Source organism: Bombyx mandarina, chromosome 09, assembly GCF_030267445.1.
Source record: "Bombyx mandarina strain Sakado chromosome 09, ASM3026744v2".
NCBI lineage: Eukaryota > Metazoa > Arthropoda > Insecta > Lepidoptera > Bombycidae > Bombyx > Bombyx mandarina.
Window position 1 is genome coordinate 1,217,237 of NC_143216.1, and position 70,197 is coordinate 1,287,433.

At 41.7% G+C, this 70,197-nt stretch overlaps 1 protein-coding gene and 1 long non-coding RNA gene across 2 annotated transcripts; both read left to right on the forward strand.

Moving 5' to 3' along the window:
- The first annotated feature begins 31,362 nt into the window (after positions 1-31,362).
- LOC149502285 (uncharacterized) lies at positions 31,363-47,164 on the forward strand. The gene is made up of 2 exons (XR_016323515.1): positions 31,363-31,446; positions 47,005-47,164. It is a non-coding gene; the product is annotated as an uncharacterized LOC149502285 (long non-coding RNA).
- LOC149502286 (uncharacterized) lies at positions 37,623-41,139 on the forward strand. Its single transcript, XM_089729634.1, is given in 4 exon segments — positions 37,623-39,557; positions 39,559-40,522; positions 40,525-40,896; positions 40,899-41,139. Coding segments are annotated over 4 exon segments (2,568 nt in total). The 5' UTR covers positions 37,623-38,429; the 3' UTR covers positions 41,003-41,139.
- Positions 47,165-70,197: the final 23,033 nt, after the last annotated feature.

Here is a 70,197-nt window from a genome sequence, read left to right on the forward strand (position 1 = left end):
GTTGCATACCTGCGTGACGTTGTGTAAAAATTTTACCCTCATGCGCCTAAAGAAGTTCACTTCAAAAACATGATTTTATTTGCTAATTTTAAACGCTAACTCTCATCTAAAATTCTCTTCGACGGTACCACGATTACACGTGAAGCGTTTAAGACAAGGGTTCTAGAACTGTTTCTCAGAGAGTTACAGAGTCATCTAATTGATAATATTTGTTTATATATTTTTTATATGTATATATTAATGTATATGTATTTATTAAGTGCGAGTATTTGTATCTATAAATATTATGTATGTTATATACAATACCGTATTACCATAAGGGCACACGGGGCCCGTGCCCAGGGCCCCTTTCTCAGGGGGCCCCGAAGGACCGACAATTGGTTACAATTTGGTTTGTAGTCGAGAGCGGTCATTTTCGCAGCTTAAGAGAATAAAAAATGAATTGTGAACAACAATGTTACAAGAACGGCTGAGTAATTTGTCAATTATGAGCATAGAAGTGATATCCTTCAAAAAATTTACTTTAAAGATAATGGAATATTTTGCTCAACAGAAATCCCGAAAGAAACCATTATCGTAATCGTAACCAAAAATCCAGCAGCATTCTAATATAAATAATATTATTATATCTTACTGTATTTGATTACCATAATAAGTGGTCATACTCAGTAAAAAAATGTTATTATAATTCGCTTTTTTACTTTCCAAAAGGGCCTCAAATTCTTGTGTGCCCAAGGGCCCAGCCTAGTTTTAAGACGTCCCTAGTTACACACACATGTTTAAGTAATATCACTTCACCTACCAAGGTACATCTCTGCACTCCCTAAGGTAGACTGTCAGAGAATGCCTATGGCATTAAGTCTGCCTATATACTGTCTAGTATATAAAGTCATAAATAATAAGCTCATGTATGAAGTAGGTTGTTATTTTAATATCCATGTCACACATTCGGTAACATTCGAGCAACAAAAACATGTTTGTATACAATGATGCACGTTCGTTCGTGTTGATAGGTTTGGAAATATTACATATCATAAAGATTTTCGGGTCGACGCATGTGTGAAACCGTCTCGTACATACCCTAATTTCGGCTGAGGTTAAGGCGATGTTCATCGTAGCAAACTAAATCGGTCGGGTCGACCATGGTGAAATTATAATTAAGTCCAAAAAATACTGTACATAACATTACTAAATAAGTAAAACTGCGGGCGGAATAGAATTGTAATGACAAAGTTTAATAAAAAAAAAAGTAGTACATAATATATTTTTTTATTGCCCTTGTAGGCAGACGAGCATACGGCCCACCTGATGGTGAGTGGTTACCGTCGCCAATGGACTTCAGCAATGCCGGAGCAGAGCTAAGCCGCTGCCTACCGCCGCTGCCTACCTAAATGATCAAATACCGCTAGTAATATAATTGCGTGTATCCACATTGCACCAGGCCCATGAGTTCGCAAGCCCTTCTAAATGAAAAGTTCTAGAAAAGGTCTAGTGGTCTTGACTTAAAGCATATTAAATAATCCCAGTACCTAAGTTATATACAACTCGCTTCAATTCCTGTTAGACAGTGTATATGTGAGGCATAGTTCTTGCTTTATTTTTAATCCACATACGGATAAAATGCTCCTGTGACTACCGGATACTATGATAATAAAACGGAAATGCAACCCACCGTAATACTTGAGGTTTACGTTTTTTTTTTTTTTTTTTTTTTTTTATTGCCTTTGTAGGCAGACGGGCATACGGCCCACCTGATGGTGAGTGGTTACCGTCGCCCATGGACTTCAGCAATGCCAGGGGCAGAGCCAAGCCGCTGCCTACCGCTTAATACTCTCCACAAGCCTCGTTTGAAGAAGGACATGTCATAGCGCTCGGGAAACACCGTGGAGGGGAGCTCATTCCATAGCCGGATGGTACGTGGCAAAAAAGATCTCTGGAAACGCACTGTGGATGATCGCAGTGGCTCCAGGTAGTATGGATGAACTCTACTCCGTGGCGGGCGGTGCGATGGTAAAAACGAGATGCTGGTATCATCTCGAACAATTCCTCAGAGCACTCCCCATGGAACATACGGTACAAAATACAGAGGGAACCGAAGTCCCTCCGCAGACCCAGAGGCTCCAAACGATCCGAGAGAATGGATTATCGACAATCCGAACGGCCCTCCTCTGTATGGAGTCAAATGGAAGAAGCTGGTATTTGGGAGCCCCAGCCCAGAGATGGGAGCAGTACTCCATGCGAGGCCGGACTTGTGCTTTATAAAGCAAAAGTCTTTGTCCAGGCGTGAAGTACCGCTTCGCTCTGTTGAGGACTCCCAGCATTTTGGACGCCAACTTGGCTTTGCCTTCCAAATGACTCCGAAACTGGACATCGCTCGAAATGTCGACCCCAAGTATCCCGATACTCTCGGAAGGTTGCAGGGATACTCCTTGGAATTGCGGCGCCATGACAAAGGGGTCCTTCTCGCAGTGAACGCGCAACTTGTGTCTTTATCGGGTTGAATTGAACCAAGTTCAATTCACCCCATTCGGAGACTCGCCCCAGAGAGTTCTCCACTTCAGACACAAGTTTTGATCGTCTCTCTTGCACCACGCTCCGAGAGAAACTCTGATGGCCGATATATCGCGCATCCCCCGTGCTGTCATCCGCATAGCAATGCATGCCATCAATAGACAGCATGTCATTGATATACAGGATGAAAAGCGTGGGGGAGAGCACCGAACCTTGTGGAACGCCAGCGTTAATGGTCATGGTATCAGAACAGTCACCGTCTACAACGACCGTGATGCTCCGCCCATCCAAAAGCTAGCGATCCACTTGCAGAGACCCTCGGGGATTCCGTAAGATGGTAACTTCGATAGAAGTGCCCTATGCCAGACCCTGTCGAAGGCCTTCGCGATATCAAGGCTCACAGCAAGAGCCTCGCCCTTGCTCTCCGAGGCTTCAGCCCACCTGTGAGTAAGGTATACAAGAAGATCGCCAGCTGAGCGACTGTGACGGAAACCGTACTGTCGTCACTGATCAACTGGCGATCCTCCAGATACTTCAGGAGTGTATATTAATTATTCGCTCCATCACCTTGGAAAGCAAGGAAGTTATCGCGATAGGCCTATAGCTCGATGGTCCGACCGGTCACCCTTCTTGGGGATAGGGTGGACGTGGGCAGTCTCCATGAAGACGGAACCCTGTTAGTGCAATAAGAGAGGCGATACAAACGCGTTAGCGCAGGCGTCAGCTCAGGGGCGCACGTTTTCAGAACCACTGCAGGGATGCCGTCTGGCCCGCTCGACTTATGGACGTCCAGGAGTCGGAGTTCCCGCCTGACTGCACACTGTGTAAAGCAGATCTCCGGCAGGGAACTATCACACCGGAGGATGTTCGGTGGTGTGGCACCCCCGTCGTCCACAGTCGAGTTCGAGGCGAAGAGTTGACCAGAAGGTCAGCCTTCCTTTCGCACTATGGGCCAGACTGTCATCGGACTTGCGTAGTGGTGGGAGACTAGACCTGCAAAAGTTACCTTCTGCAGCTTTGGCGAGCGACCAAAAAGCACGGCTCCCAGAGGGATAGCTCTTCAGTCGTTCGCCAATTTAGCAACGTGCTCCGATTTCGCCCTGGCAATAACCTTCTTGTAGGACCTGGAAGCGGCGTTATATTTCCGCCTTTCCCCTGAGATGTTAGGATCCCGACGTCTCCTGGCATTATCCCATGCCACGTATGCGGACCGCTTGAGGTGTGCAGCATCCCTGCTGGCATTATTATACCAGGGTCTGCTGCGACCCCCAACGGGCACTTCAGAGGAGGGAATAAACAATTCCATCCCCTGGAGCACCACGTCTTTAAGACGGTCCGCACAGACGTCAGGATCAGCAGAGAAAAGCAGAACCGCCCCCATGGGTAGGATGCGTAAAATTCACGCAATCCATCCCAATCTGCTGACATATACCGCCAAACTCTTCGATACCGGTCGTCGTTCGACGATCAGGACGAGAGAGTGGTACGGCAGCACGAATAAGGCAGTGATCAGACGATCCAAGCGGAGCGTCGACCACCACACTGTATCCGGCCGGGTCTGTGGTCAGCAAAAGGTCCAACAAAGAAGGCTCGTGCCCCCTCGATATCTGGGGACACGGGTGGGCTGTGTCACCAGCTGGGAGAAGCCGTAGGCCAAGGCGAAATCGTAGGCAGTCCGACCCGGGAGGTCAGTGGTTCTGGACCCCAACCACTCTTGGTGGTGAGCGTTAAAGTCTCCAAGAACCACCACCTCCGCAGATGGGTACTGCTCAAGCACGCGGTTAGTCCCCTCTTGCACATGCTCAACAGAGCTGAACCTGCATCACTGCTATGGACCTGTACAGGCACGCGTAGATTCGGCTACGGCCCCGTGATCTACGCGCAGCCACAAGAGGACAGGTCCCGTGTTCGAGGCCCCGAAGACGGCGACAACAGACATCAGCCCGGACGAATACGCACACCCCGGCTTTACGCAGGAAGTTGTGCTCCAATACGTAGCCGGGGTATTCAAGGTATGAGGTATCATCCGGAGCAGATATCTGCGTCTCCGTTAAAAAAAGCAGGGCAGGCTGCGCCGTCTCAAGGTGGTGGTGTACGGCGTCAAGGTTGCTATGTAGGCCCCTGACATTGCTGAAATCCACATTAAATGTGGAATGGGGAGCCGCCTGTAAAACCCTTTTCTTTTTTTTCGACTTCATAAATTAAGTTGTTATATTCCGGAGAGTAGGATAAGGAGAGGTAGGATGTTAGAGGTGAGATCGAGGCAACACCTGAATGAAGCGCGGAACATAGTACGCGCTCGACCACGGATTGCGTGAGAGACTGACGCAGGGCATGGAAGGGCCCCAGTCCACTCTGCGTGCGATCGCCGGGATCCACTCCGGTCTCCGACTCCGGCACGACGACCGCACGACAGAATTTTACACCGGTTGGCGGGACAGCTTCCCGGGGCGGAGTTTAGGAGAGACACCCGGGTTCAGGTCCCCTACTGACCGGCGGGCGGCAGCGGGTACCGTTCACTGGGTCTCCCTATACCCCCGTCAACAATCACGCCCCGTGAGTTCGCACGCACGTCTGCTCCGCAAGTTCCAGGCGTCACCAAGACTCACCCACAACAAGGAAGGGGAAAGGAAGGGATAGAACTGGCTCTCCAACCCACACGCCGGAACACAGCTAAGCTATTTGGCGACGGACTCTAGTGGAGGGTGGTCGCCAGCCAGTCGGACTAAGTCCTACCACCGGTTATGTTTTCGGCTCCCGTTTAGCACCACCCAGGGGTCACTTGTAGGGAATCGCGGGTTAAACCTACGGAAGCGGGAAGCACCAACCCCCAATGTGCCATTATGTGTCATTGTCCACAAAAAAATGCCGGTTTTTATTACACGTTATTATTCGTTCATCGTCGAATTCAATGATGCGTATGCATTAACTGGTGGCAGGACCTCTTGTGAGTCCGCACGGGTAGGTACCACCTCCCTGCCTATTTCTGCCGTGAAGCAGTAATGCGCTTCGGTTTGAAGGGTGGGGCAACCGTTGTAACTATACTGAGACTTTAGAACTTATATCTCAAGGTGAATGGCGTATTTACGTTGTAGACGTCTATGGGCTACAATAACCCCTTAACACCAAGTGGGCTGTGAATTCGTCCACCCATCGAAGCAATAAATAAAACTACGTATTTCGTTAAAAAATATTAAGTACCCGATTGCGGGATTTGAACGACTATATACACAATTGCGTCTCTCGATACGCGAATTCAGTACGCGACGACTTCATTAAATATACACTACTATAAAATAAATTATAACCCCGAGTTCGCTTCCACTAATCATTTATTTATTACTAGACGGGCTCCGCGGTTCCGTTCGCGTTAAATTGTTATTTACGCAAAATTAAATATGTAAGATGTTCGCAGGATAGAGTTGCTTGTGTCTCTCTCGTGTCCATAAACAAACAGATCGTTTATTAGATCCTCTAATATATAAAATCGCAAATTAGCAAACAAACTGTCGTATTATAAGCTGATATACCAGACGTTGTCATGTCATACACCAGACCATGTCAATTGCAGTGTTAAAGATATGATGTCCAATTTATGAAGGTTCTGGTGCATATTTTCATCTTAACCTCTGCTTGATTGAGGAACAAATATACAAAAATATGTACACTTATAGTATCGGGAGTCTTTGCACTAAGATCGAAGTTTGATCATAATTGCAATCGTTTCAAACTTATCAACAAGCTTCAATAAATTCACTCTAGTTTGGTAATTTCCTTTTGGAAAAACCATTTCCAGAATGTATAAATGATAAAACTAAAGTTCTTTAATAGCTTATATTATTGAATTATCTGAAGAACTAGACAACAACAATTAATTACCCTATATTTAAACTCCTGGGATCCTTTGTGTCATTTCCCCGATCCCTGCTCCTCATCTCCAAACATCTCCGGCGTGAATCCTGTAATGACGTTGAGAGATAAGAGACGAAAGACATCCGGTTGACCGTTTCCTAAGACGTTCATTCTTGTCGTTACTATTCTATTATACTCACAAAATATAATATGTGATGTAGCTTCCACCTCTTTTATACAGGATTGACTGTTTTGATCGTTAACCAAAATGATTTATCGTGAAAACCCTATAAGGGCACAAAGCAAATGTCTTTGCTAACTTCTACAAAGATTGACCAATATCTACTCAATAAAAAAAGGGTAATCCGAACAAACATCGAAGGAAATGGCACCGTATTCATTTATCTTTATATATAACAAATGTATAACATAAGCATAATGATTATTTTACAAATTAAATCGACATGCTAATTATAAGTGCACAAACATTTGGGAAAGAATATAATATATCGCTCAGCAAAACCCTCCAGGACTCATTGTTTATTTTAGAGTTTATTTTGACTTTCAACAAGCATTTCAGATCGAATGGTCGACCAATTTAGTAAACTTCAAAGACCTAAATGAATATCTCGTATTGTTATGTGCAGGTTAGGTTAGGTTAGGTTAGATTAGTGGGCAGTCACATTGACTTTGAAATAAAAAATTCAACAACAGAATTTATATACACTATTACAGAGTATTACACTATATCATTATTATTATAGGCAGCGGCTTGACTCTGCCCCTGGCATTGCTGACATCTATGAGCCACGGTAACCACTCACCATCAGATGGGCCGTATAATCGTCTGCCTACACGGGCTATAAAAAAAACCTTAATTCGATTACTAAATCTTAAACGTTAGGAACCAAGCGCAGTTTTTCTTAGATCTTCAATCTTATGTGTGACTTCACAGAAATTTCCAGTGAGATCACAAAAACGTATCCAGACGTGGGAACAACACACTAAACAGAATTATTACACGAGGCTTGTTACAGTAATAATTCCCGCCTTCATTATATTGCGCTGTGGCAGTAGCGATCTCAAAATTTACTTCAACGACGTACACAAATCCAATAACGGGGACTCGAGCGCTTGTCAGCAAATCAGGTTTCCCGCTGAATATTTTAACACGATAAATTCTTCGTAAATATTTTCCAATATTTTTCTTGGCATCCACAGCTTAGAACAGTACAGTCGGTACGTTTTCAATTACGATGACTTTATTTAATTTAGTTTTCGCTTCTACATAATTTATAGCTATAGTTAAAAATTTCCATTTAATCAAATAAGAGTAACAAATTACATATTTTTTTATTGCTTAGATCGGTGAACGAGCTCACAGCCCACCTGGTGTTAAGTGGTTACTGGAGCCCATAGACATCTACAACGTAAATGCGCCACCCACCTTGAGATATAAGTTCTAAGGTCTCAGTATAGTTACAACCGGCCACCCCACTCTTCAAATCGAAACGTATTACTGCTTCACGACAGAATTTTGGATTGGAGCTTCTCATTGAGTCACGGTAGAAATCAGTCCTCCTCCTTGCGTCAATAATCCTCAACGCTGAGGGTCGTGGCCTGGTATAACAACTTTCTCCTGGATTATCCTGCGCCATTCCTGCCTATCCTGGGCTGTGTGGATAGCAACGTGGACTGAAGTGTTGAGAGTAGAGCGTATCTGGTCCGAGCAGCACATTAGACTTCTGCTCCTGGGCCTTCTTCAGCATAGAAATCGATTTTTTTTTATTGCTTAAATGAGTGGACGAGCTCACAGCTCACCTAGTGTTAAATGGTTAATTACTCGCTCGGTGACGCTGGCATAGCCCTCTAAAGCTATCAGCTTAGGTAGGAAAAAAATGGCTTCACGCTGTTGTAAAAATGACCAAAGAAAAATATAATTACCATACTAACGATAAGTAGCAATGATCAATCAAATATTTTTTTTTTCCTACCTATGCCTTGAGAGGCTATATCAGCTTCGCCCTAACGTGTAGGTAAGCTCACGGAGCTTAAACCGGAGTGTTGCTAACACTGGCCTAGCAAGAGCAGTGCTTCGCAGAATCTACCAGCGGATCGGAAACGCGACCCACTGAGAACATCCGGCGAGAAACTCAGTGGGCTGCGTCTATGGGGGGAATAACGAAAAACAGTATCCGCTCGTGAGCACGGAAACTCTAAAGTATTCGGAACATCATAGACAATATCATGACAGTAAAAGAGGAGAGGTTAAATCGTAAAACTAGTTGCAATTACATGTTATTAAGGTTTAACTTGAGCTTAGATATGCTTAAGATAAACTGTCTCGAGGAAATTCAGTGTCCGCAGCACAAATCGTTGATCTACTCCTGGCCGCTACTCTGGAGAGGGTATCTAAAAGATTAGTGCTCGATAAACCAGCGGTTGCTCTTATCGTTTCTCGTTTGTAAGGGTACATTCCGACGAGCCTTGGGGTCGTACAACGACTTCATTGACACTTAAGAATGTACAACGGAAATAATGATTTCTTATTTTCGATCTGAGAGACTACTAGAGCTGAGTTTTCTACCTTTTACTTTTGTTAGCAGTCATATGAACTGACACGAACACGTTCTCGTAGACATAAATAGGATGTTAATACGTACCATTTTTTTTCTCCATAAAAATACGTTTGGGATATTCGAGTTTTCATTGAAGTCGTCACGGTCTGATGGACATAACTCCGGGTGATAATATGTGCTTATGTGTTTTTTGGGGTAATAAGGCAATGATAATATCGTGTCTACCGCGAAGCTTAACAAGTGAGGCAGCCATTGTCCAATATCTGTGTAAAATTTGTGACTATCACCTTGAGTCTCAAGATGGGTGAAAACATTAAAGCTGCAGTGTCTTTATGGTCAGTTTACATTCAACATCTAGTAGAGTTTCAGCTTGCGTGACTATTTGGAAGATGACAAACAACTACTGGTGGTAGGGCCTCTTGTAAATCCGCACCGGTAGGTACCAGCACCCTGCCTATTTCTGCCGTGAAGTAGTAATGCGTTTCGATTTGAAGGGTGGGGCAGCCGTTGTAATTATGTTGAGATCTTAGAACATATCTCAAGGTGGGGGCGGCATTTACGTGGTAGATGTTTATGGGTTCCGGTAACCTCTTAACAACAGGAGGGCTGTGAGCTCGTTCACCCATCTATCCATAAAAAAACTGAAAAAAAAGCTATTCTTTAAGCAGCTATCGATTCTAATACATACAAAATAAGAAAATATTTGTTTATTTCCATGTATGCAGGCTTTACAATGAAAGTTAGTGTTACATAACCGACGACTTGGTACTCCATCTTCGGGGCGTCGGAAGGATGCCTTCCATCTCTTTTATGAATCCGGAGCGACCTGCAAAAATTCCTATACATAAATTCGTGTTCAATACTGATTACCTTAAGGCCTTGTATGGCGCGAAAATGTGTTTTAAGGCTTAACTTAAAGACTGCAGTATTTATCCTGTAAATTAGGTAATGTGGAAGATTTTAGTAGTAGTAGATGAATATGTTAGAGGAAGTCTGAAAGTGGCACCTGTGTCAGAGAAGTTGAGAAGTGCGCGTTTGGAATGTTATGGACACGTGATGAGACGAAATAGCAATGAGGTCGGTAAGAGAGCTTTAACTATACATTGGAAAGGCTTTATAGGTAGACCTAAGAAGAAATGGATGGATTGCGTGAAAAACGATATGTGTAAGAGGGGAGTGAGCGAAGAAATGGTATATGTTAGAGGAATACGGAAGGAGAAAACATGTTGCCCCAACCCCAGGTGACTGGGAGAAAGGCAGGAGAACGATATGATATTGTCACGTGCTGGGTTTGGGATAAATAAAATTCCACCAAAGTACAACTAAAAACTGTATTCAACACTTAAAACACTGCACTACCTCTTTAATACTCTCAATTCGCTTCTTCCGCTTCGCTTCAGGTGATCCGTTCGCTGTTTCGCTTCGAGTAGTTCCAATTACTAACTGCCTGCATGCCATCTCTGCAACGCTTTTATAGTCGATACCACATCCCTAGAATTATCGAGAATATTCCACACATCTCTAGTATTGTTTCCGCTACCTGGCAATAGATGGCGTTGTACTTCTCCAGCGTTCTAGATGCTACTAGATCCTTTGATATTCGTTACACTATTCGGCAATAGATGGCGTTACACTTACCGGCGTAACAGTATTATATTATTATGTGCTTCGGTAACCATTTAAGACTAGATGAACCTTGAGCTCGTCATCGGGGATGTGATTTTTATAGGCTACGATACGCACTCAGAGAGAGAGACAGAGAGAGAGAGAAAGAGAGAGAGGGCGAATAAACTTTATTTCACACTAAAATACAATATTAAAAAAACAGTCAATAAGTAGATACATTTGTACAATAGGCTAAAAGGGGTCTCACCCAGATAATCGTTTAACTGGCACTATAGCTTCATCATCATCATCAACAGCCCACAGTCGTCCACTGCTGGACATAGGCCTCTCCCAATCTACACCACTGAGCCCGGTCTGCGGCTCTCCTCATCCACTTCTTGCCGGTCACCGTGCGGAGGTCATCGCACCATCTAGCCAGGGGCGTCCCACGTTATGTCTTCCGCTGCGCGGTCTCCACTCGAGAACCCGTCTGCTCCAGCGATCGTCAGTCCTACGGCATATATGGCCAGCCCACTATAGCTTGATGTCCACAAAAAGTTTTCAACCATTAAGAAGCATTATACAGAAGACGATCAATAAAAGATCATCAAGAAAGATCATTAGATCTAATAAGTAGGATTCTCTTAAAATTATTGTTAGAGCGATACAAGTTTTAAACAACATTCTCTGCTGCACATATTATAGTCAGTAACTATTTCATAATATCTTATCGCTGGTCTAGTCCTTTGAATTCGGCCCGCATATCACACACCGTAACTTCTCGTCTCGTATCGCCTATGTAGAATAATCCAGTGGCGTTGGCCCTTTGTGACATGAGATCAAAGGTTTCGTGTAACGCTAGTATAATATCGCCCCAATAACTCTATTACGAATTGTGAGCCAAATCTTTTCGAGGACAGTTCATAGATCTTAACACTGATATTTGCTGAACATCTTGAGTTAGGAGCGAGCCAGCTAAATGAGTAAGTAACAACTGAAAATTGGAATTACATTTAGAAGAACCAAAAAAAAAACTTATTCGCAGTTAAAGAAAAATACATAACATTTATTTCCTGTTATAGAGGGAAGAACTTACATTGATCAGTAGATGATGATAGATAGATAAAAAACACGTGTGTCACTCAGGGACTGCCGCGGTAAAGCTATTGCATAGCATTTTTTATCAACTTATGCAATTATAATTATACAATAATCATTTAATATTAAACAATAATAAAATAAGACCACGCTATATTTAAACATTAACAAAAGCAAAACATTAAAACTGTCCCCTTCACACTCATAAGTTAGACCGCGCGAGAGAGAGATGGACAGACTTTTCATGATGCGCATGCAGTGCGACGTCACGCCACGCGCTTATTCATAAAAACTACACAAGCGCAACGTGTGAATGTGTTAAACGCGAGCTACATAGTAGGCGGAGTGGGGGTATTAGGTATTATTTTCGTTACGGAATTTCTTGATTCGGTCGCTGCGCTCAAAGCTCGCGAAAAACCTATGCAATAGCTTAATAGGTAGGATTAGGATGATAGGTAGATAATTATATATGAATATGACATTCCATGAAATGATCGTTAGTACAATTTAAATTTTGGACATAAATAATAAATACTACGAGTAATTATTAAAACAAACGCACCGAAAGCAAACCTGCACAACACTTCCACAAAGTTAGATTGTTTCCCGCTAACAATATCAGACTGGCATTGCAATCTAATTCTAATTCGAATTGATTAACTCAATTTGTTTGTTAGGGATCGCTCGGTCGGCTTGTCCATTATTCTATTAGCGAACGGTCAGCCGGTAATGGACCCGTACTATACACTAAAACTCTGTAACTAGTCTAGATTTTCTACCAAAGTTCGGTTTACGTTGACTGCACAAACAGGAAACTTAATGATAGTGACGCAATTGTTCTATACTTTGAAATATGATAATTTGTTTTACGTCGTGAGTTAATAGGAACTAGTGGTCCCTAGTAGTCAAAATTCGACTTTAATTAATTGAAATTATAAGTTTGAACATTATTAAGGTTCTATTGTCAAAGAATAATAATACTTGTATAATCACAGATTTCGCCAAAAATACACTTCTTCTTCTTCGTCGCTTTCTTCATTGCTGAAGTCGTGTCCCTGAAACTTGACCGTTGCCTGTCTCGTGAGCTGTTTCCATCTCGTCCGGTCCGTAAAATACACTATAGACAAATAATATTAAAGTTATACAACATTTAACCTACTCTTAATTTGACCACAGACTATAAGCAATAAGAAAAGTTTGACAATAAACAAATAGTATGCATGCGTGTGTGTGTCAAATTCATGGTAGTGTGTGTAATGTTTTCTTTAATTGATTTAATGTATTTTATTGTATAAATTTAAAAAAATATTAACATTTTGCACTCCTTCTCTATATTATTTAGAAGTCTGGGAAATTTCATAGCGGTCCGCGCAATTTTCGTAAAAAGCGATACAAAGTTTTTGCTTCACGTATTAATATATAGATTCTGTTGACTGTTTTGTCGAAAAATATCAATTAGAAGATGGATTTATAATTCTCAACCCGTTATACACTCCCACTTGTCTATTCGTGCACGTGTAGTTTTGTTCAAAAACTACACGTGCCAGACTCCGCTCTGACTAATTTCCCTAACACAACTTGTTTACCGTGATAAAGCGCGTCGGCTAATAGAAATCCGATACGAAGGCAGGTGCTTTATATTATCGTAGGGAGTTAACATAAAGCTTATTACCGCTGTTTACTGTGAGGCTCTCGAAGTTTTGCGTGTTAGTTACGGATAAATATACTAACACCTTGAAAATTTCCTTTGCGCTATGGTCATATGATCTTTCTCGAGGCGGTGAAGGGACGTCGTGATGAGTAAGGGCCTCAGTAATTGCTGTCGGTCTAAAGTTGTCGTGGCTTAGAGGATAAGACGCCCGAGTAACTCTTATCAAACGATGCGACTGTGCCATTTGAAGATCTAATATTACATGTCGTGAAGATATTTTTTTCTTTATTGCTTAGATGGGTGGACGAGCTCACAGCCTACCTGGTGTTAAGTGGTTATTGGAGCCCATAGACATTTACGACGTAAATGCGCCATCCACCTTGAGATATTAGTTCTAAAGTCTCAAATATAGTTACAACGGCTGACCCACCGTTCAAACCGAAACGCATTACTGCTTCACGGTAGACATAGGCAGGGTAGTGGTACCTACCCGTGCGGACTCACAAGAGATCCTACCACCAGTAATTACGTGAATTAAATTTTTTCGGGTTTTGATTTTTTATTACACGATGTTATTCCTTCATCGTGGAAGTCAATCCTACATTGCTCACATACCACGGTGCTCCGATGTCTATCCTGCAGAAACGGGGTTGGATGACCTGGAGAGAGTTAATTTGCGAACGGGCTGCGTGAGCGAACACTACACTTACAGCGTACATTATGCTTGTCGTCAAGGTCTTTGGGCTCTACTAATCTCGTAACACCAGGTAGAGCGAGAACTCTACTAATAAAAAGAGAATTAAAGGAATTGTTTGAAGCCGTTTTAATATTTCCGTTTGAAAAGTAGCCTTAAAAATGTTCTCATTTTTCATAACTTTACCCGGTTAATCAAACATACTCAAAGACAGACTCTCCCAAAGTTCAAACGTACTTAAATCCAGAAGACACATTATAAACATATATTCGTAACTTTTCTTTGTAATGAATTCAGAAAAGCGGTACATTATGTAACAAAATACTGGTTTTACTTGACGTAAATGTTGTTCTAAATACAACGCCAGAAATAGGCTCTGCTATCATTTCTAGCTGCACAAGCTCACAAGATGTCATACCACCAGTAAATTGAGAGAAACTTAGAAGATGAGAACTAACGTGTCCATTTTAATAGAGCAAAACATCCAAGAAAGGCTCTCTGCCATCTGCCAAGAACGCGTTATGAGCTTCTTCGGACACATCATGCGGTCTCCCAAATATAAATTAGAGAAGCTCATAATTTCGGGTCGCATAGAGGGCAAGCGCGCCGTGGACAGAACACCAGCCAGATGGTCAGATCTGGTTAAGAAAACGGTTGGTGGTAGTCATGCGGTCCATGTCACCCATGATCGAACACTGTGGAGGAAAGTCACATGCGGTCGCGATCCTCAGCAGCGAGGGAATGATAAAGAAGAAGAAGAAGGCATGTGTAAAAAAAAGCTTTTATCGCTGGCTTTGAGCGTGGCGATAGAATCTATAAATACCGTAACGAAAATAAAACCTAACACCCCCACTCCGCCTACCATGTAGCTCGCGTTCAACACATTCACACGTTGCGCTTGTGTAGTGTATGTGAATAAGCGCGTGGCGTGACGTCGCACTGCTTGCGCATCATGAAATGTCTGCCCATCTCTCTCTTGCGCGGTCTAGCTTATGAATGTGAAGGGGACAGTTAATGTTTTCCTTTATTTTTATTGATTTCTTTTTTTTTGTTTTAGATATTTGATTTTTTTTAATTTTGTGCCGTGATTGGATTCTTTACATAAGCCGACTTCTTGAACTAATTTATACTTTTTTATTTGCATAGATGGGTGAACGAGCTCACGGCCCACCTGATGTTAAATGGTTACTGGAGCCCAGATACGCTTACAACTTTTTTTAGAAAGAAAATATTCACTAAATTTAAAATTTAAAGGAATCAGGCGGGCTTACAGTAATACTAGAGCGCTATACGTTTATCATTATACTACTACTGTTTATAGTACTAAAACATATTATGCGTATATGCTATACGGCTCATCTTAGCGAAGTGTGCTGAGTCCAATCACATTAAGCCAGCGCTCGCTTGCACCTGCCATTAGGCTGCTCTATTAGCCCGGAATTAGATAACGCATACACCGTACAGCAACTAAACGATGTTAAATTTGAACTCTATATCAAATCCAATAAAGCTGAATTTACTAGAGCTCTTCAAATATCGATGTTCTTTTGTAGAACTTGTATGTGATGTGGATATTTGTTTTTAGTTAAACTAGATGTCCAGCAGTTGTCGAAATTTAAGTTTGTACACTATTATGATTGTATTTTATATTTCTATAATCACAAATTTCGCCAAGACTACACTATAAAAAATATTAAAGAAGGCAAACAATATTTAATCTATTCTCAATTTGACGACAGACGCCAAGAACAAAAGTTTGACAATAAATAGTATGCATGCGTGTGTGCGTCAAATACATGGTATGTAGTGTGTGTAATGTTTTTTTTTATTGATTTAATGTATCTCTAATGCATTATTTAAAAAAAAAATAGCATTGTGCACTTCTTCTCTATATTCTCTATAAGTGTGGAAAATTTCATCCTCCTCCGTCCGCGCAATTTTCGTAAAAAGGGATGCAAAGTTTTTGCTTCACGTAATAATATATAGATATACACTTATGCTCGATATATATTTCTGTCCGAGATCCAGGACGCTGACGTGTTTGCCGATAGTTGGGGAATACTTTTGTCTAAAATAATGTTATTTTTAGCATAATAATAATACTTAATAATTTTTGTAATGTTTTTTGGGTTAACGAGTCAGGCGTTTTGGTGCAAACTGTAAGCCTGGCTTTGTATAAAATTTAATATATAAATAAATCCGAGTATAATAATAACGCATATATGTTTGATATTCGTAATTTGATCGGATTAATTATTGCGTTCCTAATTGAAGGAAGACCCAGCGGTTATTCCGGTGAACTAATTAATACCTTATCAAATCGTTATTTTTTTTATATTCTGTTTGAATGTACGAACTAACCGCACACGTGTTAATTAATTACAGGAGCGTGATGATTGACGAACGTGGACGCCGCCACGATATATGATCTCATATCTATTGTATTTTGAGAGATTTCATGACAAAGGGAAGATCTTCCACCGAGCCGGTGATATAGATCGGGTGACCGACGGTCCGAATGCTGTTGTTCGGAACCTATATATGCATGCTTATCTTGAAAATGTCGTAAGCGAGATTCAGGCATCTTTTCTTTTTTATTGCTAAGATGGGTGGACGAACTCACAGCTTACCTGGTGTTAAGTGGTTACTGGAGCCCATGGACATCTACAACGTAAATGCGCCACCCACCTTGAGATATAAGTTCCAAGATCTCAGTATAGTTGCAACGGCTGGTCCACTCTTCAAACCGAAACGCATTGCTGCTTCACGGCAGAAATAGGCGGGGCGGTGGTACCTACCCGCGCGGACTCACAAGAGGTCCTACCACCAGTAAATATCTTGTGCCTATGATGACTACCGCCACAGTATAGTGAAGCGAACGCCTCTCAACCTCTGAATGAATGAATTGGAACTGATTTGCAGTAGAAATGATTTTTTTATTTATTGCTTAGATGGGTGGACGAGCTCACAGCCCACCTGGTGTTAAGTGGTTACTGGAGCCCATGGACATCTACAACGTAAATGCGCCACCCACCTTGAGATATAAGTTCTAAAGTCTCAAGTATAGTTATAGTACCGACAATAGGGTTGATTAAATTGTCTAATTTGCCATTAATTCTATTCTAATTATCCAATACGAGGACAATGGATTCTCTTAAAAAATATAATTAAATAGGCAACTGGTTTTAATACTGTAATCCAAATGATGTGATTAATCACGAGATTATAAGTAATTGTAGTGTTTATGTACAAATTTGAGCGTCAAATCAACAGATACACCAAAATATGTGGCAATCAAAAGCTTATATATACTTTGCGGCCTTAAGTTAGCAAGTGCGCTTATTATACAATAAAAAGAAAAAAGCTCTCTTCGGATCAAAGGTTACTAGTGTTGTACTATATTTAGCCGAATATTAAAATAAACTAAGAAAGATAGATAAGAAGCGTCGAATTTACTAAAGTAATGAATTTCTGGTGCATTCATTTTTGAAACAATTGTAGACGATTCGCAGCCATAAGATTGCGTACGTGACAATCAACAAACTACCAAGACAATCATGTTTCAAAATTAAACTTTAAGCATTAATAAATGTTTCACAACCAAATTGCTTTTCAATAAGTGATAGCACCTCTTGTGATTCCACACGGGTAGGTATCACCACCCTGCCTATTTCTGCCGTGAAGCAGTAATGCGTTTCGGTCTGAAGGGTAGGGCAGCCGTTGTAACTATACTGAGACCTTAGAACTTATATCTCAAGGTAGGTAGTGGGATTTAAGTTGTAGATGTCTATGGGCTCCGGTAACCGCTTAACAACTTAACTCTTAACGTGAGCCGTGAGTTCGCCACCTAACTAAGCAATAAAAAAAAATCGACGTAATTTTAATAAAAAAAACGAAACATCTTAAATCAGTAAATGTTCAGAGAGGACACAAGATCGGGAAGAATGGAGGGATCTCGTTTCAGAGGCCAAGAGCCACTCGGGATCGCCGACCCAAATAAGTAAATAACAAGGTAAGTACAATGAATATCTTATGAATAATACACCACTAAACATTCAAATAATTATGTTAATTTATTACGTCAAAGGTGAAAATGAAATTGATTGGTAATCAGAGAATTAAAAAAAATTCACATTAAAGCAAACTGTGTTATTTTTCCATTTATTTTAATATTAGTTGTATTATAATACTTACAGTGATTAATAGCAACACTATTATAAAAAACCGATGCCTAAAAATTTTATAACAAAAATCATTCTTCTTCTTCTTCTCATTCGTACACTCCTGGTGGAGTGGTCGTGGTTACGTATGTCTTAATGCTTGGTTGCGGCTGTTGAGAGACAAAATTCATAAACAAAAATCATAAAATTACTAAAAAGTCGACTTTTTTTCCATCTCAGCTAAAATATATTTTTTTCTAATTGAGGCCTCATTAGACCTAGGCCCAACTACGTTAACGATGATAACGATAGTCGATTATAAAACGGATGTTTCGCGGCATGACTGACTTGAGAAGCGCTTGATTTTTGAATATTTATTTTCTAAGTGGTCTATAGCTATGTGCCATGTATCCACAGATTGACGGCTTTCTATTAAGCTTCCGTGAACCGGACTTGCATTGAAACATTAAAAAAAATCCGAATCGAAAATAACATGTCAGCTCGGCCGATAGGTGTCCATCCCTCACCTAAGCCAGGATAAAGGGTTGGCGTATAAATAGGATTACCCGTGTTAGAGCTCCAAGCGTTTTTATAAACCCACGCCGGGGGTCAGGCCGACATATGCTTCGCGCGGCTTCGTTTAGCCTTCGCACGAGATAAATCACGCAGTAACGTGTTTATCAGCTAGCTTGATGGAAGATTGCACTTATATCAGAGTACGGAGTAAGGAACAAAATAATAAATGATAAAACTGATTGTGGATAGTAGTGTAAACCTGCAAGCGTGAGTTCTTGATTCCTCACTATTTAAGCCAGTACAGATGTTATGCAACAACAACTGCTCTACGGCAAACCAGAGGGCCGCAGAAGTGGTGGGAGACCCAAACTCCGATGGTTGGATGGCGTGGAGCGCGACCTCAAAGTTATCGGTGTCAGGACTGGAAGGAAAAAGCCTTGAACAAAGCAGTCTGGAGAGACATACTGGACTAGGCTAAGGCCCGCCCTGGGTTGTAAGGCCTAAGATGATGATGATGAGATGTCATGCAATGCACTTAAGACGCCATGTCTCAAGGTAGATGACGGATTCCCGTTATGATGTCTATGGGCTTAAGTAAATAAGTAAGTCTCTCTTTTTTCCTACCTATTGCCCGATAGCTAAGGGCCTATTCCAACTACGCCCAGATAGGTAGGTGAGCTCACGGGCTCAACCTGAGAGAATTTGCTAACACTAGCCCTAGCAAGAACAGTGCTTCGTTGAATCTACCACCGGATCGAAATAGCAACCCACTGAGAAGATCCGGCCAGATTGAAGCTCTAAGTAGGCTGTGTATATGGGTTACTTTGCAGCTTGACGAGAACGGTGAACGTTTTTCGAGGAGCCTAAAAGCACCGAGAGTGGATCTGAGGGATCCGACAAGACATGTTTTGGGCGATGGCGTTATTGCGTTGCCCCGTCATCTGGGTTGGATAAGTAATTAGCGGTGCCCACGATAAGAGGATTTTGTCGAAGTATCGTTCTGACGCCACCCTAAGATATCGGTGCCGTGATGAACTCGTACACCAATCAAAGCAATAAAAAAGTGATCATGAACATTTTTTTACTTTCAATACACTACGCAAGCTGCTTATCACCTTTCATTCGCGATGCATCAAGAATTCAGTATTTAGCAATGTTCCGGCTTATGCAGCCAAGCTAAAGCTGTGACGTGAAGCGTAGTCAACAAACTCTTATTTGGGACAGCACACATAGATGTCTCGGGCGACGTGCGATCCAACGAAGCATCCTTACAAAGTATTAACAAGTTGCAACTATACGCTTCAGATTTGCACATTTAAAATATTCCCCTTTCGTGCACCCCTGTAGGTTTTTATCCTTTGTTATAGTACCAGAAAAACAAACTAAAGAAGTAAGAGTACACCAGGACCGGACGTCTTCCGGGATCAAGAAATTCAATTGTAAATTTAAGTCGACAAAGAACCAAAAAATATTTTTGAAGAATTTTTCATGCAGCTCGTCGCCTTTTTAACTTCCGGTCCTTTTGTATACGTATGCTCGGCACTGTGTCAAAAGAGACACTTTTAAACGATACTACGCTTACATTTTTTATATAATATGAAAGACAACACAAAATATTTCGTTCTCATATCAATATCACTCAATTTCAATTTAATACTCTTCAGTGGCGAGATACTGGAATCGACATTAGAAAAACTATTGAGTTTGTAACTACTCGCGGCGTTTATCGTGGAAGTTTCAGAATCCAACAGCCATTCCAGAGATCTAGTTCAGCTGATGGGCTAACTCAGTGAACATTCGTAATGTGATCGATATTGGTTCGTTCACTTTAAATATCGATTTAGAACAGATAGAGACCGTGAGACAGAAGGAATTGTATTTCAATAAAGGTTTTCGGGTTAAGGTAATTTCTATATGTATATACTATTTTCTTCAATTTTCGCGAATGATAGGCATAATTAAAACTATATTTACTGTTTAATAGCGCGTTTATGATTTTCATATTATTACTTAAACGACATTTGGAAGGTTTTCGTAGTGATGGACAACTGACCATATCATCCGTGATACGAGGTTAATTCATACAAGTAATTATGTCCACACGTAACAAAAACTAAAGGAAATACTACATTACTGAGACTACATTACTGAAGGTGCTAACTCAAAGGTAAATAATTCTGCTATAATTTAATAGAATTGGAACGTGATCAATGATTCAGAAGGACATATATATTTAAGAGCATATCAATCGATTTGAATTATAAAATTAATTTAGGGGCAATAAAAAAAAACGATGAAAACTTATGGGTAGTTTTAATTATACTATAGGTCCCGCAGTAGTCGAAATTCGACTATATTTAATTGGAATTGTATAATAAGTTTGTACACTATTATGATTGTATTTTATACTTCTATAATCAAAAATTTCGCCAAGGCTACACTATAAAAAAATATTAATTCTCAATTTGACCACAGACGTCAAGAACAAAAGTTTGACAATAAATAGTATGCATGCGTGTGTGCGTCAAATACATGGTATGTAGTGTGTGTAATGTTTTCTTTTCTGTTATTGATTTAATGTATCTTTTATGCATTATTTAAAAAAAATATATTAGCATTGTGCACTTCTTTTACATATTCTCTATAAGTGTGGAAAATTTCATACTCCTCCGTCCGCGCAATTTTCGTAAAAAGGGATATAAAGTTTTTGCTTCACGTATTAATATATAGATTCAACAACCCTACAACTTTTTCAGAATGGTTACAGCCCGAGCAGTGACAGTAGTGACAGTTGACAGCTGACAACTACAGTTGTTGTCAGTTTGACACAGCTCCCTGCGTTAGTGACATTACGTTTTTTTTTATTGCTTAGATGGGCGGACGAGCCCACAGCCCAGCTGGTGTTAAGTGGTTACTGGAGCCCATAGACATCTACAAGGTAAATGCGCCACCCACCTTAAGATATAAGTTCTAAGGTCTCAGTATAGTTACAACGGTTGCCCCCTATCCTTCAAACCGAAACACATTACTGCTTCACGGCAGATTTTTTTTTTACGTAAAAACGTTTATTTATAACAATAAATACTGTGAGATGAACCTTGTTGTCGACGATGCGTTCGTCCCGTCTCCCATATACATTTAGCACGTAAAGTTTTCTTGTTTTGTAGGTATTTATATGGATCCGGTTCCGGTTGTCTTGTACGCTAGACGTTTGCTAAACACTCCCGATAAACAAGTGAAAATCAGTGAGAAATAATAAGCCCACCTTTCAATAGTGCAACACCAAATATTTATGGAACGTGTGTTCATCGTTATGAATCATAGTGAACTTAAAAACACATTTAAAAAGTGATAAATCCTGTACTCAAAATCTAGTTAACATTGTTCGAGATCTGTCAAAGCGATAAATTGTGCTGCTACCCGCAACAATTAGTTTCAAATTCCGCTCAACTTTACGTTTCGTTTCACATAAAAATGTCGTTGTCACCCGAGATGTCACTGCTTTTATCTAAAATGACGGAACAATTGAACTTGCAAACTGCTACAATTACGGAAAATATAACTGCAGCCATATTACACCAAGTCGACGAAAAAATAAAACCGATCATAGAGGAGAACGAAAAACTGAAGCAGGAAGTTGAGACATTAAACAAAAAGATTCTTACCCTCGCGTCTATTACCAGGAAAAACAATATATTAATTCATGGCTTACCTGAAGAGAATGATGAAAAATTCGAAGATCTAAGTAACCTTGTAAAATCAACATTGCGCGGAATCGAAGTGGAAATTAAAACAGAAGATATTAACTTACTTCAGAGACTAGGGAAAAAGGATCCAGAGATGGCAAAACTAGACCAATTTTGCTTGCTACCACGAGCCTACAGAAGAAAATCCAGATTTTGAAAAAGAAAAAGAAATTGAAAGCTGACATATACATCACGCACGATCTACCAAAGGAAGTACTTCTAGCCAAGAAAGGAAATAAAAATAAAAATTCCGGCGACAGCAAAAAAGACACAGAAAAAAGGAAAAGATCTGAAACTCCAAGTCCTGGCAACCCAATTGCAACAAATACGAAGATGCACAAGATAGATGCTTTTCAATACTTACGACAGAGATCACACTCCTTTTCAGAAAAAAACACATACAAAAACTAATAATCCATCAAGAACCGGAGGATTACAACCGATAACAACAAACAATCCAAGTCAACATTTATTTGAACTACAACTAAATATGTCACAGCTAAAACAACAAAATCAAATACTCCCAAGACGGCTGGTCACCGAGGGAGGATTAGACCATCACCCTCTAACAATAAAACAAAAATTAGATACTGCAACCCCAAATATTAGATCTACCCCAAGCCGATTGGTGGGGGATAGGAACCACAACCCCCCAATAACACAAGAAATCAATTGCGAAAACAGCTACACGAAATCAAAAATTTATATTGCAGCCCTCAATGTACTTACACTGAAAAACGATGAAAGCCTTACAGAACTAGTATATGCGTTGAAACAGATTAAATGGGACATAGTCGGCCTGAGTGAGGTAAGGCGAATGGGAGAAAGAATTATTTCCCATCCAGACTTCCTTCTATATCATATAGGAACGACCCCAGGTCAGTATGGAGTTGGTTTTATTATAAAAAAATACCTCACAAACTATGTTGAGAGCTTTATAGGAGTATCAGAACGCATAGCACTGATGAATCTTAAGCTACCTGGGTACAAAGATCCATGGACCATCATACAAGTATACTCACCCACGGAACAATCCGATACAGTATCAATAGAGTCATTCTACCTAGACCTAAATAAAACAATCCAAGACTATGCTTACAAAAACCTTGTTGTGATAGGAGACTTCAATGGCCAAATTGGAGAACGACAACCAGAAGAAGACACAGTCTTGGGACCATTTGTGTATGGAAAAAAGGCCAGAAGCAGAAACGGAGAAAGACTTGTAAACTTTGCACAGGAGAATGGCTTGAGAATCTTAAACACAGTGTTCAAGAAGAAAGAAAGTAAGATGTGGACCTGGTCATCACCAGACGGGAAAACAAAAAACCAAATAGATTTTATAATGTCTAATAAAAGTAGATACTTCTCTAACATGAAAGTTATAAGCAATTTCAACTTCAATACAAACCATCGAATTATTCGAGCAGAACTAACGACAACCCCGCCAAAAAACTCAAGACCAAGAAACAATATGATGAACACAAAACCTACCAAATACCAAATATCCCAAATAGCCAACTCTGTAATGACAAAACTTATAGATTACAAAAAAGAGACAACAAACATGGAGGTGCAAGAAAAATACGACTGGTTAGAAGGAGCAATCAAAGCAGCTATTCAACAAGGGACTAATAACAAAGACCTATCTAACAAGTGGATGACTACCAAAACAATCAACCTTCTCAAACAAAGAGCTAACTTAATTAAAGAAAAAAATAGTAACGATAATCGAAAGCAAATAGCAAAACTCAGCAAAGAAATTAAAGAAAGTATTAGAAAAGATAGAACTCAAAAAAGAATGGAAACAATAGAGAGACACATTTTACAAACAGGAGGTATAAAAAAGGCACATAAGGAATTATCAAACAAAAAGAACTGGATCGTACAGATGAAAGATAGTAATAGCTTGAAGGAAAATCGAAGGCAAGGAATATTAGGAATTGCTAGATCTTACTACAAGAAATTATATGAAAACAACATAGAGGAAAAAGAAATAGAGTTGTTGGAAATCTCATCCGTGCCCAGCATCATACAGGATGAAATAGAATTCGCTATAGAAACTCAAAGAGACAATAAAGCTTCAGGACCCGACAGAATAAGTAACGAAGTACTAAAACAAGCGAAACAAACAATAACACCTATTCTCAAAGAAATCTTCAATGATATCATCAATACAGAAACGATTCCCCAGCAATGGACTAAATCCAATATAATCCTTCTGTACAAAAAAGGTGATCAGTACGATATTGGAAACTACCGACCCATAAGTTTAATGTCCAACCTGTACAAAATATTTGCAAAGATTTTGCTCAAGCGAATGGAGGGCAAACTCGACGAGCAACAGCCAATAGAACAAGCAGGTTTTAGAAGAAACTACTCAGTACTTGATCATATCCATGCTGTTAGGCAAATCATTGAAAAATATACAGAATATCAACTCATATACTATCTAGCATTTGTCGATTACACCAAAGCATTTGACTCATTAATACATGCAAACATCTGGGAGGCGTTAAGAGAACAAGGAATAGAACAAAAATATAAAAGATTGATTAGAAATGTTTACAAAAACAGCTCGGCGTGCATTCAGCTAGAAAAGAAAGGAGATTCGTTTAAGATACAAAAAAGAGTAAGACAAGGAGATCCTCTCTCTCCAAAACTTTTCTCCTCTGTTTTGGAAATGATCTTCAGGAGCCTTGATTGGGAGAATCTGGGTTTAAATATAGACGGCCGCACACTAACACACTTAAGATTTGCCGATGACATTGTGTTATTCGCAAAAACACCGGGAGACCTAAATAGAATGTTAAACGAACTAGCCTCGGAGAGTGAAAAAGTAGGACTAAAATTAAATCCCGAAAAAACAAAAGTAATGACCAACGGAACCAAAAGCAGCATAAATGTAGGCAAGTCAGAAATTACCTATGTCGAAGAATATATATACCTCGGACAGCTGATATCACCTAAAGATAATATAAACAAAGAGATCAAAAGAAGAATTGCAAACAGTTGGAAGAGGTATTGGGATCTAAGAGAAATAATGAAAGATAAAAACCTTCATATAGGAACAAAAGGCAAACTATTCAATGTTTGCATTCTACCAATTTTAATGTATGGAAGCCAAACATGGGCCTTAACAAAAAACATAACCAATAAAATTGCTATTTGCCAACGAGCAATGGAAAGAAGCATGATAGGAGTAAAAAGGAAGGATAAAATAAGAAACACTAACATTAGGAAAAATACTAAGACACAAGACGTAACTCTAAAAATAAAAAGGCTAAAATGAAAGTGGGCGGGACACATGGTCAGAGGAAAAGAAAAATGGAGCAAAATAACTACACATTGGTACCCAAGGGAAGGCAAGAGGAAAAGAGGCAGGCAACAAAAAAGATGGGACGATGATATCAGGCAGGTTGCGGGCATAACATGGAGTAGAGTAGCCAGAGAGAGATCAGAATGGAGTAGGTTAGAGGAGGCCTTTGCCAACTGGCAAACGGACTTACAGAGAGTAAACAAGCACCAAATACACCAATTTTAATTTTCTAAAATACATATATATATACATATATCAGTATAAGTGCAGTAATATAAGAAACTTAATTTTATATCTGTTTTCCGAATAAAGGGCTCTATTATTATAGGTATTTATATTTGATTGTTATTGGCTTTGTTGAAGAAAACAATATCGCGTCTATAACTTACATTACTTAACATGTTTACGTCTAGCGAAATGCAACAACTTTCATTCGCACAACACGAAGAGATATTCACGCGGGGAACATGGTGTACAGCTGCGAAAATAATTTAAGTCTCAAAATCAGTTATCTTATTCCTATTACATATTATTAAGTAAATATGTACATGTGATTTACGTAATTTATCAATGAATGAAATTACAAATTCAAACTGATATTTCTTATTTGATAAATTCTCAATTACAAAACTTTTATAGCATTTAAAAAAAAAAAAAATTTGGAAAGATTTATTAAAACAAATATAGCTTAACCAAACTTACTTTTAAATCACAAATCACATTGTTTATCACATTTAATATATGGAATGTGACGCCAGTAGAACCGTAATACAATTACAGGTGAGATTGGTGAGATTAAAACGGGGGTTAGGTATTGTTGAAAACTAAGACGGGAAACTTAATTATGAAGCGTAACCCTTACATGTTCCGACATTACTAACTGTTTATTAGCAAACGTAATTGTAAAGGGTCACATTTCTAAAAACGACTTGCACAATGACGAAATTCTAAAGGCGGGTACTGACTGGCGTCCTTGGGGCCGCGGTCTGCTTCCAACACCTTGCAGACGTTGAATCCCAAATACCCCCGCGCGCCCCCTAGGCTCGGTTCTGACTGGCGTTACATGGCGTAATGTAACGCGTTACGCAGCGAGCGTTCGCGCAGTCAGTTCGAGAAAACAAGGCGCTCGCAACGAATAACGAACGATCCAAAATTTTTCTTCCTTTTTTTTTTCCTACCTTAGCCTTGAGAGGCTATTCCAGCGTAACCTTAACTATTAGGTGAGCTCACGGGGCTCAAACCTGACGACGTTCCTAACACGAACCCTAGCAAGAGCCGTGCTTCGCAGAATCTACCACCGGATCGGAAACGCGACCCACTGAGAAGATCCGGCGAGAAACTCAGTGGGCTGTGTCTGAGGGTTGAACGATTCACTTCACTGTCGGAGTTTTTAGTGAATCCTTTGAGTTTTACGCGCTTCGGTCGGCAGATCATAGCACGTAATTCACGTCATTACGGATCCTCACGATCCACTAACGGTGCTTTTAGGTACCACAAGCACCGGTCACCGCTCTCGTCGAACTCGTCGCTTGCGACGAAGGGCTTGACGAGCGAATTAACCCACAGACACAGCCCACTGAGTTTCTCGCCGGATCTTCTCAGATTCTGTGAAGCACTGCTCTTGCTAGGGCCAGTATTAGCAATACTCCGGTTTGAGCCCCGTGAGCCTACCTACACGTCAGGGTGAAGCTGAAATAGCCTCTCAATCCTGATAGCCATCAGGATAGGTAGGAAAAAAAACACGTATGTGGCACAAGCGTCGGTTCCAAGCACTCCTTAGTCTTGTTAATTGTGATGGCTGTTGAAAATATGGAGTAGGACAAAAAGAAAACTCTATATCTCATAAGCAAGGATCGAGAAGAAAACGCTTTATGGAACTCGGGTCATCCATCGGACTTTAGAACAAAATAAAGAAAGCGAGCCAGAAAATGTATTCTTGTCTTTCACATATCAAAGGCTTTCTGCCATCTGCCAAGAACGTATTATGAGCTTCTTCGGATACATAATGCGGTCTCCCAGATATTAATTAGAGAAGCTCATAATTTTGAGTCGCATAGAAGTCAAGTGCGCCGTGGGCAAAATACCAGCCAGATGGTCAAATCTGGTAAAGGAAACGGTTAGTGGTAGTCTATACCATGCGGTTCATGCCACCCATGACCGAACACTACGGAGGAAAGCCAACATGTGGTCGCAATCCTCAGCAGTGAGGGAACTATGAAGAAGAGAGAACTATCAAAGATTATCGTAGCCTATAGAACGGATGAAGAATTTTACCGTCCACTATGAGACACAAGGTTCTAGTTTCAAATATATTACAAAACTTCTCCGAAACGTAAATGCTTCAAATGTCCACGCTAAATACCTTTCTATTAAAATATACGAACAAAATTAATGAAATTTATATTTATTTATGAATTCTCGATACTTGAAAATAATATTATAAGCAACATGAGTTTTACTTACTACTGTAATATCTGTGTTACGTTTTAGTATGCGAAGGACAATTCCAATTCGTGTATCAATTCCATACGTGATAGCAATATTCAGTGGTGTGAATATACAAGGTGTTATTGCTGGGCCTGAAAACGTAGATTGTTGATCGAATTTACGACACAGTAGACATTAAGTGGTCACCGTAGCACCATACATTGAACGATGAATCCAGAAACACTTCAGACATGAGGTGATCTTGCAATCCAGAACTCATGAATGCTTCGCAGCAGATATGATGCGGTAAGGCGTTACTTACCCGTGTGAACTCACAATACGCCTCGTCACCTCTGCACTTCATTTAGCTGTATATTTTGAATTAGAGAAGCAATTTCGTACTATTTTTTAAACTATTGCATAGTTTTTATCCTGAGATTTGAGCGCTGCGACCGAATCAAGAAATTCCGTAACGAAAATAAAACCAAACACCCCCCACTCCGCTTACCATGTAGCTCACGTTCAACACATACACACGTTGCGCTTATGTAGTGTTTGTCAATAAGCGCTCGGCGTGACGTCGCACTGCACAAGCCTCATGAAAAATCTGTCCATCTCTTTCTCGCACTGTCTAGCTTATGAGTGTGGAGGGGACAGTTAATGTTTTGCTTTAGTTAATGTTTATAAATATAGCGTGGTCTTATTTTATTGTTGTTTGAGTTATTATTGTCTAATAATAATTGCATAAGTTGATAAAAAATGCTATGCAATAGCTTTTCCGCGGCAGTCCCCGAGTGCCGCACGTGTTTTTATATAGCATTTGCATAGCACCTAGTGTTAAGTGGCCTACCCGTGCGGGCTCACAAGACGTCCTACCACCAGGAATTACGCAGATTATAATTTTTGCGGGTTTCCTTCACCGTGAATGTCAATCGTGAATTCAAACCGTGATTGTCAAGTACGTATTCATTAGAAAAATTGGTACCTACCGCGGGATTTGAACAACGACACAGTCGCATCGTTCAATACGAATGCACCGAGCGTCTTGTCCTTTAGGCTAGGACGACTTTAGACATTAATTAAAAGATAAAAAATGTATTATATACTTTAGTTTTATGTACGGCTTCATTCGCAACCATACAGATTTAGGTTCAGAGCTCGCAAAATATATATTGACTAAAACGTTACGCATTTATAGTTAGCCAAGCAAATGTATATTATATTCTAATTATTTTAAGCTTTCGTGGTAACTTACAGCCTAACAATCCTGTTTAACCGGCTCTTTTTTTTGCATAGACGGGTGGACGAGCTCACAGCCCATGTTATATGGTTATTGCGTAAATGCCGCCACCCACCTTGAGATATAAGCTCGAAGGTCTCAGTATAGTTACAACGGTTGCCCCAACCTTCAAACCGAAACGCATTACTGCTTCAAAGCTGAAAATAGGCAGGGCGAATGTTTTGAAGTCGTCGTGGCCTAACGGATAAGACGTCCGATGCATTCGTGTTGAAGCGATGCACCGGTGTTCGAATCCCGCAGGCGGATACCAATTTTTATAATGAAATACGTACTCAACAAATGTTCACGATTGACTTCCACGGTGAAGGAATAACATCGTGTAATAAAAATGAAACCCGCAAAATTATAATTTGCGTAATTACTGATGGTAGGACCTCTTGTGAGTCCGCGCGGGAGGGTACCACCACCCTGCCTATTTCTGCCGTGAAGCAGTAATGCGTTTCGGTTTGAAGGGTGGGGCAGCCGTTGTAACTATACTTGAGGCCTTAGAACTTGTATCTCAAGGTGGGTGGCGCATTTACGTTGTGGATGTCTATGGGTTCCAGTAACCACTTAACACCAGGTGGGCTGTGAGCTCGTCCACCCATCTAAGCAATATAAAAAAAAAAAAGGGCAATGGTGCCTATCCGTGCGGACTTACAAGAGGTCCTCAAGTAGACTCTACTACTCTAGTTCTGTATTATATTGTTCTATATTATTGTGTATAGGTATATAATATTATACCGGAGAACCGATAGCGGGTAAGCCTCCCTCTGGGTGTACCGTCGACTTGCTGAAGGTCGCGGGAATTAGCTGGAAGCAGGCAGTGCAGGATCGGTCGTTAAGCAAGCCTTAGAGGAAGCCTAAATCCGACAGTAGATGTATTTGGCTGAAAGATGAATAGGCATAGCACGGCATTCTGTAAGCTTTTATGTATGTTCTTATTTCAATAAAGTTTTTACTAAATATATAACCGATTGGAAGTAAGCCACGTTAATTGTTGGCAAGGGAAGTACTCTGCAGAACTGTTTGAGATGATTTCTTTTTTTTTTGTTACCGTCGAACCACGCTATATTGGAATTCATGCCTACTTATTAAAATTGCCGTATTTTTAGGCATAATTTTTTCCATACCTCAAAATACGAGAAGGGAAGTCAATCTCCTCGTCGATTTTACATAACAATATGTTCCTCATCAGACGAGATTCGAAGAGTCATGAGAGATGGGTAGCAGCTTGAGTGTGCCCTTGATATTATCGATATAAATAAACCAGCATCAGTTTGATCTTTGTCCCATCTGACGTGGAAAGCGAGGAAACAATTTACGAAATTAGAAAGAAAGTGAAGTGACTATAAGTCCTAGTTGTATATATGCTTGTATTTTTAATCCTCTTTAAAAATACCCATGAATGTTACAAAAAGTGAACATTTTATTTCGGTTATTTATGTTTCGTAAGCCCTCGTCGCCAGGATTCATTACCCGGCCTATGATCCGTCAATGTCACCCGGACGGCTCCTGGAACACGGCACAGTTTGATGTAACGAAAATTTTAACAAAAAATTTGGTGTGCAATCAATTATTTGGAACCTGAAGAATTTAAATGTTTACATAATCATGTGCCATCAAAATTGGCAAAGTTGACTAGGCAATGAGATCCATCATGTCAGATCCATTGTAACTTGAGCGACAGGAGGTTTTAGTCGGTTCAACTCCGATATACCCCGCCCGCCATCCCCATTGGAGGGTGGGAGTCCGGCGATTTACTCCTGACCAAAAAAAAACCCACTAATATGCAAAATAATTCTTTTCATTTACCAAATGTTGTGAAAATTTAACATACCTACTATTTAATGTTATCAATTGGATTTACATTTTGTCTTACGTATTCAAAACAAGCAATAATGTCATTAATGTAAGCATAAGTCAACCTAAAAAAAAAAAAAAAAAAAAAAAAAAAAAAAAAAAAAAAAAAAAAAAAAAAAAAAAAAAAAAAAAAAAAAAAAAAAAAAAAAGTCAACCTGTTCAGCCTTGGGATTAAAGTAACTAATAAATACTTTACTTTATTTATTTATTTATTTATAACTTCTTATACTAGAAAGTATAAAGGCGGACTTAATGCCATAGGCATTCTCTAACAGTCTACCTTAGGGGAGTGCAGAGATGAAGCTTGGTAGGTGTAGTGTGTAGGGGATATTACTTAAACATATATTATGTGTATATATAACATACATAATACATAGTACTTAAATAAATACATATACATAAATATATAGATATATATAAATATATACATATAAAAACATATATAAACAAATATTATCAATTAGATGACTCTGCTAACTCTCTGAGAAACAGTTCTCGAACCTTCGTCTTAAACGCTTCACGTGTAGTGGCCGACCTTATTTTACTTACTGGTGGTAGGACCTCTTGTGAGTCCGCACGGGTAGGTACCACCACCCCGCCTATTTCTGCCGTGAAGCAGTAATGCGTTTCAGTTTGAAGGACGGGGCAGCCGTTGTAACTATACTGAGACCTTAGAACTTATATCTCAAGCTAGTTGGCGCATTTACGTTGTAGATGTCTATGGGTTCCAGTAACCACTTCACACCTGGTGGGCTGTGAGTTCGTCCACCCATCTGAGCAATAAAAAAAAACATTACTTTACTTATAAATACCATATCTTATCTTTAGAATTCCAAATCAAATTTCAAAGCATGTTGTAGCGTTAGAATCCAGTGCTATCTCGTCTGTTCTATTAGAATAATCTTGTTATTAAGTTTAATACCAATTTCGATTTAACTATCGCCGATCTGTGTGCTTAGTGCGAGTTTTTTAACGTTCTCGATAGCGTAAAAGTTAACTGAAATTTGTATGGAGTTGGAACGTTTGCCTACGTTTGGGACTAGGGGCGCTATTCCTACTGCATACAAATTTGAGTTAACTTTTACGCTATCGAGAACTTTTCAAAACTCGCACTAAGCACACTGACGTGTGAATTTTGTTAACGATGAAAGCTTGCTTGGCTTGTTTCGGTCTATTTAATAAATTATACGCATAATATTTGTGTATGATATATCATAATCTATAGGCATTTCGTGGTCGTCGTGGCCTAACGGATAAGACGTCCGGTGCATTCGTGTTGAAGCGATGCACCGGTGTTCGAATCCCGCAGGCGGGTACCAATTTTTCTAATGAAATACGTACTCAACAAATGTTCACGATTGACTTCCACGGTGAAGGAATAACATCGTGTAATAAAAATGAAACCCGCAAAATTATAATTTGCGTAATTACTGGTGGTAGGACCTCTTGTGAGTCCGCACGGGTAGGTACCACCGCCCCGCCTATTTCTGCGGTGAAGCAGTAATGCGTTTCGGTTTGAAGGGTGGGGCAGCCGTTGTGACTATACTGAGACCTTAGAACTATATCTCAAGGTGTGTGGCGCATTTACGTTGTAGATGTCTATGGGCTCCAGTAACCACTTAACATCAGGTGGGCTGTGAGCTCGTCCACAAAACTAAGCAATAAAAAAAAAAAAATGCAAATTTATTTATTTAAGAAGCCAATAGTACAAATATTCAAAAGACAGGTTACAACAAAAAGTGTTGCAACAATTGTATACATTGAATAAAGATATTTGTAAATTTGTGTGTCGGTCACTTTTTGTTGTCACCTTTCTTTTGAATCCGGCTCTGTTAAACCAAATCAAAATTCTGTATAACCTCTAGTGAAGTGGATTCTGTTTTGGATTCACTTAATAAATAAAAACAGAACTAAGATGTTTTACATCTTTTTTTTTACCTACCTATGCTGATAGCCTTGAGAGGTTATTTCAGCGTTACCCTAGCGTGTAGGTGAGCTCTCGGGACTCAAATCGGAAGTGTTGCTAACACTGGCCCTAGCAAGAGCAGTGCTTCGCAGAATCTACCACCGGATCGGAAACGCGACCCACTGAGAAGATCCGGCGAAAAAACTCTGTGGGCTGTGTCTATGGGTTAATTTAGTCGTCGAGCCCTTCGTCGCAAGCGACTGGTTCGGCGAGGACGGTGACCGGTTTGCATCAATTCATATTATTTACATTTGTCGTAGAAGGCGATAACAAAACGAAAAAATACCTTCATGCAGATATAAAAATTTAATTTTAAAATCAATTATGACTTTTATTCGCGCAAATCACAAAACTTCCCGAACAATGCTCCATTCGAATAAATCCGAACCCTGTATTTTTAATAAACGAAATCCTATTGAAAAACTGTATCTATCTCATTGAATTTCGAAGCGGATTTTCAGTGATTCGTTAGCAAGGCCGGCATTTTATTTGTGCAGCGACTAAAACTAACATGAGGGCACGGGCGACCCGCTCTGAATATGAGTCGTCCCGTGTACCTATTCAACAGAATATACTTACAAATATTCAAAGAATTCTGGCTAACCGCCGAAGAAAAAACCTATATTACACGTCAATATAACCCGGTTCTGGGCTTCACAGTTGAGTCGCTGGCACTCCGTTACACCATACATAATTATAGCGTTACTCTCACGAATCAGAAACTAATTTTTTTAAGGTTCTCGGGATAATAGCTGTCGAACTATTATATTTATTTCATTGAATAAAAAAAGGAATAATAAAAAGAGACGGTCCTGTTCGCACGTCTCTTTTATTAACATTGGTATGGCTTATGAGCTGGCAATGGAAGTTCGGGAACGGGCGAGTGTGCAGATCTGTTTTTTCCTACCTAGCTGAGAGCCTTGAGAGGCAATTTCAGCGCAACCTTAACTAGTAGGTGAGCTCACGGGGCTCAAGCCGGAGTGATGCTAACACCGACTGTAGCAAGAGCAGTGCTTCGCAGAATGTACCACCGGATCGGAAACGCGACCTACTGAGAAGATCCGGCGAGAAACTCAGCTAGCTGTGTCTACGGGTTAATTCGCTCGCCGAGCCCTTCGTTCGACGAGAACTGTGACTGGTGCTTGTGGTACCTAAAAGCACCGTTAATGGATCGGGAGGATCCGTAATGACGTGTTTTGGGCGACGTCGACTGTTTACCATTCGGTCTACAGGATCGGGTATGTGGTTTCTAGGGGCCACGACAAGAGGGTTCTCATGTCGTGCCGCCTTCTCGAAATGGCGCAATGATGCCGACTGTAGATACTTACTGACAGAGTCGAGCTCCAGGTCATCGTGAAACAGATCGTTGCAAATTAAACGCGCTATGCCATATGGCGACAATTTATTTTTAGAATAAATGCGAAGATGCTCTACATTATATAAGATTATTAATAAATTAAAAGATTTGACAATTCACATTTTAAGAGCTACGATTTCATTGTTAAGGCAGTGATAAGTGATTGTTTTTGACAGCCAGTGACAGTTATTCTTAATAAACTTGACACTATGTAAGGCTGATGCCTTTTAGCTTATACAGCCAATTTATATATAGAATGGAATGAATAGAATAAATAATATTTCTATTATCCTTCACACATAGAAACCTAAAGTTTCCTAAACCGGAGCCAAATACAATGAAGAATAAATACGAAAATAACAAACAATAAAACCACATGTATTATTTAGTTATTTATATGGATCCCGAACCGCGTACAACGGTGGGACAATAACCAGCCGCCGAAACGTCACAAAGCATTATGAGCAGGCTTCAAAGCCGCGCCTCCCGCCATGAATATAACCGACTGTAGTGGGCTATGAATGATACCGTCAGGGCTGGTCGAAAACACGGACGAGAGCGATCAATGAAACGTTGATTTAGCCAGTAGTATGACAAGCCAAATTTATTCGAAACTAGCTGACCCGGCAGACTTTGTAGTATCTCAATCGATAAATAAAAGATCTAAGCTTTTGTATAAAATAAACTTAAAACACACAAAAGGAATCCGTCCGACAGGGGACACATCAAAGGAAAAACAAAATTGTTATTTTTATTTAATTCCGAGCATTTTCATATTTATCTACCTTTGAAACCTTCTCTGGACTTCCACAAATAATTCAAGATCAAAATTAGCCAAATCGGTCCAGCCGTTCTCGAGTTTTAGCAAGACTAACGAACGACACACGATTCATTTTTATATATAGAGACTATGGGTTAACGCTTACGAAATTTTAAGGAGCAATGTTGAAATTTTTATACATGTTTACCTACGTCATTTACACTCTAATTAATCGCCGTGCCAAGCTAACTTGTTCCCAACATAAAACTTAAGAAAAAACCTGTATAAAGATAATACAAGCACAAGATCGATTTGAAAGTTTTATTTACGAAACCCAAGCATCCAACACTATGATTATAACATAAAACTAAACAACAATGTAATGAACATGTACGAAATCATTAAAAAGTGTTCAAGAAATGAGTGACAATATGCTTTCACAGTTAATTTGCCTGGACTGTAAAAAAGTAGTGTAAAAACCGTCTATAATTCACAACCCAGACTTCTTCACAGTAGCGGAGAATATGTACCGCTACGCTACCACAATAATAATAAAGCTTATTATTTGACATTTTATGTAGTATTTATGACGTTTTGTGTTCCTAAATAAAAAATATCGACCGTATTCTTTTATGAAAACATAATTCGTTCACGATGTAAAAAGCATGTATCATACATGTTATTTTCCCCCTACCTATTCGCTAGTAGCCTAAGGGGATATTGCTGCTACGCCCGGACGGATAGGTGAGCTCACGGGCTCAACCTGAGAATTTGCTCACCCTAGCCCTAGCAAGAGCAGTGATTCGCAGAATCTACCACCGGATCGGAATCGCGACCCACTGAGAAGATCCGGCGAGAAACTCAGTGGGCTATGTGTAAGCTCTGACATATATATTATGAAATTTTCCTTTATATGAGTAACCTGTATATGAGGCCCGTTATAATGTAAAAATACATTGTTTGGCATTGTCGTGAGTAGAGCTTAAACTGGCTCGTTCTTAATAAAAAATTTATCGCTAGATCGTCTGCCTTGAACCACGCTGTTGCTTATTTTAATAGCATTGTGGTAAAGACCGCAGCTACCACAACATCCAAAGTTACACGCGAATGATTTTCACGTTTGTTTCGGCCAGGTATTATTTAGCTATTTGTTTTACAAAAAATATATAATCTTTAAACATAATGACAAGTCTTTGAAAGTAGTGATTTTTTTTCTATATTGGTTTATGTGATGCATGTTGGCACCAAAGCAGTGAGGTGTCTAAAAACTGCTTTTTGAGAAAAGTAAATAAAGCCAGTAAGAAAATAATTATTTGACACATTTAAATTCTACTAGATACTAGTATGCTATCTAGTAGCATAACACGAATTAAATATTATATCTTATATATATATCTATATATCTTCTATCTATATATCTTCTATATATCTATATATCTTCTATCTATATATCTTCTATATATCTACATATCTTCTATAGTTTCTTTTTCTCTGTTACTCAGACGTGAACTTGCTCATGAACTACCTGATGTCAAGTAGTTACCGGAGTCCATGGACATCAACAACCCCTTTGTAACAGCCGCAACCCACCTTAATACATCAGTTCTAAGTCTCAGTTCCAAAATACAACGGCTGCCCTACTCTCCAAATCAGAACGCATTACTGTTTCGCTGCAGGCGGGGTGTTGAGGGTGAAAAGTCTACAAAATTATCTATATCCTATCTTTCTACATAAATTCTATCTAAATTATTAGTCTACTGATTTAAGTAGTCGTGTAGTTCCGATTTTTAAGACGAGACATTAGGACATTATATTTGTCACTTCCACCTTAGGGATAGGTCCCAAGCTCTATTTTGTGTTCAAGTTGCTCTAACCACTCAACATTAGACCGGTTTTGAATTTGGCCATTTATCTCTTTAAATGATTGATACTAAAAAGTCTGTATTATTTAAAGGTATGAACGAAATGTATGGATGAATGACAGATACAGAATGAGAGAGAAAGGTAGATGTCGTGTTAGAAAGTAAGAGAGATGGCGAATGAATGTTTGACGTATAGTTTTCTTTTAAGCGAGAGGAGAAATGAGGGTAGTTACCCGACGCAACGGCGGACTGACGTAACTTGGGAGACGAAAGACGTGTGTATTTTATTTATTTTGTTATAATAAAGACCGGAATTAAAATCAAGTTTGTGTGAAGTAATTGTTCGCGACGGACATGAATAAATGTAGAACAGATATTGTTCACGACGGACATAGATAGTTTTAAAAGTAGATAGAAAATATAGTTATAGGTTGGCTGTAAAATAATAGGAAATGTCCGTAACAAATAAATGAATAGTATGTTAAAATAAGTTAAAGAATAAATAGTTATAATAGAAAAATGTCCGTAAAATAGATAGTATGTGAAAAATAACTGTGAAATAAATAGAGAGAATAGAAATAGCTAAAACATAGAAATAAGTTAATTCGTACATATTGTAAATATTATTTTGTAAATAAAGATTGGTCCTCGTGGTCTTTAATTTGGCGTGGGAACGCGGGAGCGAGTCACAATACGGGCGAGCGCTAATGGAGCGACCAGGCAAACAATAGGCGAGCGAGGCGGCCGAGAGAACAATAGACGCCCACCGTGCTCGGACTCATAATAGCGCTGGACGAGTGCGCGTGGGCGACCATAAATAGAGGGCCTACCTCGCTGCAAATTCAGTTCGAGACAGCGAGCCGACGAGTCAAGACCTCTCCGGAAGAAGAGGAGAGAGCCAACCGAACAAGAAAAGACTCGCTCCTACGCCCTGCGCCGGTCAAGCCACGAGGACCGTGTGAACGCCATACTTGAAGCCTTAGTTATTTTCCTCGAACCAATCCCAGCACCCGTTCCGCGACAGCCACTGCGGCAATACTCGAGCCACCACGTTTCAACGAGTAAGAAGTCTAAAAATCACACGTGGTGGCCGAAACCTGAGCGGTGGCCGTCCGGAATATTGGTCCTTCGAGAGCCGGATTCATTTGGGGAAGACCGAAGAAAATCGAAATTTGAAGATAGAAGAAATGGTGCTCACACGGTCCGAGAAGATGAGGTCGTCGCGCCTTGACCGGCCCGGCAACGAAGCTGTCTCGGGCTCAACATCGCAAGACGCACAGCAACGAGCTGTGACGGCCGCGCCGCGTTCGGGAGTGACGCAGGGACCGCCACCGATGGCGGCACCCTCCTCCCAAGTGGAAAAGTGTCCGGGAGTGCCGCGGGGCTCACAAGCGATGCCCCCCTCCCGCCATATATTGCCTACGCAATACTCGCCGGCGTCGCCAACGGGACCGAACAGCGGGGTCTGTCGTCGAGTGGTCAGACCTCCCAGCACCGCGACACCGGCAACAACTTCAGGCGACGCAGCAACGGAGAGCGTCGTATCCGCGAGCCAGAACAGAAAAGAGTCAGCGCTCACGGCCAATCCAATTGTACACGGGTCCCACATCACGGACGCCGCTGCCAAAATCTCGACGACAGAAGAAGGCTCCACACTCCGCGACGGGATGGCGCCACCAGTACGAGGATCTTCGAGAAAGTCGAGTCAACAGTCACAACGGCTGTTGCTTATGGCGCGCCTCAAAGAAGAGCATCTCCGCGCCAAGGAAGAACAAGCCCGACTCCAAGCAGAGCTCGCCGCCGCCCGCATCTCAACATTAGAAGCCGAAGCGCTCGTTGAAGAGGAGGAAGATGCGCGCACAACACTCACGGAGGACGAGAACGAGCAATCACAGCGCATCGATACATGGCTCAGTCAACAACGATCGATCGCGCTACACGGAGTCGAAGAAAGAGTAATGCAGCCAACACATGGATCACCAGCCACCATCGAGCAACCGCAACTGGAACTTCCCGCACCAATAGAACAGCTGAAGCTACCGGCCCCTGCCGCGGCACCGATTGCCGTACCTGTCGCACCGAAGAGCGACATCGCCGAACTAGCAGCTGCCATCGCGACGGCCGCCCGCCAAGCCAGGCCCGGACCATCGCATCGGTACTACGGGGAGCTTCCAGTGTACAGTGGATCGCACCAAGAATGGCTCTCCTTCAAGGTCGCCTACGCCGAATCAGAGGACAGCTTCAGCGCCGCAGAGAACACTGCGAGACTTCGGCGTACGTTAAGAGGAAGAGCAAGAGAAGCGGTCGAAAACTTGTTGCTTGCTGCATTACACCGAGCCCGCCGAGATCATGCGGACTCTAGAATCGCGCTTCGGACGTCCAGAAGCAATCGCCGCAACGGAGCTGGAACGACTGCGCGCGCTGCCACGCTGCACGGACACACCGAGGGACATCTGCGTATTCGCGAATAAGGTGAACAACGTCGTCGCCGCTCTGAGGGCCCTCGACCGCGTACATTATATGTACAACCCGGAGCTCACCAACATCACATCAGAGAAGCTGCCGTCCACTCTACGCCACCGCTGGTTCGAATTCTCAGCGACTCAACCGGCGGGAGAACCGGACCTCGTCAAGCTGTCGCGCTTCTTACAGCGCGAGGCGGACCTGTGCAGCCCATACGCACAGCCGGAACCAGAGACGAGAGTGGAGAACACCAGCGGTCGGCGGAAGATGGTGAACATGCCCCAGAGGACGCACACCACGCAAGCGAAGGAAGAGAGGAAATGCGCAGCATGTCAGAAGCCGGGGCACATCCCACAAGATTGTCCCGAATTCAAGAGAGCAGCCGTCAGCGAGCGCTGGGATACGGCGAAGCGCGAAAATTTGTGTTTCCGGTGCCTACGGTTCCGGTCCCGGGGACACGTATGTAAAAAGAAGAAGTGCGGCGTCGACAGCTGTGAACGCACGCACCACGAGCTGTTGCATAAGAAGTCAGCATGGCAGAAACCAGCAGAGAAGGAAGAGGCGGTCACCTCGACGTGGGCCGCAAGCAGTGCGACAGCCTACCTGAAGATGGCGCCGATCACTGTCATCGGACCGGCGGGAGAGGCAGATACGTGGGCCCTGCTGGACGACGGGTCAACGATCTCGCTGATTGACGAAGACTTCGCGAGACGAGTCGGCGCCAAAGGACCGATTGAACCCCTCTTCATCACTGCCATCGGAGACAACAAGATAGACGCAACACGCTCACGACGCGTCCCGCTGAAGTTATGCGGACGCACGGGGAACCGCAAGAACTGAATCTACGGACAGTCAACAGCTTAAAATTAACACCACAGCGACTGAACGTCGAAGTCCTCGCGTCGTGCCATCACCTCACCGACCTCCGCCATCACTTCAAAACGAGCTACGCCTCGCCGAAGATACTGATCGGCCAAGACAACTGGCACCTGCTGGTGACGGAGGAGATGCGGACGGGACGACGCGATCAACCAGTGGCGTCTCGTACTCCGCTCGGGTGGGTCGTGCACGGAGCACACCCGGGAGGCAAGAGACAGCGCGTCAACTTCGTGGCACACACGACGACGGTCGACACGAACATGGACGAAGCCCTCAGGCACTACGTCGCGATCGAGGGACTCACCGTCGCCGCCAAGACACCGAAGAACGACCCAGACGAGCGCGCGCTGAAGATCCTGCGAGAGACCACTCAACAGCAACCCGACGGCCGCTACGAGACCGCACTGCTGTGGCGTGAGGAGAGCCTGAAGATGCCCAACAATTTTGAAGCCGCGCTGAATCGCCTGACGTCCGTAGAGAAGAAACTGGAGAAGGATCCAAATTTGAAAGAGCGCTACAAGCAACAAATGGACGCACTGGTAGCGAAAGGATACGCCGAAGTAGCTCCGTCGACGGGGACGAAGGACCGAACCTGGTACCTGCCACACTTCGGCGTAACACATCCAATGAAGCAGGAGAAGCTTCGCATTGTGCACGACGCCGATGCGAAAAATAGAGGGAAGAAGCCCAAACGACTTCCTGCTCACCGACCCGGACCTGCTGCAGTCGCTGCCCGGAGCGATGATGCGCTTCAGGCAGCACGCCGTAACATACATTGGCGCGTTGCTCTGGATTCGATGAGCAACGCGCCGCCCTCGTCGCGGTCATAGGAGAGGACCTCTCGCTGCCGCGCGTCGTGGCTACGATGCTCGGCAGCGACGCGTCCTGGAAGGCGATGCTCGACTTCTGCGAGTCCACCATCTCGCAGAAGGAGGCGGCGGAGCGAGAGAGGGAGAGCTCTTCCCTTTCCGCACCGATCCGTCGCCGTCGAGCCGGGGGCCGGAGGCGGGAATACGCCCGTACGTCCCGGCCCCTGTGGGTGGCGGCCTCCCCCCGGTGAAGGTCAAGGGGCGACCTGAGGGGGTGAGGCCGCGCGGCGCGCTACCAGCACTCTAGCGCGCTGCCGTGGAGTGAATAGAGCGACCGGTCGACGGTGTATCGCGTCCCGACCCGGCAGGCTGGTTCTGGTCCAGCGGGGTATTCCGGGACACCAGCGGCACCGTCTGGGCGGCCCGACGGGCTGCCGTACCGAGACGGCCGACGTTTCAGGGCCTTCGATTCGCCTCGAAGGCTCCGTCGGCTGGGCGTCCTTGGGGTGAGCCGCGCCGTCTGGTTGTAGTGTTGACCGCGGTAGCCCCCCTACCTCATCCGGGTTCTGACCTCGGAGGGGATTAGGCGTCCGAAGCGAGGACCGCGACGCGCTCCGGTACTTGTGGAGGGAGGACCCTTCACGAGAGCCCACAGAATACCGGACGAGGTCCATCGTCTTCGGCGCGACAAGCTCACCTGCAACCGCCATCTGCGTGAAGAACCGACTGCAGTACCCGGACTCCACCGACCTCAAGCTCCACACGTACATGGACGCCAGCAAGTCCGCCCACGCCGCCGCGTTGTACTGGCACGTGGAGACGCCCGACGGGGAGATGAGGACCTCCCTCGCCAAAGCCCGAGTCGCACCCGTGAAGCCAACACCGATACTGCGTCTCGAGCTACAAGCCGCCGTGATGAGCAGCCGCATGGCCGCGGCCGTCACGGAAAAACATTATAGAAAACCAGACGCGAGAGTGTTCTGGACAGACAGCGCCACCGTACTGACCTGGCTACGAACGGGGTCGAGGTCGTATCGACCGTTCGTCGCTCACCGCATTACAGCGATAGAAGAGAACAGCACTGTGGAGGAATGGCGCTGGGTCCCCACAAAGGAAAATGTCGCCGACGACGCCACTAGAGAACTACCCGTCGGCTTTGAAAGAAACCACCGCTGGTTCATAGGCCCGGAATACCTAAGACGGCATCCGGATGATTGGCCCGTACAACGGACTGCAAAAAGGGCAGAAGAGACGGGCGAAGAGAAGTGCGCAACGCTCGCCGTGAGCAGAGAGAGCCTCGGCGAAGCGATCCCGGACCCAAGACGCTTTTCGAAATGGGAAAAGTACCTGCGTGCAACGGGGCGAATACTGCAATTCGTCGACCTATGCCGCAGAAGTCGCGAGCGCACTTATTACAAGAGGACCAGACGGAACCCGCGCTCGGACCCGACGGGGGAGAGAAATATAAAGAAGACGACTTCGAAGACCCCGCTGAACACACCGCGGACGCCAGAGCAAGCAGTCATTCAATGGAAGACTTTAGACGCCGACACGCTGCGACGAGCCGAGATGCTCATTTGGCGACAGAGCCAGCGGGCGGCCTTCGAGGAAGAGATTTTGACGCTCCAACGAGGGAAACAAGTATCCCCAGCGAGCCGACTGCGAAACTTGTCCGTAACTTACACGGACGGGATATTGAGAATAAACGGACGCATCGGCAACATTGAGGGAGCTGACGTCATCACCTCGCCTCTCGTGCTAGACGGATCCCGACGCGAAACGAGACTGATGATAGACTTCATCCATAGAAAGATGCACCACGCCGGAACCGAAGCTACGATCGCCGAGTGCCGACAGTCGTACTGGGTCTTACGCCTACGCCCAGTGACACGGAGCGTAATCCACAACTGTCTTCCGTGTCGTATCCGCAAGGACACACCACCGCGCCCAGCCACGGGCGATCACCCACCAGGCAGACTGGCACACCATCGGCGACCATTCACATACGTGGGCCTCGATTACTTCGGACCGTATCAAGTTACCACCGGCAGAAGCACCCAGAAGCACTACGTGGCCATCTTCACATGTCTCACTACGCGTGCGGTGCATTTAGAACCGGCAGCGAGCCTCAGCACGGACTCAGCGGTGATGGCACTCCGGCGCATGATCGCGCGCCGGGGAGCTCCGACGGAAATATGGAGCGACAACGGCACCAACTTACGGGGTGCCGACAAGGAGCTGCGCCAAGCATTGGACAAGGCGACCGAGCATGAAGCAAGCTTAAGGCTTATACAATGGCGCTTCATCCCACCGGGCGCGCCTTTCATGGGCGGCACCTGGGAGAGAATGGTGCGGGCGGTAAAGGCCGCGCTCTCGGCCACGGAACAGCCGAGGCACCCGACGCCCGAAATATTTCATACTCTGCTAGCAGAGGCAGAGTTCACCGTAAACAGCCGACCTCTCACCCACGTATCAGTGAGCGCCGACGATCCCGACCCTCTGACACCGAACCACTTCCTGCTGGGAGGCCCGGCGCGAGTCCCCGTGCCGGGCAAGTTTGACGACGCCGACCTCATAGGGCGCGCACACTGGCGCGCAGCTCAACGTCTGGCAGATGTGTTCTGGAGTCGCTGGCTCCGGGAGTACCTGCCCGACCTACAGAACCGGCGGGAGCCCCACAGCCGCGGGCCCGCCTTGAAGATAGGCGACGTCGTAATAATAGCAGACGGAACGCTCCCACGGAACACCTGGCCACGTGGGATCATCCGGGAGGTTTACCCGGGGGCCGACGGCATCACACGAGTGGTCGACGTGCGCACCGCCGGCGGTATCCTGCGACGCCCGGCAAAGAAGATCATCGTGCTGCCCACGATGTCCGCCGCTCACCAAGGAGGATGCAGCGACGTGAACGACGCTGCACGGCGGGAGGATGTTCGCGACGGACATGAATAAATGTAGAACAGATATTGTTCACGACGGACATAGATAGTTTTAAAAGTAGATAGAAAATATAGTTATAGGTTGGCTGTAAAATAATAGGAAATGTCCGTAACAAATAAATGAATAGTATGTTAAAATAAGTTAAAGAATAAATAGTTATAATAGAAAAATGTCCGTAAAATAGATAGTATGTGAAAAATAACTGTGAAATAAATAGAGAGAATAGAAATAGCTAAAACATAGAAATAAGTTAATTCGTACATATTGTAAATATTATTTTGAGAATAAAGATTGGTCCTCGTGGTCTTTAATTTGGCGTGGGAACGCGGGAGCGAGTCACAATACGGGCGAGCGCTAATGGAGCGACCAGGCAAACAATAGGAAGAAGGGGAGGTCGTCGTACCCCCTGTGGGGGGCACGGAACGGGCCTCGGGGCAAACCCCACTGCCCGGGACGAAGCTCCCTGCCACATAGGGCAGGGGTGAAATAATGCAGGGAGGTTTTGGGGATAGGTACGCTGTTCGCTGCGTGTTCGGCGGCAATTTACATCTATATATACTTATATATAATACGATGGGCAGTCTGGTGACGGCTCGATGCCCGCTCATCCTCAAACTCCGGTCGATATCGACCCCCAAGTACCGGACGCTGGATCTAAACTCGACATTAGCGCCACGGAGACTGAGCTGTCCCGGGACGACTCTTGTGCGGACCGGACCGAAGAGGATAGCCGCGGTCTTCCCCACGTTGACCGCGACCCTCCATCGGTCCAGCCACTGGGGCAGTAAGTCCAATAACCTCTGCATCCTCGAAATGGCCGCAGAGGGGAAGTTGGATGACGCGAAGTAGGCGCTGTCGTCGGCAAACAGCGCCAACTTCACGTCGGCTTCCCAGGCTTCGAGGTTGCCCTCGAGCGTGGGAATATCGTTGGTATAGAGAGCGTAGAGGAATGGTGCCAGGACGCTCCCCTGCGGAACTCCGGCCGTGACTGGGCGCACCGACGACTTGGCGCCCTCGACCGCGACAAGGAAGGATCTTCCCTCCAGGTACGACCCCAGCAGTCGCACGTAGGCGTGCTGGAGGTCCGTGTTCTGCAACAGCTTGTGGATCAGTCCCGCATGCCAGACACGGTCGAAGGCCATCTCGATGTCGAGAAAGACTGCGGCCGTGACTGCGCAAGGCGATAACCTTGCCCAATTTCCAAATTCCCAGGAAGTGTCCTGTGAACAGAATGGAGTTGAACAGCCGTGTCATATATGACACGACCGTTTCAGGGAAGTGGAAAAAAGCGAGGGAGGGAATACCGTCCTCGCCCGGCGCCTTGCGCCTCTTCATCCGCTTGATGTTGAGGCGCAATTCGCTGGGAGTGATGAGATCACCATCTCCCAACGGTGGCACCGGGGAGGAGAGTAGGCTTGCTACGCTCTCTTCCACCGATTGGTGGAATGCGGCCTCTGAGGGCGCAGAGTCATTAGGAGCGAACTGCCGCTCCAGCATTTCGGCCAGGATATCGGCGCGGGCCTGAGCCGAGAAGCATCGGTTGCCCCTCTCGTCCACGAGTGGACAAGTCGGGGCAGGCCGATTTGAGAGCTGGCGACAAAGCCGGTGAAGGGATACTGAGGAGGGGTCCTCGCGGGCCTCCTCGATCCTCTCCTGCCAGGCATAGCCCCGGAAGGTGCTAATCTTTGTCGCCAGCTCCGCTTCCAGTTCATTAAGCTCGCGCTTTATCCTGGGACAACGAGCTGTCGCCCAGAGCCTCCTCAGGCCCCTCTTCCGGCGAATAATCGCCTTCAGATGGGCCGGGAGTATACCTCTGGGCCCGCCGCTGGGCACAAGAGTCGTCGCCTGGTCGATCGCTCCCCTGATGGAGTCAACAAGGCGGGTTGCCGCATCGTCGACCCCATCAGGGGTGTTGGGGTCCTGAATCACGGGAAGGTCGACTAGTCGTCTCTTAAAGAGCTCCCAGTCGACCTTCGGTCGTAGGGGCGAGATCGCAACCCGGGTGAGCCCCATTCCCAGTGTCACCAGGATAGGGAGGTGTGGGGTACCCAGGTCGTACAGTGCCTCGATCGTTACGGGGCACCGTAGCCCCTTGTGCACACACACGATAGCGCGCGGCGGTCGGGACGTGTGTGGGTTCGTCGGGGCCGACCACGGAGTAGTCGCCCCTATCGGCATCTTCTAACAGCCGCCTGCCCACTGCTGAGTTAAGTCGGGAGCCCCACGCGACGTGCTTCGCGTTAAGGTCCCCGACAAACAATAGGCGAGCGAGGCGGCCGAGAGAACAATAGACGCCCACCATGCTCGGACTCATAATAGCGCTGGACGAGTGCGCGTGGGCGACCATAAATAAAGGGCCTACCTCGCTGCAAATTTCCGCCCGATCCACTAACGGTGCTTTTAGGTAATTCAAGCACCGGTCACCGTTCTCGTCGAACCCGTCGCTTGCGACGAAGGGCTCGACGAGTAAATTAACTCTCAGACACAGCCCACTGAGTTTCTCGCCGGATCTTCTCAGTGGGTCGCGTTTCCGATCCGGTGGTAGATTCTGCGAAGCACGACTCTTGCTAGGGTTCGTGTTAGCAACGTCATCAGGTTTGAGCCCCGTGAGCTCACCTACAAAAGTTAGGGTTACGCTGACATAGCCTCTCAAGGCTCTCAGCTTAGGTAGGAAAAAAAAAAAAAAAAAAAAAAACTGCAAATTCAGTTCGAGACAGCGAGCCGACGAGTCAAGACCTCTCCAGAAGAAGAGGAGAGCGCCAACCGAACAAGAAAAGACTCGCTCCTACGCCCTGCGCCGGTCAAGCCACGAGGACCGTGTGAACGCCATACTTGAAGCCTTCGTTATTTTCCTCGAACCAATCCCAGCACCCGTTCCGCGACAGCCACTGCGGCAATACTCGAGCCACCACGTTTCAACGAGTAAGAAGTCTAAAAATCACACGTGGTGGCCGAAACCTGAGCGGTGGCCGTCCGGAATAGTAATCGACTGTTTTATTTTCCCAAATCGAATCCTCCTCCTCCTCCTCCGTGCGTCGTATTCCTGAGTAGTGCTGAGGGTCGTGACCTTTACGGAGCACTTTTGTTAGGACTATGTTCTTCCATTCACCCCTGTCCTCCGCGCAATGGATAGCGAGATTGATGCTGGATTCCAAAGTCGTCTTAATCTGATCGGACCAGCGCATGGGACTACGCCCCCTAGGCCCCTTTCCTTCCACTTTTCCAAATCGAATAGAGGATCCCAAATAAATATATATCTAAATATTTATTCATAGGCCGTGGGTGACAAAAATTAAATATTCGACTGCGTATACATACATCATTGGGGTGGCGTTACCTTATTCGTGCGGTACCATCACCGTATCCTCTGCACGCGATTCTGTTGATAGCACCAATTTTGAATGACGGAGCAGGTAGAATTCGAAAGGCTTCGGTCCGATATTGCCACCATACATTATTGAAAAATAAGGAAATCAAACATTTTAAGGAATGGAATTAAACCTACTGCATAAATATATTTTATTGAGTGAGTTGGATAGGGAGACAACTAGAGAAACTTGGACAAACTATGGTCACGATATCCAATGCACTCATTCCCAGTAGTACAACCACACCAACCAGAGGCTGAATTTGGTTGGTTGCCCTTTATGTAGGTGGCGGCAATCACGTTCATGGTATCTTTGGACCACCACCACTGGATGGATAATGAGAATCGTCTATCTTAATAGTGGAAAAAAACCTATATTTGACAGTGTGGTCACACTAACTACACAACAAGGTCCTGTAATATTACGTCAGCTTAAAGAACTAAGCCTCTTCTCTCAATAAGGATAATACATATGTTTTTTCAGCACGTGTATCATTTGTTTTTTATCTTTTTTATTTGAACGAGAATGTTCTCTAGATATTTTCATTATTTATTTCATTAAAATTTAAAAGTACACTTGAAGAGTAAGATGAATCTAATTTTTTTGTTTTTTTTATTTTGAGGATCTGAGTCAGAACGATAGGCCAAAGTATTAACATGATTGTATAGTCATCGGTCCTAAATACACGTGCAAGCTTTCAAAGTTAATTAATCGTCTTGATATTAGTGCAATTTACTTTGGATGTTTCCGTTACATAAGTAGGTAGATAAATACAGATCTAATCAAAAAAATATCTGCAAAATACAAGTACAAACCCATTCTTTTGAATAAATAATGTTCGACTTAGATGTAATACTCGTATGTCGAATCCAGTTCGTGGATAATGCTAGAAGAACCCACTTTTTTTTAATACAGGTATTTGTTGTCACTAACATTGTTCAACAACAACGAAACATAAATAGTCTTATCGTGTACAGAGGTGGGGTAGAATTAAATAGAAATGACAAACAAACTGTACACTCCCCTATTCCCCTCCCCTATTATCTCCCCTAGAGAAGAGAATGAGGTGCATTCGAAGAGACCTACACTCAGCATAGGGTGGGCACGGGTTGAAGAAGATTCTTCCCTATTATTGAGGTGATCGTAGTTATATTAGGAACTGTGTTGTGAGTCTTGATAATTTGTAAAACTCTAAATATGAAGAACATTACCTTCCCCTCCTGTCTGAGCCTTCTCGCCCACTTGTCCAGGTGAAACTGGAAAAACCTCCGGGCCACCAGTAATCTGACAATCATAAAAAAACAACATTACTTTCTCGCCTGAATCTTTGTAATGAGTCTGATAATATGGTCGCCTCTCGGACCAATATACATATTAACATATATCCGAGTTACACGTATGTGTGTACTTTTAAACGGGAAAACCAACGTTTTGTCTCAAGCCTTCGGGTCGTAAATACTGTTAGGAACATTATTTTTATAGAGCTAAAATAGTATTGTAAATAAGTTTCTTATTTCATTTTAACACTATAGTCCTAAAGCTATTAGGATCGTTTTATTTAAATTATAATACCATGAACATAGACGTAAAATTAATAACAAACTCTATCGATGTATGTTTAAAATATATTTACTGAGAGTCCATCCTCAGGCTTATTATTTACTAGCGACCCGCCCTCGCTTCGCTTCGGAAACATTAAATTTTATTATTGATAGCTGAGTCCCGCGATGTTATCCGCGGTTATTGTCGTACCGCGGGTGACCCGAGGGGCGAAGATAGTCTTAAAAAAAGTAGCCTAAGGATCATGAGCTACCACCTATCAGTGAAAGCCTCGTCAAAACGGTCGAGCCGTTCCAGAGATTAGCCGGAACAAACAGACAGACAGATAAAAATTGTAAAAAATGTTATTTTGGTGTATGTACCGTATATATAAGTATATTCAAATGCATGTAGTAAAAAGCGGTTATTTCAATATTACAAATAGACACTCCAATTTTATTTATATGTATAGATTATTATAAAAGTAGTCAAAACCATTGACTTGTAGAATAATTTATGACTTAAATACTTACTAGTTTCATGACTATCATAAACTTTTGTTCACTTCCGCTTTGGTAAATACGCTAGGCGATGCACGTATTAAATGTATTATCTATATCTATGTTGCTGATTAAGCGAGGGTAGAATCTGATCGTTCTGTCGAAGTCTACCAGATGAGGCAATTTATGTACTCTAAATAAAGCGAAGCCTATGTGGAATAATATTAATAAAGGAAATATAACTAAGCAGTGTTGGGATTTTTCGGCCAAAGCCAAAAATACATAAACACATGCGTTAGACGTCCACAACTTGACGTGATAAAATGTTAAGATTTTGTTTTTAAATGTAATGATCTTTTTTATGGAAATGTATGAATGAGCTCATGGATATATCGTCTTTTCGCATTAAAAGTGCACAATTTCTAAAAATATTCGAAATTGAGTTAATATGCGGAATCATTCGGTATCACTAGTTTTTTTCTCAAAAATACTGTCAAAAGAGCGTAGTTTAGTTTTAGTTTTTTTTTTAGTTTACCTATATTTTGACTACTATTAACAAAATTAATACATAATTTTATCTTACTTTAAAAGACAGATAATGTAACTGGTAAAAAATAAAAATAAATGTTGCAAAGATGATTAATATTAAAAATATCACATGTTCAATCTTTAAAACACTCTCCTGTAAAATTAGTAAGTTTTGAGATTATACTGTTTTAATGCGAGAAGACGATACATGACCGATATTCCAATAGATCTGATCTCAATACCTTGCGGTGATAGGATTTCCGTTGTGAAATCAATGACCTACAAGCTAACAGTCGACGAGTCATCGAATTATCTGCGCTATTATTATTATTATTAATGCTTTATTTCAGTTTTTTTTTTTTTAAACTATAACATTTTGTTAGTAATAATTACTTATAATCTATGTTAGTAACTTAAATAACCTAACACATAACTATCATTATATACATTTTATACCATTATATATAATTTTTTTCTCCTTCCAAGTGCCTACTGCAAAGGCTATTGATCAGCAGTCCCTCGATCTTGCTCGATATGATTCTCAAAAGACTGTTGCCACTGTCACGAACTCGACGCAATAACGATGCACTTCTCTTCCGCATTATTGCAAAGAGGTCATCGGTGTGAGATGTCGCAAACATTGTGGATGCACTACAAAAGCGCGGCAGTGACAACATCATCCTAAACGCATTATTATGCAATATGGAATACGCAATTAATAGAACACACGGATCTTAACAACCGACTTCGTAAAGAGAACAAATTATGCACACCGCCAACATAGATTCGCGAATCGGGATCCCGGATATTAACTAGATAGAAACGCAATCAACAAACCGATTGGAAATGTCTTGGAAGACGGTACTGATCAAAATAGTTTGCGGTCTACGTAAACAGTATTAAACGTCATTCAGCCGAAGTCAGGTAAGTTTTATTGGGAAATTATAGGAAAAAATTCATAGGCGGATGCCGGAATAAAACGAATCATTTTTTTTTTCATTTTATTGCCTATATGGGCCATTTTATTGCCTAGACGCCCACCTGGTGTTAAATGGTTACTGGAGCCCATAGGCAAGACATCTACAACGTAAATGCGCCACCCACCTTGATATATAAGTTCTAAGGTCTCAAGTATAGTTACAACGGCTGCCCCACCCTTCAAGCCGAAACGCGTTACTGCTTCACGGCAGAAATAGGCAGGGCTTTCGTATTTAATGTTTTTCATTTGTGTTTATTTTATATTGGTGTTCAGTAAAGCATACTCAAGCAAGTCCCAAAATGGATAACGGCACAATTGTTATTATGTCCATAGGCTACAGTAACCTACCGACCGAAATAAAACAGTGATTCCTCACCCAAAAGAGTCTTTTCGTCTAGTTGCGAACTACTTCCTATCTTTTAAGATTTCAAATAATCAATCAATTAAATTTCTTAATTTTACAAAAATAAATCAGTCGTTTTACGTCGCCGTTCCATTTATTCCAAACATAAATTTCCAAAAAATGAAACAAAAATTAATAGAAAAATAACGAGGCTTGGAAAGGGTTACCGGCTCAGCAATGCCTAACAGTATCGAGACAATCGGTACTGCGGCGCTGATCTTCCGCCGGCACCTGCGGAGGGACGTGCACACCAGCATCAGACCGACCAATCATTATCTGAGCTTAGAATAACAACAAGAACTGCAACAACAACAATAAAAACAATGACATACATAATATATTAAATAATTAAAAATTACAATTGCAATGCACAATTACAGCATGGAATAGTTAAAATTGATATTTACAAATTTTATTCGCATATTCAGAAGATATAATGAAGTCGTCGTGGCCTAAAAGATAAGATGTCCGGTGCATTCATGTTGAAGCGATGCACCAGTGTTCGAATCCCGCAGGCGGGTACCAATTTTTCTAATGAAATACGTACTCAACAAATGTTCACGATTGACTTCCACGGTGAAGGAATAACATCGTGTAATAAAAGTGAAACCCGCAAAATTATAATTTGCGTAATTACTGGTGGTAGGACCTGTTGTGAGTCCACGCGGGTCGGTACCACCACCCTGCCTATTTCTGCCGTAAAGCAGTAATGCGTTTCGGTTTGAAGGGTGGGGCAGCCGTTGTAACTATACTGAGACCTTACAACTTATATCTCAAGGTGGGTGGCGCATTTACGTTGTGGATGTCTATGGACTCCAGTAACCACTTAGCATCGGGTGGGCTGTGAGCTCGTCCACCCATCTAAGCAATAAATAAAAATATATATATACTTTTAAATTTGATTTAAAAGAACTTAGTGTTCTCTGGTGCTGGATACCTAAGTGGAATATAAAATATTATTAGGTCGCGTTATAACGTAATTTTTTCATATGTTAAATGAATATAGTGCACGCACGGCTCCCGGCTGCTTGCTACTGTATCGATGTAGCTCCCCGAACGCTAAGTGGCAACCCATGTCCCGGCAAACGTTGCATTATGATTGCCTGTTCTACATGTACAATCTTTAATGTATTTTGTTGGTAAATCCCTTAAGCCTTTCTGCGTGAGCGGGCTATTTTCAGTGAGAACTTGTTAAGAATAAACGATAGTGAAATTCTGTTTATACCAGTATAGTGACAAACAAACCCGTCCTAAATTGTTCAAACCCGTTTGAAGTCGTCGTGGCCTACAGGATAAGACGTCCGGTGTATTCGTGTTGAGCGTTGCACCGGTGTTCGAATCCCAGGCGAGTACCAATTTTTCTAATGAAATACGTGCGCAGTAAATGTTCACGACTGACTTCCACGGTGAAGGAATAACATCGTGTAATAAAAATGAAACCCGCAAAATTGTAATTTTCGTAATTACTGGTGGTAGGACCGCTCTTGTGAGTCCACGCGGGTACGTACCACCACCCCGCCTACTTCTGCCGAGAAGCAACAATGCGTTTCGGTTTGAAGGGTGGGGCAGCCGCTGTAACTGTACTTAAGACCTTAGAACTTATATCTCAAGGTGGGTGGCGCATTTACGACGTAAATATCTATGGGCTCCAGTAACCACTTAATACCAAGTGGGCTGTGAGCTCGTCCAACCAAATAAGCAAAAAAAAATTGAATGGTCTACGTGAAAGAGGATATGCAAGAGAAATTGAAGACCCGAATGGAACAAGAGTAGATGCTACGCCGAACCTACACTGTGGAATAAGGGTAATTAGAAGAAGACTTAGAAAATAATGGCTTCAGGATAATGGAACATAATATCTTTTAATCGAGTGAAAGCCGGATTATCTATAAATTTGTAATTATTGGCAGACTGAATTGTAATTAAACACGGGCATCTTATCTTATCTTATATATATCTAACTATATATATATATATATATTATATTTAGTTAGATATATATACTATACTAAATTAAACTATTTAATATTCTTAAACACTCAATAAAAGTCATTTTCTGTTCAACAAAGTTAAATCTAACAACTCAACAAAAGTATTGTGACATCCCAGATTTATCCCTATTCTAACTCTAGTGTCTATTCCCCCTAATCTGCTGTAATTAACATTTTTTGGACGTCTCTTTGTCGATAACATTAACAACCGGCGAGGCAGGCAAACGAATTTATAGTTATGGTTAACTGAAAAATGCAAATGAATCTAGTTATCGTGGCTGGAATCATTCCGGTTCAGTGACAGGCGTGCATAAGTGATTTTCCGTGTTCCATTCCTGTCAAAGCTTATTTAATCGTATTAAAATTCCGAACCGTTTCAATTGGCTCCGATTGAATCCATTTCATATTGATAAATCGTGACAATACTTCTCTCTGACAGAATCTAGAAAGAAAACGCTGACACGAGTCCGCGGCAATAGCTACTACTGTACCTATATACTGTACCTAACCTAAACAAAATTTCAACTCACCATAGCGCCACAGTCCAATGAATCGAGTCTACTGCTGCATCTATTAATGCATTTGTGTCAGTTTTCTTACCTGTCGATGTCGTGATGTGATTTGGCGTGCAACCTATTTTGTAAAACATCCTTAAGCAGGAAACTAGTGCTTCAAATCTCATTTGTAATAGAATATCCACTACACATCTAACTATATCGAATTCGGAACGCGAGCATTATGCATCGTATTGCTGTTGTAATTGAAGTTAGTTTTGTTTTACCCACATGATCTTGTTTAAGAATCAATTGTCACATATAATCGAGAACGGCTCAAACGCTTTCGCTTATTTTATTCGGTTTATATGGTTTATATATATATAAAGATTTTTTTCTTAAAATTAGAGATACAACAGTACGCGACCTAGTTTCGCGTATACTCTGATAGAAACATGACAAGCACTGAAATAATATAAATTTACCACTGCCTAACCTAAAAATACTTTACAAAAACACATTTTAAAATCTCAAGCGAACTCAACTCTTAAAGCCGCCAGAGAAATTTCAATCTTAACACTACGATACTAAGAGTTATGTTAATGCAGTTTTTTTATCTTTGAAGCGCCGGGTGCGGAGATTGCATTCTGTTCATATTCCGTTCATCTCGAGGTCTACGGGCCAAAGCTGAGAGCATACGTCATCAAGTTATAAGTTACCAACGACTGTACCGAACATTGACGGTAACATTACATTACTGATTTGATATAATAAAAACCTTACATAAAGTGTGCATGCCTCATAATTATAGGTTTGCCCACTGAGTTTCTCGCCGGATCTTCTCAGTGGGTCGCGTTTCCGATCCGGTGGTAGATTCTGCAAAGCACTGCTCTTGCTAGGGCCAGTTTTAGCAACCCGGTTTGAGCCTGTGAGCTCACTTGCACGTCAAGGAGAAACTGAAATAGCCTCTCAAGGCTATCAGTAAGGGTAGGGAAAAAAATTATAGGGTGTTATCTATGGTTAAATATTGGTCCCAAGAGATAAACTAAGAGTTTTTTTACCCAAAAAAATATGCTCGTCCATCCTAACAAGGAAATACTTATGGCACGTTACGACCTATCTCTTGGCCTGCCCGTCTAACTAATAATAATCTTTAATAAACAAATTACAACTTTTTAATGCATTCATTTTTATGCTTGTTAATGTAAACGTTAGGTATTACCGTGCTCGCAGCTGAAATATAATTACATATTATCTTTTTATTATAAAATGATTAAAGGTAAAATCCAAAATGTCTTTGGAATTTTTTGTTATAATCGATAATGTCCTAGCCAACAAACGACATAGAAATGTTCTGCAATCGATACGCAGGCTCAAACTAGCTCTTTTCTCTTGTATTCATCGAATTTCACTTCGCTTACTGTGTGTAAGCTTGGTAAATTGGTAAATTTGCTATTTCGCTTATTTTATTAGAAATTTCATTACTTTTTCGATAGAAAAATGGATAGTAACTATACTGAGATCTTAGAACTTATGTCTCAAGGTGGGTGGCGCATTTACGTTGTATATGTTTATGGGCTCCGGTAACCACTTAACACCAGGTGGGCTGTGAGCTCGTCCACCCAACAAAGCAATAATTAAAAAAAACTTGCTTGCAGAATTCGAACACCATTGCACGCTCGATACGAATGTACCGGATCCTTTAGACCAGGACAAATTCAAATAATTTACCTCACAAAATTTATCTGTGTGATATTAGTTTCACTATCATGATTAATCCGAGGCGCCTGTCGTCAAATATAACTTACGATATATTAACCTACACAAATGAATACGTGGTAAATTTGTTCCTACCCGGCCGACGGATGAATCTTATCAGGTATAATATGCGTTCACGTTCGTAACAATTCGATACAATTAATTGGAAAATCGTGTGCGCCCGCGATCACATACGGGGGTTAAAATTGGCACTAATATCTCTCGGATACCGAGGGATGCGACCGACTTGTGGCCTATACACCTTTAAATTGTTTATTTATCAGTAAATATTGATTGATTAAGAAATTAAAACCGTGAAAACACAAGCGTAACATGAAAGGCGTGTTATGCGATTTTTACTTTTAATTTTAAGACGTTTATAGCATATGTTTCCTTTTAAAACTACCTTTTTTTTCTCTTTCCTACCTAAGCTGATAGCCTTGAGAGGCTATTTCAGCGTAACCTTAACTAGTAGATGAGCTCACGGGGCTGAAACCTGACAACGTTGTTAACACGAACCCTAGCAAGAGCTGTGCTTCGCAGAACCTACCACCGGATCGGAATCGCGACCCACTGGGAAGATCCAACGAGAAACTCTGTGTCTGTGGGTTAATTTACTCGTCGAGCCCTTCGTCGCAAGCGACGGGTTCGACGAGAACGGTGACCGGTGCTTAAGGTACCTAAAAGCACCGGTAATGGATCGGGAGGATCCGAAATGATGTGTTTTAGGAGACGTCGACTGCTTTCCATTCTGTCCGCAGGATCGGGAATGTAGTTACCGGCGGCCACTATGAAAGGGTTCTCGTGTCGTGCCACTTTGACCTTGGTCATCGTGCAGGTTGACGTTCCTGACGAACCACGGAGCTCCGACGGCTATCCTGCAAAAACGGGATTGAATAACTTCTAGTGCTTTTAAGTAAGTCCGGGCCGCGTGAGCGAACACTACACTTGCATAGGTCATGACGGGGCGTATGCAAGTTTTGTAGAGTGTCACCTTATTTCTAAAGGACAATTTACTTTGCTTGCAAATCATTGGATAGATAAAACTACCGCTATACGCTTATGGCTTGCACTACGACTAACCCATCCCATAGTCACGTGGGATCGTATGAATACGAAAGAGGCCCTTCATTCAGCTCCAAGAAGCGACTCGTTACGGGCTGAGCCTCAAATGGAAACTTTTATCGCAGACTTCCTGGACCAGGGTTAAAACTATTATAATAACCTCGACATTATTCAGCTCCATTGTTCGAAACTAGAACTGAAGTTAGGGATAAGTTTTTGATTTTCTTTGTGATTTTAAAGGCCGCGTTCGAGTTCTTTCGGAAGTTTACAAATGTTTGATTACCTGCTTGTTCATAGGGCAGTCCTTCAGTTTTCTCCCGCTGTTCAGACGAGGTTTAAGAAGAACTTTATATCTAGGTAAAGGCACGCGGTAGATAGCGTCTCGGCTGTACTTCCGGGATTACTGACGTCCACGGGCGACGTAGACCACTCGTCATCAGATGTGATGTGAACTGTGTGGTTAGTGCGAGTTTTTTAACGTCCTCGATAGCGTAAAAGTTAACTCAATTTTGTATGCAGTTGGAACAACGCCCCTAGCGGCAAACGTAGGCAAACGTTCCAACTCCATACAAAATTGAGTTAACGAATTGTTTGAGATGATTCCCTCATCTCCTTTTTATCACCGCACCTCCCACCGTCGGAGCAGAATTCATCCATATTATCTGGAGCGGCTGCGTTCATCGACAGTGCGTTTCCAGAGGTATTTTTTGCCACCTACCATCCGGCTATCCGGAATGACCTCCCCTCCACGGTGTTTCCCGAGCGCTATGATATGTCCTTCTTCAAACGAGGCTTGTGGAGAGTATTAAGCAGTAGGCAGCGGCTTGGCTCTGCCCCTGGTATTGCTGAAGTCCATGGGCGACGATAACCACTCACCATCAGGTGGGCCGTATGCTCGTCTGCCTACAAGGGCAATAAAAATAAATAAAAATAAAACTTTTACGCTATCAATAACGGTAAAAAACTCGCACTAGCACACAATTTCACACAAGTCTGTCTACAAAAGTAAAAATGTAGACACACCTTTTTTATGATTGAAGGATTGCTGGTGGCCCGGAGGCCTTTCCAGTTTCACCAGGACAGGTGGGCGAGCAAAGGCTCAGCCAGAACAGATACACCTGTGCTCTAGATATTGTTGATGACCACGGCGGTGACGGAGGTGAGCGAATACCGAACAGAGTTTCTTCAAGCTCGTACGTCAACAAGACTAATTCAGTATCATGTAGGCAGCGACTTGGCTCTGCCCCTGGCATTGCTGAAGTCCATGGGCGACGGCAACCACTCACAATCAGGTGGGCCAGGTTGTCTGCCAACAAGGGCAATAAAAAAAATCATATTCATTGTCGTGTGGGTTTTAAAGGAGACTTATTCTGACAGGTTTTATTATTTTGCTAACATAGCTAATCCGAGAAGGAAATTAGACTTTATAAAGGGAATACGAGGAGCAAAGTCAAGTGAATTGTTGTATTTTGTTAATTCAGTGTTCTTCAAGCTTAAATATAGTTGACGCCTGTGAAAGTGCAGAAGAGTTAGTTGAAAAATGAAATAGAGTCGCTGGACTTGGCTCCTCAAGTGATTCCTAAGAGACCAACTGAAGTCTCAGCACTCATCATCATCATCACCAGTATCCACCAGTCTATTGGGACATTACAAGTCCTCTTGTCTCGTTCGTTTAGTTCCGAATTAATTTACAGGTATCAAAGATTACCATAGCAACGAAGAAATGAAAATTTGACTTAAGGACATGAGTCCAGGCAAATCATTTAAAAAAATAATCAAAATAATATTACCATAGACAGAAAATTCGTTGTATATTTATATAAGACAATTATATAAGACAAGAAAGCTGGTGTAATGGTATCAAGCGATATGACTACGTCAGAATACAAATCCTGTATGTTTAAACAATTTTATTCAAATGAAATTACTGTATTCATGTTCACGAAATACTTTCGCGATGAAGGAATATCGTTCGTATAATAAAAATCAAAACACGTAAAAATTATAATTTCCATATTTATTAAACAACTGTAAGGTTTGTTGTAAACGTGTATCATGTTAAAGTTAAGACAATTTTCATATTGCCAAATAGCAACATTATCATAATAATAATTATAATGACAATAAAAACACGAAATTAAGACACCAAAGTAGGTTTAATTATGTTTACGGCTCGTAAAAGAACAAGACCCTATTTAACCATATATCTCTTTAAACAAAATTGACAAACAAAATTGTTCAAATCCAATAAAATCTCGACAAGAACCTAATTCGTCTCTTAACTCACCTGCACGAATCAGAATGGTTTTCAACGTCCTGAAATTTTGCATTCAAATTCTATTCACAAACTTCATATCAGTGAGGAAACGAAACACTTAGAGACATTTAGAGTGTGCGTCAGAAGTTTGCACAACACAAGCCTTACCGGCATTGTTACTTGGTAAAATATACATTTCAATGAGAACGTCTGAGGAAATGAAGTTCCGTAGGTACGTACATACATTTTAATTATTTACTAGAGGTCCCGCAGTTGTCGAAATTCGACTATAATTAATTGGAATTGTAAGCTTGAACACTATTATGATTCTATTTTCAGAGACTATTTCATAAATCACAAATTTCGCCTAGATTACACTATCAAAAATATTAACAAAGACAAACAATATTTAATCTATTCTCAATTTGACAACAGACGTCAAGAACAAAAGTTTGACAATAAATAAATAGTATGCATGCGTGTGTGCGTCAAATACATGGTATGTAGTGTGTGTAATGTTTTCTTTATTGATTTATTGTTTTATGCATTATTTTAAAAAAATATTATCATTGTGCACTTCTTCTCTATACTCTCTATAAGTGTGGAAAATTTCATACTCCTCTGTCCGCGCAATTTTCGTAAAAAGGGATACAAAGTTTTTGCTTCACGTATTAATATATAGATTAGAGAAACAGCAAAGAGTACCTATGTTTTTTGTGGACTTCTGTTCGAAGTTGCAACAATTATGAGGATATTTTGAACAAATAGTACCGTTAAAAATTGCCTATAATTTTATTTATTTATTTATAAGTTTATATACTAGACAGTATAAAGGCAGACTTAATGTCATATGCATTCTCTAACAGTATACCTTAGGGGGTGCAGAGATGAACCTTGGTAGGTGTAGTGTGATAGTGATATTACTTAAACATATGTGCGTATATGACATACATAATATTTATAGATACAAATACTCGTATTTAAATAAATACATAATATACATAAATTTATCAGCGTAACTACCGGAGATATTGAACGCGGCGTCCATGTTCGGCGCTTCGATTTCAAGTTAGAATTATTGGAATAAAAGTTGTCACTGTCAAACATTAAAATTAAAAACTACTATAGGTTAGTGCAATTTTGCGAACTAATGATACGTCCACCGAAACTCGTGATAGTAAAAGAGGATTAGGTAGAAATTTGAATAGTAGGATCAGCTTAGGCTAGTCACAATAGGCTAGTAAAATCGAGAAAGCTTGAGAAGATAGAGTACATATAACCATCATCTTTTTTATTACTGAGTTGGCAAATCGCGGCCAACCTGATGTTAGTTGTTACCGAAGCCGCTAGACATCAACAACACAAATGCCACTTTGAGACATGAGTTCTAATCCTCAATTTTACAGTACAATGACTGTTCCACCCTTCAAACCGAAACACATTACTGCTTCACGGCAGAAACAGATAGGGTGTGGTACCTACCCGTGCAGGCTCACAAGTTGCCTTACCTCTAGTATTTACGCAAATTATATTTTAGCGGGTTTGATTTTTATTACACGGTGCTATCTATCCCTTCACCGTGGAAGTCATTCGTGAACATTTGTTAAATACGTGTTTCACCAGCAAATTTCGTACCCGCCTGCGGGATTCGAACACCGGCACATTCGCATCGTTCGATAAGAATGCACCCGACATCTTATCCCGCAGGCCACGACGACTACAAAATGAAACTACCTCTGATTACGATTATGCACAGATTCGACACATACTCAATATTTTTTTTTTTTTTTTGGTCAGGAGGAAATCGCCGGACTTCCGCCCTCCACTGGGGACGGCGGGCGGAGCATGTCGGAGTCGAACCGACTAAAACCTCCTGTCGTCTACCACCCTTCAGATAGGAACGGTGTCCATGCGAGCTTACCATTCCATCCTACCACCAGTAATTACCAATTAATTATTACTAGTGGTAGGACCTCTTGTGAGTCCGCGCGAGTAGGTACCACCGCCTTACCTATTTCTCCCGTGAAGCAGTAATGCGTTTCGGTCTGAAGGGTAGGGCAGCCGTTGTAACTATACTGAGACCATAGAACTTATATCTCAAGGTGGGTGGCGCATTTACGTTGTAGATGTCTATGGGCTTCAGTAACCACTTAACACCAGGTGGGCTGTGAGCTCGTCCACCCATCTAAGCAATAAAAAAAAAGCAGTAATTAGTAATTAGCAAATTCTAAACGTGTTTTTTAATTACACTTAACGCAAAAGCTTACTAGAAAAGATAGTTTACTAATACGTTTTAGTAGTTTTCACTAACTCATTTTCTCCAACCAGCACCATTATATTCGTACAGAAAAATGTATGTACTACGAGCCTGCTGAGCTTCTCGCCGGATCATCTCAGTGTGTCGCGTTTCCGATCCGGTGGTAGATTCTGCGAAGCACTGCTCTTGCTTGGGCCAGTGTAAGCAACACCTCCGGTTTGAACCCCGTGAGCTCACCTACACGCTAAGGCAACGCTGATATAGCCTCTCAAGGCTATCAGCATAGTTAGGTAAAAAAAAAAACAAAATGTGTGCAATTCACACGTGGTAGAAGTGAAACCTTCCAAAATTAAAATACAATTATCCTAAACGTCTTAAGTATATGTAAAATTTTGTCATTAGTAAATAGTTGTAAGGTAGCGCCCTCTGTGAATTGATATTTTAATTTCACGTATAATCCTAAATTAAAATTCACTACAAGAGCTTTCATACACACGTTAGTATTAAAAAATCTCATAGATGGCGCTGTATTAAATAGTATGTATATTTCTGTCTCATTCTTTACTGGCTTCATCCTACACATTTTTGTATTTGTGTCTCTTACCTGTCGTTTTTTCCGTTGCATCCGGTTTGAAATCACAACGATTCTAAAGAAGGTTTCACTTCAAAAGTGTACTACGCGACCAATATAACGCGTCGCTGTTTCATGAAGTATTTTTGGGCAATAAAATAGCGGGTCGCCCCTCCTGTAAACATTTTCCATTTCATACCGACTCTGTCCGTAAAATGGGAGTTCTTTGTGTCGCGAAGTTCTGTCGCGGTTTTGATGTTACGCAATATTTTATGAACAACGATTCAATGTTCTTGGAATGTTTGTCTTTAGCACGCAATAGAGGTTACTTAACATTCTTGTTTGGTTGGTTTGGTTATTAAAGTTAACGCGGTTTGATAAAGACAAAGACAAACAGCTTTACAACAAAATGGTGGTAAATCAGAGTTCTATAATCGTGTCAAGTTATACTTTTATCCGTTGCCATTGATGCGTTAGTAGTAGTCAGTGGTTAGTAGAGCCCGTGGATATCACAACTAGTTTCTAATTCTAGTTTAAGGTGTGATAGCCATAATTAAACCTTTGACTATGTGTTTCGAACATGGCTGCCGATATTCACGCAATGATAACGATAACTATATCTTCGGTGACTACTTAATATAAAGTCTGTTCTGTCTCTTGTGTTCTTGCATAAAACTTAGAAAAAAATGTGGAAAAATCAGAACACATATGATGATTAGATAATTAAATAAGGCAAGATTTTGATTCAAATTGACACTTTAATATTGTACACTAAATTCTTATAACACACACAAAATAGATAAAAATTAATATTTATAAAGAGTAACGCTAAAATTCTCCTACAATCTGCTCTTCAGTATACCGTGGATCGTGAAATAAATAATAAAATGGTTTGTATATAAATCCACACGTAATTGACCTGATTTACATACGCCGTTCCCGCAAACGGCCGGCTTGATAAGGCCCTGAATGCGCTTCCTAGTCAGGCTATACCCTTCCAGGTACTTTAGATAGACGTGTGAGTTTTGTACCCGTCTCATCGGAGTGAGTTATACATTTTAGCACAGATTACAGTGAATATCGGAATAGACTAGCTAGCAGCTTTTGTTTTTTTGACTTTTTCAATTCTTCTTCATCCTAACGTTTTCCCGATATAGTACCAGGGTAAGCTTTCCTATACTCTTCCACTTTCCCCGGTCTTCGGTATTCTCCTGGTCGAAGTTATTTTCCTCCGTATCCACCTTTACCATATCTAACCAGCGTTTCTCGGGCCTAATTGACTGTTAAATTAATTAAGTTAATTACAATACATTTACTGGTGGTATTGTAAACTCGCAAGACTAGATTCCACCAAGTAGTCATGTGTTCCAGTTTGACATCTCTCTTAAAATACAACTGAAGCCTCAAATCAGTATCTCAAGATGGGTGGCTTGACCTCAAGAGGAACATGAGTTCGTCCATCCACTTGACAAGAATATTGATTTAAATGGTCAATTTGTGTATTCTGAATCAAGCAAATATACATAGTTATTTCAGGAGAGCATAGTGTTGTTTTAATGGAAAAAAAACGGTGAATCAATAGAATATTATTGTTGGATACTAAGAGAGTAGCTTTGTGAATAGTACGTACTTAATAAGACGAATTTAATGAGCTCGAATTAGGTGAGTACCGTCACAGCCGCCCGCACCTAATAGCAGCTAGAGCTATCCCTTAGTGAATAACAACACTAACATCCAACAGATTTAGCGTTCAAGGCTTTGGTAGAAACGGTATCGCGGAAGCTTTGTTCGACTGCGTTTCAGAATCATGTGGTGGGCGTATATATGAGGGAATGAGTATGATAATAGGACACCGAAACTCAGTAGCGCGAAGCGAGTCAAATAACACGATACGAAATTAAATCAATAGTATACGATGTTGATGGCACGACTAGGGCGTATTACGTATTAGTGAGTGCGAAGTGATATTTGTTATTTTTAAAGATAATTTAAAATACAGAAAAAATAGAAAAAAAAATTGCGAATTTTCTATCAAAACAGAATTTTTATACACTTTCTGGTATAAGAAATTGCTATTCGATCCGTTAATTTATAAGCTAGATAATATACATATAAAGCTATATCTTTTCCTGCTTGTTCTTCTTCTGCGTCGGTATCTTCATTTCTGAAGGTCGTGTCTAATTTGAAACGTTGACCACTCGATGCACAATGCTTCCCCACGTCTTTCTGTCCGGGGCGGTCTTTATCGCCTCGGTTATTGGCAAGCCTTGCTTGTTAGCTAACGCTATTATACAATATTTAAGAAAATATATTATCATTTTATGAGAATATCTGTATTGTAATAGGATCTGTTAGACGTTGCGCGAACTCCAATTATTAAGTACTATAATATTTTAGCATCATTAAAATATTGGAATTAAATTAAGAGCGTGAGCGAGTTTCGTGTGGTCCGGCTCTTAAAAAATTCAAACACGCTAAATTTCGAACAAGTCATTGCGAGTACTTATTATTTTTGCATGGGAAATTATTAATTTTTTATTGTTATTAAATTTTCATGTTATTTTTTTCTTTGGTGAAAAATCTAACCCCTAAAAATGTTAATGGCTATCTTAGTTCAAATACATATACGAGATACCCGCTGAGAGATATGAGGCCGGTCATTAATCACACTTATATCGTTTAACGACAATCCCGTCCAACAACTTTTGATATGCCCACTCGCGAGGGTTGATAAACCCGACCATACGACACAAAATAAGCCCATATTAACCGCGAATACGAAATATTTCCGTTGCAGAGACTCGGTCACTGACAGAAGAGATCGAATAACAACCGAAAAAATAAATAATAGTTTAAAAAAATTTACAAAATACGCTTTTATAGAAAATCCAACTAAAAGATAGAAAAGCAATTTTAATAAAGTTGAATTAAAAATAGGGTAAGAAAAAATAATTTTACTGTGAAAAAGCGTGGGGTGCTTTTCAGGATATTATCAAAATAACTCTTCTACTCATATCTGTTCATAAAATATTTATAACTCCTGATACCATTCCCCCTCACGCTTTTTTACAATATTTTCTATTTTTTAGTTGGATTTTCTATAAAAGTGTATTTTGTTCGTTTTTTTAAACTATTATTAATTTTTAGTTTTTTAGTTAAATTTCAATTATATTTTTTAAAATAGAACTGTCATCGGTCTATAATAAGTATACCAAATTTCGAGTTAATCCGACGTTTTGAAGGGGGTCAAAATCATGTTCAAAGATTCCGTTATATTTTTTTTTTTTTTTTTTATTGCATAGCTGTGTGGACGAGCTCACAGCCCACCTGATGTTAAGTGGTTACTGGAGCCCATAGACATCTACAACGTAAATGCGCCACACACCTTGAGATATAGTTCTAAGGTCTCAGTATAGTCAACGGCTGCCCCACCCTTCAAACCGAAACGCATTACTGCTTCACGGCAGAAATAGGCGGGGCGGTGGTACCTACCCGCGCGGACTCACAAGAGGTCCTACCACCAGTAATTACGCAAATTATAATTTTGCGGGTTTCATTTTTATTACACGATGTTATTCCTTCACCGTGGAAGTCAATCGTGAACATTTGTTGAGTACGTATTTCATTAGAAAAATTGGTACCCGCCTGCGGGATTCGAACACCGGTGCATCGCTTCAACACGAATGCACCGGACGTCTTATCCGTTAGGCCACGACGACTACATCCGTTAGGCCACGACGACTACACGATACGATACTAACATATATATGTCTGACGCTAATAAAAGCGTATTAAAAATAACGCTCATTCCCGCCAGCAATTAGCGAGCTTACGCTGATGCGTCTGGAACATCGCCTCGTCCACATTCACCAAAATAAAAATTCTCTCAAGCTATCTAGAACCGCTACTCCTAATAAATTGCACCACATAGTTACGGTACCATCGTTATCCATTCACTGACTCTCCTCTGGAACAAAGAACTTTGAGACGTTTCTGATTATAGTCCGCGTCCCGACTGGCGTGTATTTAAATGATACCTTTATCCACTAAGATATTCAATGAATAGAAAACGTTTTTTTAGAGTAAGTTATCTTCTTATCTCTATATATAAAAATGAATTGCCGTTCGTTAGTCTCGCTAAAACTAGAGAACGGCTGGACCGATTTGTCCAATTTTGGTCATGAATTATTTGTGGAAGAACAGAGAAGGTTTAAATGTAGATAAATATAAAAATGCTCGGTATTAAATAATAATAACAATTTTGTATCTCCTTTGATGTGTCCTCTACAGTCATACGTCAACTATATACTTCACGACCTTCCTCCGTACTATGAAAATCATTTAAGTTTCTCATATCACTTCAATATCATAATCGCCAAAATTTTAATAGAATTTCAAACATAAAACAACAGCATACAGTTTTGATATTTACACACACAGCATTTTTCTCTAATTCTGAACTTGTTTGCAAAAATACAAGTGTTTTAATGACCATTAGACTCGTCTCGTTTGTGTAGATGGAGGTGCAATTCCAGCGCTAAATCTTAATTAAGTTCGTCTCTTCTATAAGTGTTTAGCTGGCTTCCACCTCTAAGCTTTGTCTACGTTATATTGCGTGAACAGAAACTTGTACCCAAAAAGGCTACCTATATTTTTTCGCAGGGATCAAACTATTTTTATAACGAATTTCGTCACAATCGGTTGAGTGTTTGGAGCCTGAAAACGTAACAGACAGAGTAACATTCATATGATTATCTATGTATAACCATTATGATGATATAATCTATATATTAATACGTGAAGCAAAAACTTTGTATCCCTTTTTACGAAAATTGCGCGAACGGAGGAGTATGAAATTTTCCACACTTATAGAGAGTATAGAGAAGAAGTGCATAATGCCAATATTTTTTTAAAATAATGCGTAAAAGATACATTATATCAATAAAGAAAACATTACACACACACATACCGTGTATTTGACGCACACACGCATGCATACTATTTATTGTCAAACTTTTGTTCTTGACGTCTGTTGTCAAATTGAGAATAGAATATGGTTTATCTTTGTTAATATTTTTTACAGTGTAGTCTTGGCGAAATTTGTGATTATAGAAGTATAAAATACAATCATAATAGTGTACAAACTTACAATTCCAATTAATTATAGTCGAATTTCGACTACTGCGGGACCTCTAGTGATTGTAAATCCATATTTTAGGTAACAATCCCTACACCTAACGTACTAATTACACATTCAGTCACAATGACGTTACGGTTCTAAAATTCGAATCTAAGAACTTTTGTGTATAAAATTTTCAACCAGATTTTCTTGTCGGAATCAACTTCAACAAACAAAACACTACTTCAATAATATCTCAGTCGCCCATCTGTAGTTAATCAAAAGATTACGAGGTTTACATCCAAATAGTGTTTAAATGTAAAATAGTACAGACCTTTTTGGATCTGATAATACTTTTATAGGGTACTAGCGACCCGCCCTCGCTTCGCTTCTGAAACTTTAATTTATTATTGATTTCTCCACTATTTAATGGATGTTATTTTACATATAAACCTTCCTCTTCAATCCCTCTATCTATTAAAAAAAACCGCATCAAAATCCGTTGCGTAGTTTTAAAGATTTAAGCATACATAGGGATATAGGGACAGAGAAAGCGACTTTGTTGTATACTATGTAGTGAAATGGGTGACCGGATTTTAATTAGTTGCCAAAGATGACGGATAGTATAACCCGAACGCTTCCACATCCAGATATGAATCTACCCCTCCCTTCCAACTGGAATGCATGACTTCTTCGCGTCAGAAGGATGGCGGAATCCACCTGTCCGGACACACTTCACACCACCGTATTCAATCCTCCATATTTAAATACAGTTCTTTTGTTCTGCGTAATTAACAAACCCAACGTAGCACACATCCTACAGCCCTATATTAATTAAAAAATGTAATATCAAACACTGTTAATTTATATTAGAGCCGTTAGCGTCCTTAATAAACGGAGCAAGCAACCCTTTGTTACATTCGCATTTCATTTGGATTCATTGTGCGGAACCTCTTACAGTGTTTCATGACTTATTGGGGGCCTAAATAAATAGCACCGTATTGGCCATCAGCTTATTGAGGCAATCGTAAAAAAGGCTTTTACGGCCATAGATCCATCGAATAGTCCTGAAAGCTCATTTTCGGCACCAGTAATTTTATTGCGCCGTCAACAAATTGAATCACTCGGTTTTGATCATCTATTTTTAGGTGCAGGCATGTATTCTTATGTATTGAAATATGTCTTTGATTTTTGGAGCATTTTTTATGTTTTTTTAGTACTTTTGGACGCCTCGCTGCTTAGTGATCCTGACAAGATTCAAGTGCTATTCCCGATCGGTGTTTATTTTTCGGCACGGCACCGTATTCAATACTTGATTAAGCGTAGCTTTGATACTGGTTTCCTCTGACCAATGAAGTAGAAGTAGACAAATCACAGGAATGCATTATTGCTCTGCGGCATAAATAAGCAGGTCTAGTGGTGGTCTGACCCGCATATACTTACCACATCGACCCACGTTCTCTATACGTAGGAACTGTATAAATATTGTGTAGAGCGTGGACTGTTTTTTGTACTGGTCGCTTCAGTAATTAGATATATTCAGAGAGAAGGTTATTTTTATTTTGTTTTATTGTAGTTACAACACGTGCACGTACGACCTGAATTTTTGAATGACTTACATTGACTGGGTTGCCACAATTATTAATGTTTTTTTTTTATTGCTTATATAGGTGTACGAGCTCACAGCCTAATTGGTGTTAAGTGGTTACTGGAGCCCATAGACATCTACAACGTAAATGCGCCACCCATCTTGAGATATAAGTTCTAAGATCTCAGTATAGTTACAACGGCTGCCCCACCCTTCAAAGCGAAACGCATTACTGCTTCACGGCAGAAATAGGCAGGGCGGTGGTACCTACCCGCGCGGACTCACAAGAGGTCCTACCACCAGTAAAAAAAGTGTGTTTCAAAATTCAAAAAACAGTCATACAGAACTTCATGTTTAGGATTGCCCTAAACAAATACGAGCGAAACACAAATTGGATAGGAGGTACCCGGGTGCGTGACGTGTAATCAGGCGTTCAGAACGAGCGATTAGCTTCAAACCCGGTTAATGTGACGCTCCATCTCCTCCGTCACTGGCTCAACGGAAATTCGGTTAACCTCGACTTAAATTATGTTTAAATGCGTCCGTGGCCTAATCAAAGTGTTTCTTAGTCTAGCTGTTCAATTTTATTAGTATATAACCCGCTATTGTACCTTCAAATGTTACCATGTTACCTTTACATGTTTACATGTTTACATGTTACACATGTTTTAGAAGTCGTCGTGGCCTAAAGGATAAGACGTCCGGTGCATTCGTGTTGAGCGATGCACCGGTGTTCGAATCCCAGGCGGGTACCAATTTTTCTAATGAAATACGTACTCAACAAATGTTCACGATTGACTTCCACGGTGAAGGAATAACGTCGTGCAATAAAAATCAAACCCGCTAAATTAAAATTTGCGCAATTACTGGTGGTAGGACCTCGTGTGAGTCTGCGCGGATAGGTACTACCACCCTGCCTATTTCTGTCGTGAAGCAGTAATGTGTTTCGGTTTGAAGGGTGGTGCAGCCTTTGTAACTATACTGAGACCTTAGAACTTATATCTCAAGGTGGGTGGCGCATTTACGTTTTAGATGTCGGCGGGCGGTGCGAAAGTAAGAATGAGAGTCTTAAGTTTGGTGAGTTTGTCTGTTGTAACCAATGATTCCCAAGAGACCGATATCAATCACTTACACACACGATAAGTTAACCAAACACATTTTTTTTTAAATTGGTAAGTATATTGTATTAATAGGAAAAAATGGAAATAGGATTTTTAAAGGTGGTCGGAGCTCCTGTGAGTCCGCGCGGGTAGGTACCACCACCCAGCCTATTTCAGCCGTGAAGCAGTAATTCGTTTCGGTTTGAAGGATGGGGCAGCCGTTGTAACTATACTTGAGACCTTAGAACTTATATCTCAAGATGGGTGGCGGGATTTACGTTGTAGACGTCCATGGGCTCCAGTAACCACCTAACACCAGGTGGGCAATGAGTTCTTCCACCTATCTA